We start from the raw sequence: 70486 nt of genomic DNA, 5'->3' as shown, positions 1-70486 counted from the left end.
AAGACATTCTGGAGGCTTTTGAAAACTTTTCTCATCTGTGAAGGTGCCTTCAAATTGAGGCTCCCCCTCAGTGGAACTCTTACAGTTGCACATCTAGAGGCTCCTCTCAAGGGAAGCCCTTTCTGACCAGGGACAGCCGTGTTTGCTCTCAGTTTGAGCCTGAAGATGATGAAAATGGTTATCTTTCCCTCAATTCAAACTGCACCATAAAGATATTCTCCTTCCATTTAAACATGAAAATCAAGTAAAACGGTGATTGCCTGCCTAGTGAGACACCCAAAATGATGAAAAAAGGTGTGTTTTCCTTCAACTGACGCCCTTCAAATCACAGGTGAATGGGGATCCTCCCCAGTTCAAACACAATTACAGAAAAGCTTTCCCCCCTCCATTTCAATCCCATTTTTGGGGCACTGGGGAGGGACTGCGGGCACTTCCCCCTCCTCACTGCTCACCCCTGGGGCTGCTGCCCCTCGCACAGTGCTGAGCAGTTCCCTCCCAGTTCCCTGCCAGTTTCCCTCTTCCTGGCGAGCCCCGGCAGGGATGGGGAGAGCACTGGGCAGGAGCTGGGAGCGCTGTTCCTTCCCAGGGCTCCTGATATCCCTCCCAGTGCTTCTGCTACCTAATCGAGGGGCAGGTTTTGCCAGGAAAGCCTGTAGTTTGCCAAGTACGTGGCCTGTTTACAGAGTCTGTGGTTCAAGTGGTAAGACTGAGGGCAAGTAGGAAATCCGTAAAGAGGAAAGGAGGTAACACAAAAATGTCAAACACAAACCTTGTGTGTGCCTTGGTTTTCCCCTCCCTTTTACCATTTCCTGCCTCCATGTCTCCCTCTGTGGTTGCTGATGTCATTTTTGAGCAATGTGAGAGCTGCCCCTCAGCATTCAGAGGCAGCTATTCCGTGGCTGTTCAGCTGTACAGCGCTGTTACTCCAGTGTGAGCCCACGCTGCCCTTTCCCTGCCCCTGCAGCAGCCCCAGCAGTCGGGGCACTGCGGGAAGGGCAGGCTGGGCACGGAGAGGCGCGGCTGGCACCGCCTGCCCTCCCGGCAAGGTGCACGAAAGCATCTTCACCGAGGGACAGCGAGCACGGCTGTCAGCACTGACAGACCTTGGGAGGGCCGGGGCTGCCTGTGCAGCACCGAGGGCACCAAAGGGACAGCAGCCACTTCTGTCACCGAGCTGCCAGGCTGCAAACCACGGGGATGCAGGGCTGGGCTCCCAGCGCTGCGGTTTTTCCTTATTCGGTCCTTTGTTGTAATTTTTGTCTAGGTTTAATAAACCTTTTTAAATTTTTAAAGAGACGGTCTGTAGCCGTGGAGGCGGTCGCAACACAAAGCAGAGACCACAAGCAGTCTGCCTTGGCAACACTTTATTAGTGAACATGGCTGATCTTTTATACACCTTCCAATTGTTTACCCTTCTTCTACCTTAACTATTGGCCACAATAAGTCAATACCATGCTATTGGTGAAAAGTTATAGTGACTTTACTTAACTTTCTAAACATGCTTCGTCCAGCTGCAAAGTGCTCTTATCTTTCTTCTCTGGATCTCCTTGGTTACAGCCTTGGAGAAAGCTCCTTATCAGCTTCTTCTTACTTCTCAGCTTCTTCTCGCTCCTTTAGCTAACAGGCCCGCTGTAAGCCCCTTCCACAAGGGTCGTTTCTCACACTGATTTCCAATCTGCTCTTGTAGCAGCATACTGTCAGTAGTACTAGGAGGTCATTACTGTGAGAAGACAGAGTTGGCAAAGCTTTGCGAAGCTTCTGCTCCTCTCTCCTCTCCCTGGAAAAGAAGAGTCTCACAGTGCAATGTAACCTCTGTTACTGCCTCAGGAAGTTTAGTTTGTGTCATTCATCTTGAAAATGTGACTGAGAAAATACCTGAGATACACTGTTAATTTCTTTAAGACTTTTCCTGAAATCGTTGGTTTGCAGTTGATTTTGATGCTGAAACCATTCATTGTAGCTACTCTGCACACAAAGAAACCATTACTCATGTTTACTCTTAATGCCAGTATAACAGAATTTTCAGTAATTTCTGCACTTTGTAATAGTAGCCCTAGAATTTGTGGGCATCAGTAATTGTTATGGTTTGCAATAGGAGGAAAATTTCTGTTGAACAGCAGAGAAGCTGGACACGGCTCTGTGAAACACACAAGTTAAAGAGGAAACAACCCAGGAACCTCCTCTTTCTTTCTTTCCCAGTGGGCGAGGAGGCGGCGGGCCCCGGGCCCAGCCCCCGTCTCGGCCGGGCCGGGCCGGGCAGCCCTGCCCCGGGTCGGACCCGTTCCCCCGGGCCGGGCCCTTCCCCCCCTCGGCCCCGTTCTGTTCTGGCCGGGCCCAGCAGATCAGGGCAGGAACGGGAGGAAGCCGCAGAGACCAGAAAGGAGCAGGGCTGGGGGCGGTTGTGAGATCTCAACAGCAAATCCCCTCCCCAGCGCGGCTGGAACCGAAACCACAACAGCCCACAACTCACACCGCGTGATCCTAGAGAGGAAATTCAACACAGAAAATACCATGACCAGTCATGAAACCACCCTCAAAAGTCCCAGATGCAGCGTCCCTTCACATAGACCCCTAGCAAAATGTTAACCCTTTCAATACTTCAATCCTCCCTCGAGTAAAAGAAAAACAAAACAAGCCAAGATACAGCATATAAAAAAAACAACATACAATCATCAAAATCAGTAAAGAAGAAGTTAAATCCCAAATTTAAAAAAAGGGAACAATACCTTAATTTTAAGACTGAAATCCTCTTATAAATTATGAAGAAAAAAAACCCTCATTTTTTCCTATAGCACATTAAACTAAAGAAAAATGAAAGTATTCAAATAATATCAAACCTCCTTCAAATAATAAAACCTCCATACTAAAATAAACAAATATTAAAATAACTGTAATCCCATAAAAATTTAAACAAAAAAAGAGAAAAAAATAATCCCATACTTCCAAAAAAGAAAAAAAATCACTGGTCACAGAAATGAAAATAATTTTAAAAATAAATTATAAAAGTTTCTACCTTTAAACAACTCATCTTAAAAACAATACCCTGTAAATCAACATAGTCCACCAATAAACTATTAAATAGTTTATAAAAATGAGGAAAACTTCAAAATAGCAAAGTTCCCCAAACAACTACTATCTATAAGAAAATTAAAAACCACCAAAAAACCTATTTTCTTTTATTTTATAAAGAAGTATCAGTACCCTTAAAAGAAGAGTTCTCTCCCTAAATAAACTAAAAAAAATATATTTAAAAGTAATAAACTGACTAGAAATTTTAAGTTTAGTTTCTTTACATGATCACTAAAAAAATGTAAAGGAAAGAAAAGTGTTCTGAAAAGTTTATTTTAATTCTTAGTACTTTTTTCTTTCAGTTACTTTCAATAAAATTTTATACTCTTTAAAGTATTAAAACTACTTTACCTTTCTCCTAATCCTACCTCACAACAAAAAATACTACCTTAGTAATTAAGCAACACTAAAACCCACCACACTCACAAACACATTAATTTAAAAAACTCAAAATTAAAGAAATCTGAAATTGACAAAATATAACAAAGTTTCTAGCAGAAGTTTCTGGAGTCAAGGGGAGCCATGGAATAGTTTAGCAGTATCAGAAACAGAAAATCCACTCTTGGCCAGGAGTTTGGGTTAGGGTTAGCAGCTAACCCTAAAACTCTTACTGTGGCACTGGGAGTAGCTCCTGTCAGCATGATCACTCAGCAGAAAGCACACGTGACCACAAGATGACACATTCTCTAGTTAAACTGGGCTAACCAGAGACAGCTCATTTTCTCCACATGACCCTCTGACAGCTGGGTCTCAAAGGCTTGTTTCCACTGCAGTGATTCAGATGCCCCTAGAATCTCTAGCACTGCTGTAGAAAACTAAATATATGCCTTGTAAAAGTGTACCTTAAGTCAGCACTGACAGCTGTAGATCAGAAAGCGACTCTCTGTCTGACTGAAGCAAAACTTCTTTAGAAAACAGGCGACCTTATATGGATGAGAATTCTTTATCAGAAATTAGAGTTGTTCTCCACTCAAATTTCCATGCATAACACAGACACCTTTCCCCTTTCAGTCCAAGATGAAATCTTGATGAACACCTTTGTTTCAAAGTCCCTGTCCCCCTGCAGAGAGCCCTGGAGCTTTCCTTTCCCTGTCCCCAGGGCACTGTGAGCTGCCCTCCCCAGCACCAGAGCCACACGTTCCCCTGCCCAGGTGAGGAGTGAAAGGGGCCCTGGACAGAGCACAAGCTGCTGAGGCAGTGGGCTCAGGCTGTTGTGAGTTCCTGCCCCAACAGCCCATGGGAATGCAAGGGGTGAAAAATGCCCCGAGTGCTGAGCACCAGCAGTGACCCTCAACCAACCTTCCCAATGCTCTCCCTCGAGCTCCTCAGGCTCTGGGGAACACAGGGCAGCAAAAGGGGCTCAGTTTGGCCCTTGGAGGGTGAGAGGCAAGCAGCAGAATCCAGCCTGGTCTCTCTCTGACCTTTCCTTTAGCACAGGCCTGTGTGTCCCCAGCCCAAAGGCACAGAGGGGGCTCTTTAAACGGTGCCACAATGTCCCCGTGCCCACCGTGTCACTGTCCCACGAGGAGAGAGCCCGGGGGCATCGGGGCCAGGAGAGCTGTGCCAGAGAGCTGTGCCCGAGTGTGCCCGGCCCTGTGTGCCCGAGTGTGCTGTGCCCAGGTGTGAGGGCACACGTCCTGCTCTGCCATGGGCACTGTGTGTGCTGCTGTGCCCAGCTCTGTGCCCAGGGATGTGCTGCCGTGGGCACGGGCTGTGTGCCCTGCTGTGGGCACGGGGGCTGCGTTGCACTCTCAGCTGTGAGTGGGGCTGTGCACAGCTCTGTGCTTGTGAGTGTGCACAGGTTCTGCAGGTGTGAGCAGGGCTCTGTGTGGGACAGGCGTGTGTTGCTGTGTGTGACACTGCACACGCTGCTGTGCTCAGGCTCCACGTGCCAGCAGGTCCCTGCTTGGGGCCCGTGTGCATTGGTAGGGGCTGTGCACAGGTGAGTGTCTGTGCAGCACAGGTGTGCTGCTGTGGCAGGCTGGGTGCACACAGGTGGGTGCTGCTGGCAGTGCCGTGGGGCACAGGAGCTCTGTGCAGGTGAGCAGAGCCCTGTGTGTGTGAGCACTGGCTCTGCACGTGTCCCTGTGTGCACTCATGGCTGGGCGCGCCCAGGGACACGGCTCTGGGTACACGGCTCCGTGCATCCAGCTGCTGTCCCACCGAGAGAAACAGACATATATATATATATTTATATATACATGTGTGTTTGTGTGTGTCACTACCCAGCTCTGCTGGCTGGAGTGGCCCCTGGCCTTCTCTGTACACTCTGTTCTTGTAAGGAGAAGAATTTGCCTGTACATATCAGTCTGCCAAAAGCTTGATGTAAAGTCGTGTACAGTGATTTCCATCAAATTTAATACTGTTTAAATTTCCATTAAATCCCCACAAACAGGGAATCTGCAATGGCTGTGACCCACTGCAGTTCCAACCCACGTTCCCTGAAGCTGCTGCCATCAGAACGGGGTGCTGGGCCCAGTGCTGAACCTCTCTGGGACTGTGGGGCTTCCTGGGCCACGCAGTTCTCTTGTGCCAGCAGTGCTGGGTAACTACTTTAAAACTCAACTACCCTTTCAAATACTGAAACATTTGAGGCTATGCTATGGGCATTGCCTTCAGTGTTAACCCCCGAGTGGGGAGGTCCCTTTCAGGTGCTGCTCATCCCTGAATGGGCTGTGCCAACCCCAGAGTGAGAGTGGAGACACAGCAACAGAATTAAAGGTGAGAGAACCAAAAGAATAGACTATCATATCCAGACTGGGTGAGAGAAAACCAAAGTAGCTCAAAGATGTCCCAGATGTAAAGTCAAGCTTCCAGCCACCTTGAAGATTGTTTGACTAACACTTTAGGCATGGAGTTTGAACTGTATAATTTATTAATGTAATTTTTCTGTTTCAATAGATGAAAATCACAAGCATCTGTTGAGGGGAAGTACACAGGGAACCGTAAGACGTATTGAGGCAGTTCCCTTAAGGACCAGGTAGAGTGAAACAAGAAATAGAGGGCAAGACCAGGTTGGCCCCTGTGTTCACCACCAAGAAGATTCCATAGCCCTGCTATGGGCAGCAATCCCATAGGCACGGCAAGGTGGGGGCAAGAAAGGCACCCCAGACCTCTGTCATTGCTCAGCTGTCTTTTAAAACAAGAGGAACCAGAAGACCAAATTACTCATATGGAAATTGTGGTTTGTTATAGATGAGTGATGTGGTGGTTGGCTCTCAAAATTAAGAGACAGATATTAGGTGTATATTAGAAATTTTGTAGAGAGTGCTGCTACTGCAATATGTCCCCCCCTATTCCCCTTTCCCTCCCCCTTGCAGCAGCCTCAGTTCCCAGGGCATTTGGGGAGGGCCGGCTCATTGCCAGGAGGGGCCACAGGACAACACCTGAGCTCCAGTCAAGGTGTGAGGAAGTGATCTCCACCTGTGGAGGGCAGAGAAGGAGCTGACTGACAAAACTCTGGGAGGGGCTGAGCGTATAAAAGGCAGAGCATCCATTTTGTAAACCACCACAACTGATAGTTGCAGAGACTCCTAGCACTGTTTTTTTTCCTTATTCAGTCCGTTGTTGTATTTTTTGTTAAGGTTTATTGAAACTTTAAAATTTTAAAAGTGACGGTCATTTCTCACATCTTCCAAGGACAGTCCAGAAGTGTCACCTTCAGGCCAGTTCGTGATGATTTCCAAGAGCCCAGGGTGATTTGGATTCCCCAATCAAGCTTGTTATATAATGTAATAAATAACGAATATAGGTATTGGCTTTTGCATTTCTGTACTAATTTTGCATTTATGTACTAACTTTTGTTTTGCAAGCTATTACTGATCACAAAAACCCTGATATAGTACAATTGTACTATAGTATAATTTGTAATTACTGTTTTTGTTCTAGTCAAATCTGTCACTTTATCTACGCACCCTATAGCTTTTATAAATAAAGGTGTCATAGATATTATCTTAGACCATAGTATAATAGAGACTGGGATATCGTGAAATGACTGTTTCATGTAATTAACTCAGAAAAGGGTGTAAAATAATGAAATGATTTCCCGCATTCAAGGACTTTCTTATCAGAAAAACAAGATAACAGAAACAGAGCATGGGAAATTAAAAGCTTTTATGGACCCTTGTTAGCAGGGAGTGAAAATACAAAAAGATGGAACCACAATAAAACAAAAAATATATTAGTTTAAGGTACAAGATGGCTTGAAGACAAGTCAAAAGTTAAAACAAACACAAACAACATGTAAATTGAAAGTTATTTTGAATTCTTAAAAACTCTTAAAAATGTGCACACAGCTCTCATACATAACAGTACATAAAAAACATAGTTTAAGTTAACCATGTGCAAGCAGACAAGAATCCCAGGGCAGGACTTTAACCCTTAATTAACTTGTATGAAAAGTGTAAATAGTGAGCCATGTTTCTCACGTGTATTGAGGGCAATGCCCTCACTGCAGTCAGCATCGGTGCCAGGATGGATTGCAGAGACTTTTCCTTTGCAGCCCCAGCCCAGCGCTGGCACTGGGGATGAAGAGGCACTGAGGTGACCCTGAGAGGAAGTGCAAGGCACAGGGCGCAGCTGAGGAAGGACAGCGCTGTGCTGGGCTCAGAGGTGAAGCTGGCACTGCCCAGCGTGGAGAAGGTCCTTTCTCGCCAGAACCCCCCGGCCCTCACCGCGGCCCCTCCGCCCGCAGCGAGCCCCGAGCTGGGGCAGCACCGACCGCGGGTCCCACCCGGGCTGGAGCCGCCTCCGAGCTCCGCCGCCGCCTCGCCGGGCTCCGGTGCCGCCGCCGCTCCGCTCCCGGGCAGGCACAGCGGGCACGGCCGGTGCTGGCACCGTAGTTTAGAGCCGATGTGGGTGTGGGAAGGATTTTTGCCGTTTTCAATTGTATGCATGTAGGAAAGCATCTCGAGGCGAGGAGGTGGATTAGAGAGCGGGGAGGTGACGCGAGGACGGCGATGCTCCTGTTCCGTAAAATCAGTGCTAAAGAGAAATAAAAAAGAAAAAAAAAAAAAAAAAGAAAAGCAAAAGTCCCCACGCGGGAGAAGCTGCTGAACCCCAGCCCCGGGGATGCTGCTTCTGGGAGTCTCAGTAGAGAATTATGGCTGGGACTTTTGGGTTGGACTGGGCGGGGCGAGGCGCCAGGTTCCAGAAAAAGCGCTCTGTCCCTCTTCTCCTGCCCCTGGGCAGGCAACAGAACACATTATATAATTTAAGCTTAATTATTTTAAATAAATAATTTATTTAAATAATTGAAACTTAATAAAGGGGGTGTTTCCCTCAATTAAGCATCCTAAAAGGAGCGGAAATGCAGTTTCCTTCCTCAATTTCCCTCAACAAACACCATTCTGGCGGATTTTGCACATCTTTCTCCTCTCTTAAGGTCCCTTTAAATGGAGGCTCCCCCTCGATGGAACTCTTACAGTGGCACATCAAGAGGTTCCTCTCAAGGGAAGCCCTTTCAGACCAGGGACAGCCGTGTTTGCTCTCAGTTTGAGCCTGAAGATGATGAAATTGGGGCTCTTTCCCTCAATTCCAACAGCAGCATAAATATATTCTCCTTCCATTTCAAAATGAAAATCATGGAAAACGGAGGGGCCACCAAGGGAGGCACCCAAAATGATGAAAAAGGTGTGTTTTCCTTCAATTGAGACCCTTCAAATGACAGGTGAATGGGGATCCACCCAGTTCAAACACAATTACAGAAAAGCTTTCCCCCCTCCATTTCAATCCCATTTTTGGGGCACTGGGGAGGGACTGGGGGCACTTCCCCCTCCTCACTGCTCACCCCTGGGGCTGCTGCCCCTCGCACAGTGCTGAGCAGTTCCCTCCCAGTTCCCTGCCAGTTTCCCTCTGCCTGGCGAGCCCCGGCAGGGATGGGGAGAGCACTGGGCAGGAGCTGGGAGCGCTGTTCCTTCCCAGGGCTCCTGATATCCCTGCCAGTGCTCCTTCCTGCTCACTCCCGCTGCTCCCACTCTCCCTCCCAGTTCCCTCCTGGCATTCCCTGTGCTCCCAGTTCCCTCCCAGTGTTCCCAGGATCTCTCCCAGTGCTGCCAGCGGCAAAGCCCTGGGGCACAGCGTGCTCTGCTCTTGCAGAGGCGAGACTGGAGCTGTCAGGAGAGCAAACCCGGCTGGGAAAGCGTTCCCTGCACAGGAAGGTGTCTCCCCTCTCTGACCACAGAGGGAGCTCAGCCTCCGCTCTTGACTCCAAACCCTTGAAGCTCCGAGCCCGACTGCCCGAAATTGGCTCGGCCCCACTGCCCAGCGCACTGCTCAGAGCTCACACGGCTGAGGGGGCAGTGCAGATTGAATAATGAACGCTCCTGGGCACGGCTATAACTCTGAACTACACACTGTCACACAGGAACAAAACCCTTAACGAGGATGGGTTCCTCTTGCTGGCACAAGGAGAGAAGCAGGAATCTGACAGGAATATTCTTCATCATTCTGCCCAGGCTTTGTCAAACTCTCCAGCTCCTGCACCTCGCGAAATAACAAGTGGCTTCTAAGGAGTGCCTTTGATGTCAGTGAGCAGGTTATTATGGATTAATCTCACACTGGAAAGCAGCCGTCACACCCTACTGCTCTTGGCATCACCCAGAGTTTGGAGGCTGCTGCCCAGGGAGCTCCTGAGTTGTATCTTCCTTGTCAATCTTATCAGCCCCTTGTTTAACTGTAAAAACATAAATAAAATGCAGGAATCATTGGCCCAGGGACTTAGGACTTGCATAGCTTTTCCAAAAAAAAGGGAAAAAATGTTATCATATTTGTAGAGTCCCATACCTTCTGGGTGGTTTTCTCACACACAGGTCTTCACAGCAGTGTTGTTCCTACTTCTTCATCAGGGCTCCTCCAAGGCTGTCCCTGACCAGCCAACCCAGCCCCTTTTATCCCAGTTATCTTCACTAGACACACCTGCCGCCCAGTTAAGGATATCACAGCTGCAGCCCATTTAGAACAATTAAGATCAGGGCAAGGCCACTTATTCAATACATAGATTTTACTAGGAGTGCTACTATATTTACCCCTTTTATTTTACTTACAGATATTCAAATACAATATAGATATTCAGGTACAATACATACATTTCCCCATGACTCAAAGGCCATGTACAACACACAGAGCTCCTTGCACAAAGGCCATATTCTCACAGCTCCTGGCTGTCACAGCTCCTCGACTCAAAGGCCGTGTACTTCTACAGCTCTCAACTGTCCTATCTTCTATCACATCTTGTTGTTGTTATATTTCTAGAGTCCCAGCTCTCAGGCTGCCACAGCTCTCAGCTGTCCTATCTTCTATCACGTCAGGGTCACCTGTGGTTGTTATCATATTTCTAGAGTCCCATACCTTCTGAGTGGTTTTCTCACACACAGCTCTTCACAGCAGCGTTGCTCCTGCATCTTCATCAGGGCTCCTCCAAGGGTGCCCCTGACCTACCAACCCACCCCATTATATCTCAGTTATTTTCATTGGCCACAGCTGCCACCCAATTAAGGACATCACAGCCGCAGCCCATTTAGAACAACTAGCGTTGGGGAAAGGTCACTTATACAATACATATATTTCACTAGGACTCCTATTATAAAAGAAGAGTGTTCTACCCAAACCACAGAGTTTAAAAGTTCATGTTATGTACATATATTTTGAAAAGGAAAAGAGAAAGAATAAAATATCAATTACTGTGCCAGTGGTGCTCCAGCCTATTTCTGTTCTCTTCTTTCAATTCTAGCATCTCTAAGGATACTTAATAAAACCCCAAAACTAAAAGAACATTGAATTTAAGCTGAATGAGAAACAATCTAGCTGCAGGTTTGTGGCACTGCACTGCCTGGGTTCCAGTAAGGGAGCTCATCCCCTCTGCAGTTCCAAGCCAGATCCCAAAGTCCTGAGCATCAGCTTTCAGCTTTTTGAACACTGAACTGTAAGCAAAGCTGCTGGGGAGGGCCATGCTCCAGGCACATCTGTGCCATTTCATCTCTCCAGCTCTCTCAGCTCAGCTCGGCTCTTTCCCTCTCCTTGCTGGCTTTGGCTCATGCATTTCTTGAGGGGCTGCCCTGCACTGAGCAGAGCATGAACTGACCATCAGACAAACAGCTTCTGGCACTGTGGCTCTATCCTAAATGCACCATTGCCCAAAGGAATTCCAGGGTCTTAATTTCACTAAAAATGCTTTTTAAAGGAACCTAGTTTGATGCCCTCCATTTCTAAACAAGGAGTGCACAACGCTCCTGCACTCCCTGCCAGGGTCATTCTTTGAGCCTTGCAGAAAGGCTTTAAAGCAGCACAGAGCTTGTTAAGCACAAATAACTTCACCAAAAGTCAAATTAATGGCATGCACAGAGCCTGACTTTAAAACCTATTTTAAAACTGAATTAAAGAGCAGTTGCATTGCCAATTGACAAGATGAGTAAGGTTTCCTTAGCAGTTGTTGAGATGGCAAAGTAAGGGTGAGGATGGAGCATGGAGTGGGGGAAAGAAGGGGAAAACCGTCATTTGCACAGTGGGGTTTTAACCATCATGGTCACAGCTCAAGGAATTGCAGAAACCATTCTAATCTCAAGAAAGGGAAAGCTTCCTCGGTATTTTTGATTTTAGCAAGGACCTAGGGAAGCCGTCAGCAGCAGGAGATTTGAGTCATTTCCAGGAATCAGACATTTTATTGTGTATAACAAACACTGGAGAAGTCTAAGGGCCATTTGTGGATTTGATGAGATTATTTTGTAATTGTTCATGTATTAATTTTTTGATGGTATTTAGTTTTATCTCTGCTGGAGGCTCCTGACTCCCTTAGACAGGGTTGTTAGTTTTTGGTGATAACTTTGGAGTGCTCGGTGCTGCTGTGGCTCTCATTAAAAACTCCCTTCTGTTTCTGTTCTGCACTGGGCCAGCGAGTCTCCCTTCTCTGCTGGGATGGGTTTGTGCCCCACGAGGGCCCGGGTGATCCTTGGCTCACCCTCAGCACTGGTGGCAGTCCCCATGAGCTCACTGTGCACACTCAGTGTGACTGTTTTGGCTCTTGGGAGAGCCCCCATGGGCGCTGCCAGATTGTAATGGCTGGGCTGAAGCACAGCAGGAATTGCAGTGCCCTCTGTGCCAGTGCCCAGCACAGCTGTGACATTCACTGTTCCACTGCCCTGGCTCAGGCTGCAAGGGGGCTGTGGCTGCTCACTGGGGACACCTCCCACCCAAAGGCCATCAGCTGTGGGCTACAGCTCTCGGGGCTGTTCCTTGGTGCACAGTTGGCTTAGTTAAAAGCACAGGCTCTCCATGAATGTCTTGCTCAGTTACAGTCCCTGGCAATGCAGCAGTGATAGCTCTCAGTGGTTTGGGTTGAATTACTGCTAGAGTGCTGTAAGCAAGAGCTAAAGCTGTCAGCTCTTGGTTACAGTGTACTGAAATAATAGTTGGGAACACTGAAAATCTCAGAATTATGTTTCTGTCTCTGCTGAGAATTAAAAAGTCCTGTCTCTGCTGTGAAGTACTAGTAAACCCTGTGGGCAGAAATTGATGACAAAAGTTTGTTTAGAGGTATGTTAATGTAGAACTTGTTAGTTTGCATCGTGCCCCTGGGGGTAATAAATCGGGGTTGCTGGGGAGATTTCTGGTGACTTTACAAATTGCATCTGCTCTGTTTGTTTGGGATGGAGCCGCCGTTCTTTGTTTTGTGACACGGTGGCGCTGTGAGCTCTTGTTGAAGCTCCCGACAGAGGCTTTTCTGTTATGTTAAATTCGGAGCATCAGTCATCGGTATAATGCCTCTCTTTTTTTGTACGGGGGGTAAGTATGAGGTAATTTTCTGTTTTTCTCTGCTTCAGAACTGTCTTTTTTAAAATGACTGAGTTTTTTACAGGTAAAACATGGCTCTTTAATGGGCTCTACCTGGAAAGCAGTGAGGGTCTCTTCAATAGTTTTGCTTTGAGCCTCAATAACTCTGTGGAATTTATTTCCCAGCGAATCTTGGGACTTTGTATGTTTTTCCCCCAGTGCGGGAGCTTGTATGGTCACGATGTGCTGTGGAGGGCTGAGCTCACCACAAGCTGAGAGCATTCGTGGCACTGTTGGTGGCTGGTGTGGTAAAAGAACCCTTTTACATTTATTGTTTGTATCAGTAAAGGCAGGGCTTTAATTCAACGAGGATGTGCTGTTTCCTTAGGACACTGCTTTTGAACTGCTTGTGCCAAGCGATCTAAAAAGGCAAGAGAAGGTTCAGTTGTGGCTCGTTGAATGAGAGAATCAGCATTTTCATGGGTTCTTGCAATTGTACAGTTAAAAGAGTCTTTCTGGCTGCATTTCTAATATCTCTTATTCCTGTTCTAGAAAGGGATTCGGCTTGGTCTTCAGCTTTATGGTTTGGAGGATCTCTAGCTAATTGACTGATTGTTAGTTGAGCTTTAGGATTTCTAGCAGAGCTCTCCACTGATCTGTGAAGATGCTTTTGCTGTTTCAAGTCCCACAGAATATATTGTGAGTTTGTGAAAATTACAGATGAAATGTTACAGCAGTCTGAAGATGTGAGGTGATAAGAATCATATCTACTTCTCAACACGTTATTAAAATACTGGGAGTTTAAGCTGTTGTTATTAAAAGGTTTTCTTAACTTCTCAATATCCCAATGTGCTGTAGGCTCCCACCGAGGATTAGCATTATTTTCCTTATATCGAACGGCAGCAGCAAGGAGTTTTCTGTATGGTGAATGAAAATCTTTTTCTCGCATGAGTTTAGGCCTAATCTCACCCAATCCCTCAGTTCCCGTTGTGTGTTCACGGGGCTGGGACGGAACGGGTTAAACTCTTCCTCTGATCCAGAGTCCGTGCCCTGCTTCATTTCCCTATGGAGGAGTTTGCCAATCGCGGGTTTTTCTCTCGTTCCTCTCTCTCCCGCAGTCAGAGCTCGGGTTTTTGCAGCGCTGGCAGAGCAGCCTCGCTCCTTTAGCTGGGCAGAGCTGCCCTCGCTGCCGGCCGGGCAGGGCTGGAAGATGCCGGGCGGGCCGGGGATGGCAGCGGGGGCTGAGCCGGGAGAGCGGCGGGGGCTGCGGGGCAGCGCCGGGGGCAGCGCGGCTCCGCTCGGGCTTGCGGGGCCTCTGGGCAGGGCTGGGGGGAGGGAGGGCTCGGAGACACGGCTGGGGACGCGCAGGGGCTGCACACAAGAGTGGGGAAGTGGAAAGCCTCGCAGGTTGTTCAAATAAATTCATTAAAGTGTTATCTGGAATTTATAATTTTTTGTTTGTGCGGTTTTGGTTTATGGTAAAAGTATTGTACAGTTTGAGTTTACCTGGATCTCTCAGATGGAAGGTGAATGCAGAAGTATTATTTATATTTGGAAACTGCTTTTGAATGTAAGATAGTAAATTTTTTAGGATTTTTTTTAATATTATAAGAATTTGTTTTGATTCGAGCTTTAAAGCACTTATAGACGTCTTTGGGTTTTTTGGATATTTTGTGCTGGATTATGTTTTCAAAACTTGCTTAATGTTGTAGGAGATAATATTGGTTTCTGTTTGAGTTGAGCTAGTAGGTTTAGTAGTTAGAAGTCTTAACCGATTGTTTTTTGTGGGTTTTTTTTTTTTTTGTAGAAGATCTAATTCTTTAGGGTCTTGTTTCTTTGTAGTAGCACTGAAGAAAAAGTATTTTGAGTTTTTTTAACTTCTTGAAAGATAATTGAGTTATATGTTTTTTTATAACAGATATACTGCTTTGTTGGGTTTTTTAATTTCTATAAAGATGGGGTAACTGAGAACTGCTTTAAAATATTCGATTTTATTACCAGCCTCAATAAATATGAAACGTAAGAAATATAAAACTCAACGTTTTTCTGTTAAAAGCTAACGTATTTCCTAATTGCAATACCTTATAAATGTTTTTCAAGCTATTGGCTTTTAGCACACAATACTACTATATTACTTCTAATACCAATCACCTCCATTCGTACCTCACATAGTTCCTATTACTATGCATCTATCAGAGTTCTAATTCTCTAAAATATCTACTCTTTTTATAAAGAATCTTTTACCTATATATATATATATATACACACTCTTATATACTCTTTTTATATATATACACACTCTTATATACTCTTTTTATATTCTAAAACTTATTTCTAATTCAATCTCTCAACAATATAATCTCTATTGCATAGCTTTCCTAAGTCAACACAGCCGATCTCAATATTTGCATACAGATATACAAGACCATGTGAACTTCCTATCAAATTTTAAAGATTCTGCACAAATCCGTTCCTCGCAGCTCCGGAGCAGCCAAAGCTCGGAGCAGCGCCCGAGGGGCAGCGGGGGCGCGGCAGCGGCAGCCGGGTGTGAGCAGGGCAGGGAGAGGCGAGCTCAGGATCCCGGGCACCCGAGCAGGGGGGACAGGGCCCTGCGGCACTGAGGGGTGACACTGAGGGGCCCGTGCAGGGGCTGCTCTCACCAGCACAGGCTCAGCCCACAGCCCCACAGCAGGAGAAGCAGCTCTGGGCTGGGTTGTGGTGGTGGCAGCGAACTCCCTTCCCCAGGCAGCAGCTCCGACCATCCTCCTCCAAAGGCGACACAGACCAAGAGCCAGCAGCTGAGAGACCCTTGTTCACAGTCAGGTGCCTGAGGCCGAAAGAGGGATTCCTGCTCAGCACGTGTCAGCAGTTCTTCCTCCTCTTCCACAGACAGTCTAATAGTGTCACCACATTCCAACCAGCTTGTGGATTCCAAGACCCCAGGAAGATTTGGATTTCCCACTGGAGCCCGTTGTGTCATGAGGGCAATGCCCTCACTGCAGGCAGCATCGGTGGCAGGATGGATTGCAGAGACTTTCCTTTGCAGCCCCAGCCCAGCGCTGGCACTGGGGATGAAGAGGCACTGAGGTGACCCTGAGAGGAAGTGCAAGGCACAGGGCGCAGCTGAGGAAGGACAGCGCTGTGCTGGGCTCAGAGGTGAAGCTGGCACTGCCCAGCGTGGAGAAGGTCCTTTGTGCAGCCCCTGTTACAGGGGAGCTTGGGCCTTGCTGCAGACATACGGCCGCCGATGTGAGCAGTTCTCACTCTTCAATCTCTTGTCAGCCAGGTACACACACTCGGAATTGCCAGAGACAGGAACCCTGCAGGGAGGAGCAGAGGCAGTGATGGCTGCCAGGGGAAGCCCTTGTGCCCCTGTGCCCCCAGGCCCTGCCCGGCTCCCCGGCACTCACCGGGAGCTGTAGCTGCTGCCGTCCCCGCAGTGCAGGCGCTCGCCCCGTCTGCGCAGCCCGAGCCAGTAACCGAAATCCCCGCGGAGGCGGAAGAGCAAATCCTGCCCAGGAGAGAGGAGTGGGAGCTGCCCCGGCCCCTCGGGGGGACACGTGCCCGGGGCTGCTCCCGCACGCCGGGGCTCCTTCCCTGCAAGGCCCCGGCCCAGGGCTGCAGCCCCGGCCCTGCGAGCACCGAGCCCGGCCCAGGAGCGCCCCCAGGCTGCCCTCAGCCACCCCACAGCGCCCGCAGCCCCTCACTCACCATGGCCTCCTCATCCTGGGCAATGGCCAGGGAGGCATTGAGCTCGGAGCACCGTTCCTGACCCTGATCCCACGTGCTGTAAGCCTTTGACAAGTAGTAGCAGACCCCATTGTAGCCCACCCAGCCATGGGGACAGCCCAGAACCAACAGCGGCGTGGCAGGTGTGACTGGAATCTGTGGTGCTGCAGGGGGAAGAGGAGAAGCTCTGAGGATTCCCCTGTGCAGGGAGCAGGGAGCCCGCTCTGCCCCGAGGGGCTGGGCCCAGGCTGCTGCCCCTCCCTTACCTGCCAGCACAGCCAAGGCCGCCCCCAAAGCCAGCACCAGCACCAGGAGCAGCAGAATCAGCACCGCCGTGCCCACGGGATGGCACCTGAACCGTTCACCTGGAGCAGGAAAGAGCTGCTGGCTGCCAGAAGCAGAGCCGGCCCTGCAATCTGCTCAGCCCACGGCCAGAGAGCAGAGCAGGGAGCCCTGAGGCAGTGTGGGCCTCCCTCAACTGGCAGCCAGAGAGCCAAGAGCCTGGCCACAGGCAGGGACACAGCTGTGGGCACAGGCAGGGACACAGCTGTGGGCACAGGCTGCAGCAGGAGAACTGCACAGCCTTGGGGGCAGCTGGGGCTCTTGCTTCCAGCCACGGATGGGGCCCAGCAGAGCACGAGGCCTCTTCCAGACATCGGGAAACAGCCACACACCTGACAGCGCTGGCCTTGGGAGGGGACACTCTCCCCAGCCTTTAGGCCACTGGGGGGGCCCTGCACTCACCCAGGAATCTTCTGAGGTTCCTTTTGCGTTCATTGTTGGTTGCTGGTGTTCCCTGGGGAGCCAGGGGCTCCCTCACACTCCCATCCCTGGTGCAGAATCCATTCTCCACATCTGCACTCATTGCACGCTCACAAGTGGCATCCCCCTGCTTATGCCAAGAGGCTTCTTGGGCCCCAGGCAAGTGTAGAACCCCGTCTGCTGGTCCCTCCTGGAGATGCTGGGGCTCATTCGCAGCTCCAGGAATGGAGTAGAATTCACTCTTCTCCTGCTCACAGCCAGAATCAGTTGTTTGTGGAAGGAACAGTCGTTTGCTTCCCAGACATCAGGAGTGCTGACAGATCCTTTGGGAGCTCGGCCTCGGGAACAGCTTTGCAGCCGCGCTGATGGCGCCCTGAAAGGGACACGGTGAGAGGTCGCTGCTGGTGCCGGCCGTGCGGGGGCTCAGGAGGGCGGTGGCAGCTGTGGCTGCGCTGTCGCCGCTGCCCAGAGGTGCGGCAGCAGGTGCGGAGACAAGCGCAGCCTCCGGGAGCTCTGCGGTGGCCGCAGCCGCGGCCCCTGTGGCTCTGCAGCCGCTGCAGCCCAGCTCCGTGCCGGGCCGGGCGCTGAGAGCGCCTGCGAGCTGCCGGCTGCTGCTGGCCCGGGGCAGCTGCGGCTCGGAGTCCGCCTGCCGAGGGGCGAGAAGCAGCAGCCCCGGGCTGCTCACCATTGTGCCCCGCATGATTCCCTGCCCCGGCGCCTCGGAGCCCGGGCACACCGAGCGCCGGCACGGCCGCCGCGGCTCCTGCCTGGGCACACGGAGCGGCTGCCGGCACAGAGCGCAGCGCCGAGAAGCCTCGGCCCCGGAGCAGGCTGCATGCACCGCTTTGTGCCCGCACCCGGCGCCTGCAGCGCTTTGGGCTCTGCGGCACTGGGTTCAAGTTCATGCCGTGCCAGCCCCGAGCCGGGCACGGACACCTCCCGCCCGAGCAGCGGCCCCGAGCCCGGTGCCGCACGGGCGGGAACGGTCCCCGGCACGGAGCAGCCGCCTCCGTCCTAGCGAGAGCAGCCGCGATGAGCCATCGCTGCCGCGGCACCGGCTCCATGCCGGCCATCCGGGCAAGGAGGAGAGCGCGGGCAGCCGCTCCCTCGGCTGCGATCCCAGCGCAGGGGGCACACGGGGGAAGCCGGCACCAGGAACTCGCCAGAACCCCCCGGCCCTCAGCGCTGCCCCCTCCGCCCGCAGCGAGCCCCGAGCTGGGGCAGCACCGACCGCGGTCCCACCTGGGCTGGAGCCGCCTCCGAGCTCCGCCGCCGACTCGCCGGGCTCCGAGCTCCGGCACCGCCTGTGCCCTCCGGGCACTCGATCTGGTGCCGAGAGACGTTTGAGCGGCTGTTGCCCTTTCGACTCTTCAGCGTCTCAACAAAGTAGGGATCCGCAGAGGACTGGGGGAGAGGAGCAACGAACGGATGTGGGCAGGGCAGCTCTGAGCAGAGCACTTCTCGGAAATCAGCGACTGGTTTTGTTTTCTTGCACCGAAGTCACCCCGGTGCCATTTTTGGAGCCAGAGTCAGAGACGTATTCAGAAGCAGGACCCACGCCAAGGGAGCAGCTTGGTCACTCCTGTCCTGCAAAAACCTTGCTAAGAAAAAGGGCCTAAGGCCAGTAAGCTGGAGAAGAAGCACAGACCCGGGGAAGCCGCTTCTGGGGGTCTCAACTGTGAATTACCGCAGGGATTCTTGGCCTTGGCTGGGCCAGGCGCTCGGTGTCAGTAAAAGCTCTCTGTGCATCTCCTCCTGCCACTGGTAGAAAACAGAACACAGCAGGAAAAGCCTTCATTTGCACAGCAGGTTTTTAACCATCATGTTCACATCTCAAGGACTTGTAGAAACCATTCTAATCTCAAGAAAGGAAAAGCTTCCTGGACATTTTTCTTTTCAGCCTAAGGAGCCTAAGGAAGCCCTCAGTAGCAGGAGATTGGGATAACTGCAAGGCTGCTTTCTGGCGCAGGGTGTGCTCGTCAAAGCCAGACCTTCACCCACAGCAGCCAGAAACTTTAAAAACAAGGATGCAACAAAACCTTAAGTGGGGAACGGGTTATCAAGGGTTTTATAAAGAAAGAACAAGGTCTGGGAAACAGGACCTGGAAGGAAAACGGGAGGCAGCTGCAGCCTCTTCAGATTCAAACAGAAAAGAGAAAAGAAGGGAGGAGGAAAGGCAAGGCTGGCACTACATTCTAACGCAACCGGCCCAGCCGGTTTGGTCCCTGCCCGTGAACACGCAGCGGCTCCAGGCACAGAGCGCAGCGCTGCCGCAGCCATCGCGCCGCTCCTCCCCGGGGGCGGAGCGCTTTGGGCCCCGGCGCGATGGAGGCGCTGCTGCGGCCGGCGCTGCCCGAGGACGCGGTGCGCTCCCGCCTGTTCGCGGCGGCGGCGGCGGGCCCGGGCGGCGAGGCGCTGCTGCGGCGCTGCGCTGAGCTGGCCCTGGTGCGCTTGGCCCCGCTCCTGGCCGCCTGCGTGTGGCAGCGGCAGCCGTTCCGCCTGCGCTACGTGCCGGGCCGCGGTGAGCCGGGAGCGGGCCGGGAGGCGCGGCGGGAGGAGCGCCCGGAGTGGGGGGACTGGGAGGGGGACCCGGCGGCCGGGAACTGAGGACATTTGAGAGGGAACTGAGGACATGTGAGAGGGAACTGAGGACATGTGAGAGGGATCTGGCCCGTGTGAGGAGGACCCGGTGGCCGGGAATCAAGGGCGTGTGAAGGGAAACCGGGGGGTGTGAGGGGAACCTGGCGGCCTGGAACCAGAAGCGTGTGAGGGGGAACGGGGATCGTTTGAGGGGACCCGGCGGCCGGGAACCGGGAGCCTGAGAGGGGGACCCGGCGAGTTCGAACCAGGAACGAGTGAGGGAGAGCCGAGGCCATGTGAGGGGCACACAGCGGCCGAGAATCGGGATCTTTGTAGGAGAGACCGGCGGCCGGGAACTGACGGCGTGTGAGGGGTACCCGTGGCGGGAGTGTGAGGGGAACCCGGCGGCCAGAAACCAGGAGTGTGTGAGGGGGAACCGGGATCGTTTGAGGGGAATCCGGCGGCCGGGAACCGACAGTGTGTGATGGGGAATTGGGATGTGAGGAGAACCCGGCGGCCTGAAACCAGGAGCGTCTGAGGGGGAATTGTGGCGTGTGAGGAAGATCCGGCGGCCGGGAACCGAGGGCGTGTGAGGGGACCCGGCGGGCTGGAACCGGGAGCGTGTGAGGGGGACCCGGCGGCTTCTCCGACTCTCGGTGTCACAGCACGGGTTAACCCAGTGAGGCATCTGGTGCCACCTCCCTGCTGCAGCCGGGCCGTCCCCGAGCACAGGACACAAGATTCTGTCAGCAGGGTCTGGGATATCCGCAGTGAGGGAGACTCCGCAGCCCGTGTGGACAATCTGTTCCCGGGCACGGCGTTGCTGAGCCGCCTCTCCTCTCTGTGCCCCGTGCAGGCGAGATCCCGGCGCACTTGGGCGGCACCGCGGTGTTCGGGGATAACGTGGAGGATGAGTGGTTCATTGTGTAGCTGCTGCGGGAGATGAGCAGGGAGTTGCCGGGGCTGGCAGCCAGGTAAGGCGGGTGCTGCTGAGCTGCTTTAGTGGGAGGGCTGCCAAGGGGCAGTGCCTGTGCTCTGAAGGTCCTGTCTTACCACTGCCCATCCTTGGAGGTGTTTCCCCATCCCAGACACGTTGGAAGTGTCCAAGGGCAGGTTGGATGGGGCTTGGAGCAGCCTGGGCTAGTGGAAGGTGTGCCTGCCTGTGGCAAGGGTGTTGGAACCAGAGGTTGATCTTTAAGATCCCTTCTAACCTAAGCCTTTTTATGGGTTTGTGAATATTAAAAAAAAAAAAAAAACCAGCAGACATGGATTCAGAAGTGTGCTGTTGTGCTCTGCAAGGCTTTTCCTGCTGAATTTCCAATTTCTCCTTGGCCAGTATTGATGACAACGATGGAGAGTTTCTCTTGATAGAAGCAGCTGATTTTCTCCCAAAGTGGCTGAATCCTGAGAACATAAAAACAGGATGAGTAAAACTTGTGTGCAGTTGGCAAGGGGGAGCCAGTGGCCTTTTCTGTAGCAGCTGGAGTTTTCTCTTGCACCTCTAGCCAAGTGGTCTGACTGCCTCTGAAAATCCAGAGTGCTGTCTGTGCCTGACTGTTGTTCCCTTCAGGAGCACTTGTGTATCCTCCTGAACTTTCAAGCTCTGCTAGAGCCATTTGGATGATTTCTTTGTTTTTTACAATACTGTGGAGTGTTTAGGCCAGAGGATTTGTTGCCCTCAGAGTAGGGAATGCTCAGGGCTGGAGTGTTGCTGTCTCTGTAAGGACACAGGCTTTGTCTGGTCCAGGTGAAATAATGAGCAGACACCTTCACCTGGATATGGATGGCTGCTAATGGCAGTGGATTAGAATGGAGGTCATTAATTTGGTCATTAGCAAAAAGTTGTTCAATTCTTTTTCCCCTACTCCAAGATTCTAACAAGGGCTGGAACACAACACCAAATTTGATTGCAAGTGTGTACCTGGAGTGTCAGGCTCATACTTTCCTTTGTTTGAGGGAACAGACAGAGTGAGGGGGTTGAGAACGTTGCATTCAGGGCTTTTTTTAGAATCAGGAACCAGCAGAGGTCGCATGTGACACCTGAAATGCTGCTTTTTAATGCTGGGATGTTCTGAAGCAGTTAGGCTGTGCTGGTTCTCCTGAAGCACTTCTCCAGTTGAAGAGACATGTGTAACAATTATTCTTGTTAGGGAACCAAGATATATTTGATGAAATTTGTTGTAGTTAAAACAGGGATTTTTCCTGGTTGGATCGTGGTCTCTGGCATCTCAAATAACCTTTTTAGAAAAGCTCTGCTGCTTCCTGCCTTGGTTCTCTGTTTGTCCTTTCTATTGTCAGTGTCCAAGCAGATGCATTTGTGTGTGCAGTGAACTGTTCCATGGCTGTGTGTGAGTGCTCCTGCCCTGTGTGACGGGAGCATTCCTGCCTGCCAGGTGTTCTTTTACAAAGGAGAGCTGCACATCATTGCGCCGGGGGAGCCCTGGGAGCAGGGCTGGGCCCTCTCTGCTCCCCGTGCCACGGTGCCGCAGGCGCTGGCTCTGTTATCCACCCGCGCCGAGGAGTTCCTGGCTGCAGAGCCCATCAGAGCTGCGCTCAATAAACGCCTCCATGGGTACGTGGGGCTGCCCTTGGCTCCTGCAGCTGTGGGGTTTGGGTCTGTGCTCCCTGGGCTCTAAACGTTTCCCCAGCAGATGGGATCAAGTTGGTTCCTTTTCAGAAACCAGCAGCTGGAGGTTTTTCTGTGGCACTCTTGGAAAGAGGGGGATCAGTGTCCTGTAGTCTGTGGTGTGGGGATGTGAAACTGGTTCACTGCTGTAATTCCAGCCCTGACAATGACAAGAGTTACTCTTCCTTCACATCTTCCTTAGACTGAAACCTCTGAAAGTTCCATGATCTTTTAGGAGCCCTGTGCCTGAGGAACAAAAGGATTTGATCTAAGATGTAGCACAAGCAAAATTGTCAGGTCTTCAGCTTGTCACAGCTGTGCTCCACCCTGTGCTTTATTTTTTGCAAGGATTTGACAGCAAATATGGCAAAGAATACTGGATAGCTGGGTATGTTGGTTAAGTCCACAGGGACTCATCTTACCCATGTGGGGGATTCAATTTTATGAGCCATGTACACTTCTATAAATATGTATGATAGAAACAGCCATTCTAGGCATTAGACTGGCCAGGTTTTAACTCCAGACTAATCTGAGCCATGATCCCAGTAAATACTAAAGGGAAGGGGCCTCCTGCTGAAGAAGGAGTGGTTAACGGGCAGTGCCCTCCCCACGCTCTGTTGCCGCTCAGGTATCCCGGGAAGATCCAGGCCTCGCTGCACCGAGCCCGCTGCTTCCTCCCGGCCGGGATCGCGGCCGTGCTGAGGCTGCGCCCGTCCCTGGTGGCTGCGGCCGTCCAGGCCTTCTACCTGCGGGAGCCGGGCGATCTGGGGGCCTGCCGGCGCCCGTTCAGAGCCTTCCCTGCCGAGCAGCGAGTGATGGCCCTGGTAAGTGCTCTCAGAGCCGCTGACGGCCCTGCCGTGTGCTCCTGTAGGCGTGAATTTCCAGGTCCTTGCATTGAGAGCTGCTCTGGATCGGTGTGGCTGGACTTTCAGGGGGCTGATCCTGAGAGAATTGTTTCTGAATCCAGAGGCTGTGATAGCAGTTCCTCTGCTGAAGTGCCTGCTCAGTAAATTGATCTCCTTGTGTGATCAGAGCAGTTTGCCGGCCAACGGGAGCAGTTGCTCCCATCCAGTGGTTCACTGCCAGGCTTTTCACCTTCTCAGCTGTGCTCTCAGAGCTCTGGGAAAGCTTTTCTGAAGTGTTGTGTGAGCACTGTCCAAGCAATGTTGTATCTGATGCATTTTGTTACAGAGTTGTACCACTAGACTCCTGAAAAGAAGCTTTAGAGTCAAATTTTGGACTTCAAAACTGTTGCTGAAATCTTTTAATCGAATGTCATTTTAATTGAAAATACACCTTGTTAATGCGAATGCAAAACACTGAGGGTTTTTCCAAATGTATTTATACTGACAAAAGTTCGTATTTACGTGGGTATTTCAATTTGGGACAAACTTTATACGGCCTGAAAAGCAATTTATCAGAAAAATCTTTCTAAGATGTATTTTGAATGCAGTCTCAGGCACTGCCTGTAATATGGGTGCCTTCAAAGGCACTCTGGTGACCTGGAGGGAGTTTGCTGGCTGTCCCCAGCCCAGTCCCGCTGCAGGGAGTGTTTGTTTCTGCTCTGGCTGTTGCAGGTGACTTTCACTCGGTGTTTGTATGCACAGCTGGTGCAGCAGCAGTTTGTTCCAGACAGACGCAGTGGATACACCCTGCCCGCCCCAGCTCATCCTCAGTACAGAGCCTGCGAGCTGGGCATGAAGCTGGGAATGATTCCTGGGGCATTTTGGCCTTGGCTCATGCATGTCCAGGGAACGGGTCCTTGTCTGGAGGTTGCCTGCTTGTCCAGAGAAATGTGAGCAAAGTCTGTCACACCTTGAGAACCTCTTGTTGTTGCATCTTTTGTCTGCAGGCTCATGGCTTTGAAATTTTGTGCTCCAAGAGCAGTAAAGTGGCTCCTGATGCCAAGAGAAACGTGTTAAGGGGTCCCCTGTGGGAGAGATTCCTCAGGAGCTTGAAGGAGAAGGATTATTTCAAGGTATGTGAGTATTTCAGTGTCTGTGGCTTTTAAACATTGCAGGAAAAATACATTTTAACCCTTGAACTGGTGTAAGGAGCTTGAATCCTTATCTCTGTGGGAAATGAATTAATGTGTTTAAAGGGGACATGTGCAGTTTGTTCCCCTTTGAAAGGAATTTATTTTGGAAATTAAAAAGGAAAAAGCAAGATGTGGGGATTGATTCATTCATCTAAAGCAAGGGGAGAAATACACTTGAGTGAAGAAAACCCCTATATGTGATTGTGTGAGGTGTAACTGATTTCACTGGTTTACATTTCATTTCTACCCCTCTAGAATTCAATATTCTTCAAGATCCATACATAACACCATAGACCTATCTGGGCCCATGCAAGTGTAATTTTCATGTGTGTGTGGTTTTTGTGGGTTCTGGGGGTTCTGGTGAGGTTCTGTGGGTTTTTATTTTAAAAGATGCCTTTGACTACTTCTTTGAAGTTAATAAATTGGACATAAATTGACTACCTACTTGAGGGTTATAATATTGGACAACTTTATTGAGATTCTTAGGTTAATATCCTTTAATATACTTCAAATACAGGAGTGCCCCTTGGCTGTATTGGGTTCCAAATGTACATGGCCAAGAGTTTTTAGTTGTTCTGGTTCTCTCAGCATTTCTGTGTGACCAACAGTCACCCTTAGGAAGCCTGGAATTGTTTGGGTTCATGGCTGTGACTTGCATTCAATAGGGAGAAATGGAAGGATCAGCCAAGTACCTGGAGCTGTTGCACATGGCAGAAGATCACTTCCAGCAATCTGTTGCAGTGCCAGAAAGGTGAGAGCTGCTTGAAATTCATGAGTGTCATATACCCTACAAATCCTGTAAGTGACCTTTGAAATCCTTGTCACAAACACCTGAACCCTTTTCTCCGCTGCACATTGAACATGGGAGCTGTGGCCAGGACATACAAGTACTAATTCCTCTGGAATGCTCCACTGGGAGAAGTTCTGGCTTGAGTAACTCTTTTATCTTGGTTTTGTGAAATGCTGAGCTCTTCCAAGTGGATTCCAAGTGGTGACTGCAATGCAATTTTTGCTTGGTTGACTGTAGAAAGTGTAGAAAAGTTTCATTGAAAAGCAGTGCCAGTGAATAATGAATACAGGGTAATCTGTCTCCTTTGCTCAAGGAGCTGGCTGTGGATTTCTCTGGAAGATCAAATCCAAAAGCTAAATCACTACAGAAATATCTGAGGCTTTGCCAGCCCATAATATCTTGATGTTATTTTTTGAGTTTCCAGTCTGTGGTGTTTGGGATCTGGTAATCTTAATATTTACCAAGGCAAATGAAATGTAAAGAAAAAGAGCCTTGGCCAATGCTCTTGGTAGTGCTCTGGTACTTCCCCCAGATTCATTTCCCTTTTTGATGTGTTTGCACAGAAGGAAAAATGAAGAATTCAAGTGAAAACCTGAATGCAGAGCATGTGATCCCATTGAATCCATTTCAGTAAATTGAGTTTGGTTTTTCTTCCAGCTGTGATGAAGTGAGCCCAGGTGATGAAATCCTGGCACTACTACAGACAACCCCCATTGATCTGAAGGAATTGGAGAGAGAAGCAGCTTGTCTTCCTGCAGAGGATGGTGAGCTGGATGGGGAATTATTCCTATTACAGATGGTTATTTGTGGGGGGAGAGGGGCAATGCTGACAGCTGTGAAGGGAGAGCAAATCCAGCCTTCCTCAAGACTAAACACTGGATTGGCTCTCCCAGTTTAGAGTGAGCCTTTCTTCCTCCACTGAGTGGCCAAAGGCTTCCCAGTGACTGAATGGTCTCTCTGAGTTTGAGCTCTGCAAAGCAGAGTTTGTACGTAGTGACAAGAAATCTGCACTCAGTTCTTCTCAGCCTCTCTGTGCCTTTGCTGTGTGTGAGCCAGGACCAGCACAAGAGCTGAACTGCAGAACTGAGCTGCAGGATGGTTGCAGCCCTGTCAGTCAGCTGGTTTGGGCCTGTGGGCCAGCAGGCTTGTACAGAGTAACAGATCTGTGCTGTGTCCTTTCAGATGACAGCTGGCTGGATATGACACCAGGTGCTCTGGATCAGATGCTGAAGGAGACAAGAAATGAGTCCCTTCCTTCCCCAAATGAGGAGGAGCAAAACTGTGACTTGGAAACAGTTGCTGAGAGCATGAAGGCTTTTGTGTCCAAAGTGTCCACGCAGGAAGGAGCAGAAATGCCATGGTAGTAGCACCTGGAGTTTGGCTCTGGTGTGGAATGTTGCACTGTGCTGCAGCCCTGTGCTTGGTTCTGTGATGCAGAGAATCAGAGTTTGAAGGTGCTGTGCTGAGCAGGGCCTGAAGCAAAGGCAGAGCAGTGACCCTGTACTTGCTTTAAATCAGCTTGGTGCCACTCTGGCACTGGTGCAGGTTCAAGTGCTGCAAGCTGAGCTGCTCTCTGTCCCTCAGTTGGGTTTTGTGGTCTTCACAATTTTTCTCTTTTTATGCCAAGAATTCTTCCACTCACTGTTTGATGTCTCATCCATACAGGCTTCAAACTTCTGCGGATTTTTAAATTCAAATGTCCCAACTTCAATCCTGTCTTGAGAGACATCATTATGGCTTGTGCCTGTGTCAGGCTTAGGCAAGCATAGAAGCTTTATTTCTTTAAAAATATTTTTATATTTCAGGTCATCTGATGAATCCCAAGTTACCTTTGATGTGGATTCTTTTACCAAAGCCCTGGACAGAATTTTGGGTGAGATTGCTTCTTTCTTTGAAACAAATGCCAGCACTGATTTCTTTGCTGTTGTACTGACACCAAATCATGTGCAGGGGCAGACTCGGAGGAGCTGGATTCTGATGATGTGGATGAGGAGGAGGAGTTTGGTTTCTCAGCTGAGGATGATGAAGAGCTGGATGCTGGGAATGGAAGGCAGGAGCAGAAGGTGTCTCCTGAGGAGCTGGTGGGCAGTCTCAAGGCGTACATGGAGGAGATGGACCGTGAGCTGGCACAGAGCAACGTTGGGAAAAGTTTCAGCAGCCACAAGAGAGGGGTGAGTGTGCCTTGAGCTCTGATTTGCAGCAGTAATTTCCAAGCAGGAAATGTGCTGCAAGGGGCCATTCTGAGTAATGGGATTGGAACCTTCCCACGTGCAGGCAAAGTGTGCTGGACCTGCACCATCATACATTTCTTATAAACTGAAACTTACCTAAACTTGGAATTTGCCCATCTTTTCCAAGGCTTAGTTTTAGTTTGCCCATCTTTTCTCTGTTTTTGGTAGTAGGGCAAGCAGCTGCAGCTTCATTTGTGAGTTCCTGTAGTAGCTTTCTCCCATAGGAAGCTGAGCCAGGACTCAGCAACACTTTGTGTCCTTCTCTTGCAACTTAATGTGGGTAATGGACAGTGGTAATTTCCAGCTGGCATGAGCATTTGGTGTCTGAATTCCTGTCTGTCAGGACTCAGGAGTGTACTGGACTTTGTTGGCTGCACAATTGTTGTTTCTTTTCTCCTGTGATTTACCCTTTTTTTTTTTCCCTTAAATCTGCTCATGCAATTTGATAAAGCTTTCTCTTTGTACTCCCTGCAGGCAGGTTCTGTTGGAGCAGCCCCATGTGAGAGTGCTGGCCCTGACTGTGGAGCTGAGGCTGCTGAGCTGGCAGCCCTGGATGTGGACATGAACCTGGTGGCAAACCTGCTCGAGTCCTACAGTGCCCAGGCTGGCCTGGCAGGACCCACCTCGAGCATTTTACAGAGCCTGGGGGTGAATTTACCTGAGAGCACAGAGCTCACTGGCAGCTGAGCAAGGCAGGGAGAGCCTTGGCACCAGACATGGCTGCTGGGGAGATGGAGCACAGACACACGAGCAGGATGGGGGAGAAGAGGCCAAAGGTTTGAATTTGGAGCATTCTGTTCATTATGTGTCACTTCAGCAGAGTGAATTCACCTGCAAAAGCTTCTGTTTGCACACTGTCTTGGGTGGAAATGAGATTTTCCCAGTGCTAGCACAATTCCAGAAAACTGAAAAATGATGTTGAATGCATGACTCAAATGATGTTTTCTTTTATTACAAAACCTCTCTCCCATTTTACCATTCAGTGATCCAATTTGCCACGTTTCTAAAATGTCCTTTTTCCCGTTGCTGAGTGGGTTCAATATGTGGGGAGCAGTTCTTGTTCTGAAAATGCTGCTGCCTTCAGGGGCAGGTGGGAAAATACCACACTGCAGGAAGAGTAATTGGATGAAATTTGTAAATATTGGCCAGAAGTATTTTTAAATTTTATTTCAATAAAAACAAAAATACAACTTGATTACTGAATTTTTTTTAAGATATGCATAACTTCCTCGGTTCTTGGAGTGAAAGTATTTTTGTAATTGTTCATTTTCTGAATGAATTCCATTACTGCTGAATGTTGATATACAGCTACTGCTGGCATGATGTGAGCCCAGGCTGAGCAGTTTGGGGTTTTTTCAGTGCAAATGTGGCTGGAAGGCATGCAGCATGATGCTTTCATGTGGGATGAAAAATCTGTTTTATATATGACTACTTTAGTTTCAACAAGACAAATTTGAAATAAAATAGATAGAAAGTCTTGATACCCAGACACCAACAGTGCAGTCCTGCTGGGTCCAAATCAGCTTCTTAATTTCTCTTTATTTCATTTTCATTCAGCTATTAATGAGCTGTCCTGCACTGATGTTGTGTAATTTCCTTTGTCAGCAGTTCAGGGAGAGCACTGGCAGGTTGGACAGGGATTAGAGATGGACAGCAAGAGCTGGGAAGTGTGAAGAAGGTTCTGCTAAATTTCAAGGAATTTGGACTGCTGAGAGGTGAGAGACTCAGACAAATCTGTGGTGGAAAAATGGGGTTAAGAGAGGTTTTTTAATTGAGACAAGGCTAATGAGCAGTTAGTGGTGGAAAACAGAGGTACTTGAACCTTGGGAAGGGTTGGTGTTTGACCAGGAAAGGTGATTTACTCTGAAAATACATAAAATTCTCTACTGATGAGTAGCTAGATCAAGTTTAGATACTTTAAAACATAATTGAGTTGAAGAACATGATCACATTGAGCTGCTGTGTGGCCTGTGCTATAGAAAAGGTCCAAATAGATGGAGGGACTCCCTTAGTGCATGAGGAGAACTCCTAAGCTGGGTTCAGAACAAAGCTGCTCTTTTGCAAACACTCCAGCTGCTGTTGCTGCTTGGATAATCTGACTTTTCCATCAGTGGGGCTGGGATTTCTCTGGGGCTCTGCTCATCCCAACTCTTTCCATTTGTTCAGCAGCTTCCCAGGGGAGCCCTGCAAGGCTCTGGGAGTGCTCTCAGGAGAGTTTGCCATGGCAGAAGAAGCATTTCCATGCTGCCTCTTCCTCTGCTTTGAGGTAACACACCAGGCATCTCCACTTTTAATTCTGAGAGTGTTTTTAGTGAAGGAAGCCCGATGGAATTAATTAGGGCAGACAAGTGGTGTGTGGTTCCCTTTCAATGGATTTCTGTCCAAGTGTATTCTGGAGTTGTTTAACTGGTTAATTTTCCCTTATTGTCTGTGTTTCACCTGGGGGAATCCCCATTCACCTGCAATGTTGAGGGCATCAATGGAAAGAAACCCTGCCTTGGCCATTATTTCAGGGCTATCAATGGATGGGGAATCCCCATTTTCTTGCTGAAATAGATCAGGGAACACACTTTGTGATGGGATTTTATAGGTTTGAAATGAGAGCAAACCTTCAGTTTTCATCATCTTTAAGTTTAAATTGACAAGGAATCTCTGTTGTGCTTTATTTTTAGGGTTGAAATTGGTAGAAACCCCCACTGATTCCTTTGAGGCATTTATAACGTGGGGCCAAAAAAAGGCTGAAAAAAAAGAGGCAAAAATGGCCAGCAAAAAAAAAAAAATAAAGGTGCAAAAAATGTGGTAGAAAATGCGTGGAAAAGAAGGTCTCAAAAACAGGTGACAAAAACAGGGCAGAAGAAAAAAATGGAGGGGGAAAAAACGGGCAAAAATTGGGGAAAAAAAGCAGCAAAAAACGGGGGGAATGCAGAAAACAGGAAAAAAGGCAGCAAAAATGGGGGGGGGGAATGGGCAGCAGGAAAAGAGGGAAAGAGTGCAAAATTAGAGACATCATAATTGTGAAAACGTGGTGTTTAAGAAGCAGGAAAGCTCTAGAAAGGTGAGGAGAAAAGGGTGCAAAACATGCGAGGAAAAAGGATGGGAAATATTAGGGGAAAAGAGCAGGACCCCCAGAGACACCCCCAGAGCTCAGGCCCCCTCCCCAATGCCACAGACACCCCCAGGTACCCCCAAGAGAGCCCCTGCAAACCCCACAGACCCCTGGGCCTGGGTTCCTGCAGGAACACTGGGGAACAACTGGGCTCCTTGCAGCGGGATGGAAACAACGGCCAGGGCTGGGAATGTGTGCCCACTGTGCTGCCAGGCTGGCAATCAGCTGGGTGGGGCCGTGCCATGGCAAAGGCTCCTGAACAGCTGCCAGGTTTGTGGGCTGCAGCTGGAGCTGAGAAGCAAAGGGATTAGTCCAGGCAGGAGAACATCCCATCGTGGGGCACTGCTGCAAAGTGGGCATGTTTGGAACAGAGCCTCTCCTTCAGCAGGCCAACGCTGCCAGATGGAAATTGCCAAGGGCACGAGGCTGGCAAGTGAAGAGCAGAGCTGCTGTGAAGGGAAAGCTCAGTTCATTCAGAGAGATCACACAGGTCACTTGAGTGCAGGTAGGAAACAGAAAATGAGAGATTTCCAGGAAAGCCTTTGTAGTTTGGTGGGGCCAGGGAGTCATGATACCCAATGGCTGCAGAGAGGGTGATCCAAATTAGTTCTGAGCAGATTTTATTTTTATTTTAATTGGTGAGGGTCATTAACCTTAGCTGCAGTTTTAAGGCCAAACAGTTTTGGAATCTATTCTAGTTTAATCTAGCTGTCCTCCAGGCTGCATACTCACAGCAGCCATATTGAACTGTCATATGATGTGTGAATTTTCTTTAGTCCCTATTCAAATGTCATCCTTCCTGGGTTTTCAGCTTCTTTTTAACATGCTAGTAAATCTTCTGTGACCCTCTGCAGTATTTCCATGGGTAAACCCACTGAAGAGCACAAGCTAAAGGAGGCTACCTCCAGCTGAGCACAGGGAGCAGTGGGAAAGGATGTTCTATCAGCATTTTCTGTCCCTGTGCTGATACTGTTCTCCCTGGGAGGGAGCTGGGAAATCCCTATTTCTGCTCCTGTGCTCTTCCTGATGTGTGTCACAGCTGATGCCAATCCCATTTTCCCCCTGTAACGATGATTCTGGACATCTCTGAGTGTACCTGCTGGCCTTGGAAATGCCACTGATGGTTATTGAGGAGAAGGCAAGTCCCAGCATTTCTGTGTGGGAACGGAAACGTGTGGCCGTCCCTCAGTGCAGCTCTTTTGGTGACAGCAGTCGGTGGCCATTCCTGGTGCAGTTCTGTTATCATTTTTTCTTATACCATTCTATTTTATTCCCTTCACACTTCCCACCCTTTTATGTGCTTTACTTTTTAACCAGCACTGCCCCAATGGTCCCTGGGTGCAGCTCCTTTAGAGAACAGGGCCCGTCCCAACAGGCGGCTGCTGCAGCCAGGGCAGGGGCAGGGCAAGGCACATCACAGTGCTGGTGGTGCTCAGAGAGTGTTGGCTTTTGCAGTTCAGGCAGATCAAATGAATCCCAATTGTCAGAGATGTCCACCACCTGCTACTTGGCCCCTCTTTTCCTGCATGGATTTGACAGCTCTTTTGTTTCCTCCCAGAGAGCTGGAAAGCAAAATGCCCACCTGCCCCATGGCCATCCCCACCACCTTGTCTCTCTTTCTTTTCCCGTTACTTTGCAGCACTTTCTCCCTCCTCCTCCTGTCCCTGCCAGCTCCAGCAAAGCCATTTCCCCCACTGGCACCAGCTGCCTCCTGTCCCTCGCTCCCATTTTGCCCACTCTGAACTCCTGGAGCCGCCTGCCCGCGGAGCCGCAGCCGCCGTGGGGCCGGGCAATGGTGCAGGGAATGCTGGCAGGGATTCTGGGGCTGGGCTGGGCCAGGCCAGGTGCCCGGGGCCAGCAAAAGCGCTCTGAGCCTCTGCTCCTGCCCCTGGGCAGGCAACAGAACACAGCAGGAGGCTCGGGGCTCTCAAGAAAGGCAGCCAGAGATCTCTCACCCAACATGGGCATAAGAAGCTTGCAGTGGGGCCATTAATTTCCATTGAATGTATTATGAAAAAAATCCCAGCAAGGGAGTGAGTAGGCTGCCAAATCCTAAAAATGCACCTTGTCCACACTGTTCTCTCCTTCCTGGGAGAACTTTATCCACAATTCCCTCCCTCCCTCCTTCCCACACAGTGACACAGGAGGGCAGGGGCTACAGACACATCATGTCACTGCTTCCCCCTCAGGGAGACAAATCTGCCATACTTTGTTATCATCTTATGACAGGGGTTCCATACTGTTGTCTCCTTATCGCAGATGTTTCACACTTTCTTGGTGTTTTCTCCTGGGCAGCTCCTCAGAGCACTGACTCTTCATTGTTGACAAAGCAGCCAACTGACTCCAGTTCCCTTCCCAACCTGCCAGCCCACTCTTTTATAGCACTCTTCTTTTCATTGGTTACAGCTGTGGCCTGTTAAAATCAGGCCTGTTCCTAATCTTTGCTAATTGGCCCAGCTGCAACTCCTTAGGGGCAAGATTACTTTCTACACCACCTTTATTTTCTTATGTTCTATCCCCCTACACTGCTCCAGCCTGGGATTCCTCCCACAGGAGGACAGTCAGATCCTTTGTGACAGTGTCCTGGTTCAGGGCAAATTTGGGCTGCACTAGGAAAGCAGATTATTTGGCCCCTCCCTGCAAGCATTCTGGGAGAAAATACCTCCTTGGAGAAAAGTGGAAAAAAACTATTTATTAAAAAATAAAACCCCTTGCTGCTCCAAAAGAGATGACAAACTGAGAAAGTCCTCCTCCAGGCTGCAATTCAGCTCACTGAGTCTCCCATCAGTCCCTCTGGTGCAGGAAATGTTGTGCCCCAGGCCCAGCCCGGCAGGCCGCAGGTGTGAGCTGCTGCTGCTCTTCTGGGTGTTCAGTCCAGAGCAGGTTCAAACAGGTCCGAAAAAAGGGAAAAAGGAAAAAAACCAGAGTCCAGGGAACTTCCTTGCCTCAGCTAGCTAAACTAACTAAAAGCCAAGGAGAGCTCAATCCCGTTGTCTGTCCATCTGCAGAAAACAGTTCAGGAGCAGTAATGTGGAGGAGTGAGAGCAGTATCTGAAAACAAAATGCGCGCTTCTTCTCTCCCCTTCTCACTCTCTGGAAGACGTCTTAAACACGCAAAACTTATTATTCAGCATAAACAGAACAAGACGATTGGGGCTAAAAGCATCATATAGTCAGATTGAACAGACAGACAGACAGACCATTCCCCACAGTCAGGTGCCAGATGCCAAAAGTGGGTTTCCTGTTCAGCATGCATCAGCAATTCTTCTTCCTCTTCAGAAGACAGTCCAAAAGTGTCCCATTCTGGCCACTAGTTTACGATGAATTCCAAGACCACAGGGGGATTTGAATTTCCCATTGGAGCTGGTTGTGTCATGAGGGCAATGCCCTCACTGCAGGCAGCATCGGTGGCAGGATGGATTGCAGAGACTTTTCCTTTGCAGCCTCAGCCCAGCGCTGGCACTGGGGATGAAGAGGCACTGAGGTGACCCTGAGAGGAAGTGCAAGGCACAGGGTGCAGCTGAGGAAGGACAGCGCTGTGCTGGGCTCAGAGGTGAAGCTGGCACTGCCCAGCGTGGAGAAGGTCCTTTGTGCAGCCCCTGTTACAGGGGAGCTTGGGCCTTGCTGCAGACATACGGCCGCTCATTGGAGCAGTTCTCACTCCGCAATCTCTTGTCAGCCAGGTACACACACTGGGAACTGCCGAGGACAGGAACCCTGCAGGGAGGAGCAGAGGCAGCGCTGGCTGCCAGGGGAAGCCCTTGTGCCCCTGTGCCCCCAGGCCCTGCCCGGCTCCCCGGCACTCACCGGGAGCTGTAGCTGCTGCCGTCCCCCCACTGCAGGCGCTCGCCCCGTCTGCGCAGCCCGAGCCAGTAACCGAAATTCCCACAGAGGCGGGAGAGCAAATCCTGCCCAGGAGAGAGGAGTGGGAGCTGCCCCGGCCCCTCGGGGGGACACGTGCCCGGGGCTGCCCCCGCACGCCGGGGCTCCTTCCCTGCAAGGCCCCGGCCCAGGGCTGCAGCCCCGGCCCTGCGAGCACCGAGCCCGGCCCAGGAGCGCCCCCAGGCTGCCCTCAGCCACCCCACAGCGCCCGCAGCCCCTCACTCACCATGGCCTCCTCATCCTGGGCAATGGCCAGGGAGGCATTGAGCTCGGAGCACCGTTCCTGACTCTGCTCCCACGTGCTGTAATCCCGTGAGAAGTAGTAGCAGACCCCATTGTACCCAACCCAGCCATGGGGACAGCCCAGAAGAGACGGCGGAGTGGCAGGTGTGACTGGAACCTGTGGTGCTGCTGCAGGGGGAAGAGGAGAAGGTTTTGAGGATTCCCCTGTGCAGGGAGCAGGGAGCCCGCTCTGCCCCGAGGGGCTGGGCCCAGGCTGCTGCCCCTCCCTTACCTGCCAGCACAGCCAAGGCCGCCCCCAAAGCCAGCACCAGCACCAGGAGCAGGAGAATCAGCACCGCCGTGCCCACGGGATGGCACCTGAACCGTTCACCTGGAGCAGGAAAGAGCTGCTGGCTGCCAGAAGCAGAGCCGGCCCCGCAATCTGCTCAGTCCATGGCCAGGGAGCAGAGCAGGGAGCCCTGAGGCAGTGTGGGCCTCCCTCAGCTGGCAGCCAGAGAGCCAAGAGCCTGGCCACAGGCAGGGACACAGTTGTGGGCACAGGCAGGGACACAGCTGTGGGCACAGGCAGGGACACAGCTGTGGGCACAGGCTGCAGCAGGAGAACTGCACAGCCTTGGGCGCAGCTGGGGCTCTTGCTTCCAGCCACGGATGGGGCCCAGCAGAGCACGAGGCCTCTTCCAGACATCGGGAAACAGCCACACACCTGCCAGCCCTGGCCTTGGGAGGGGACGCTGTCCCCAGCCTTTAGACCACAGGGGGACCCTGCACTCACCCAGGAATCTTCTGAGGTTCCTTTTGCGTTCATTGTTGGTTGCTGGTGTTCCCTGGGGAGCCAGGGGCTCCCTCACACTCCCATTTTTGGTGCAGAATCCATTCTCCACATCTGCACTCACTGCACGCTCACAAGTGGCATCCCCCTGCTTATGCCAAGAGGCTTCTTGGGCCCCAGGCAAGTGTGGAAGTGCGGCTGCTAGTTCCTCCTGGAGATGCTGGGGCCCATTCGGAACTCCACAAATGGAGCAGAATTCACTCTTCTCCAGCTCACAGGCGCCATCTCTCTGCCCAGAACAAACAGCACCATGCTTGGGAGACATCAGGAGTGCTGCGGGCAGATCCTTTGGGAGCTCGGCCTCGGGAACAGCTTTGCAGCCGCGCTGATGGCACCCTGAAAGGGACACGATGAGAGGTCACTGCTGATGCCGGCCATGCGGGGGCTCAGGAGGGCGGTGGCAGCTGTGGCTGCGCTGTCGCCGCTGCCCAGAGGTGCGGCAGCAGGTGCGGAGACAAGCGCAGCCTCCGGGGGCTGGGGCAGCACCGACCGCGGTTCGCAGCTGGGCTGGAGCCGCCCCCGAGCTCCGCCGCCGCCTCGCCGGGCTCCGGGTGCCGCCACCGCTGCTGAAGGAAACGAGCGCTCCGCCCGCCGCCCCTCCCATCCCAGTCAGACCCGGGGGCACTCGGGCTGGTGCCGCCCTGCGCTCACACTCCGCGGGCACTCGGGCTGGTGCAAAAACCTTGCTAAGGAAAAGGGCCCCACTCTGTTGAAGCCGGTCGAGAACCGTAGCCCCTTGGAAGCCCCTTCTGGGGTTCTTAACAGTGAATTACAGCAGGCATTTTCGGAGTGAGCCTGGCCAGGTGCCCGGTACCAGCAATTCCCACGAGTTCCTTGTGCCGGCTTCCCCCATGTCCCCCCCGCCCCTCTCCGCGGCCCCCCCCGCAGCGAGCCCCGAGCTGGGGCAGCACCGACCGCGGGTCCCACCTGGTCTGGAGCCGCCTCCGAGCTCCGCCGCCGCCTCGCCGGGCTCCGGGTGCCGCCACCGCTGCGGAATGAAACCGGCGCTCCGCCCGCCGCTCTTCCCCTTCTGGCCAGACTCCGCGGGCACTCGGGCTGGTGCCGCTGTGCGCTCACACTCCGCGGGCACTCGGGCTGGTGCCGCCCTGCGCTCACACCCCGCGGGCACTCGGGCTGGTGCCGCCGCAGCTCGGGGCTCTCGCTGTGGGAGGGTTTTGGCTCCTCAGAGTGCGGCAGCGATGCCGAGCAGTAGGGGAGCAGCGAGCGGGGCGGCCAAGCGAGTAGCGCGCCGCGGGGACACCGACGTTCCTGTCCCGAAAAAGGAGTGCTAAGAAAAAGGGCCCCGCTCTGTTGGAGCTGGGGAAGAAGCGCAGCCCCGGGGAAGCCGCTTCTGGGGCTCTCAACAGTGAATTCTCGCAGGGATTCTTGGGCTGGGCTGGGCCAGGCCAGGTGCCCGGGGCCAGTTCTGAACCTCTGCTCCTGCCCCTGAGCAGGCAACAGAACACAGCAGGAAAGGCTCGAGGATCGGCAAAGGCCAGGCAGAGATCTCTCACCTGTCACTGGTATAAAGGGACACGACTGGGGGGAATTCTTTGAATTTATTGTGACACAAATCCTGGCAAGAGAAGGAGCGGTGAAGCAGCAGGGTTCAGCCTCGGCAGCAGGACTGTGCCCTCGGCCCCCGGCAGCCGCAGCAGGGGATAAAGGATCCCCGGGCCGAGCAGCGGCTCTGCCCCAGCACGGGGATGTGTCCGGAGCCCCCGCTCCGGGCCGGGCTCGCAGGGCCGAGCGCGGAGCAGGCGCTGAGCTGCTCCTGGAGCTTCCAGCGCTGCTGGATCCGGCGGGCGCGGCACAGGCACTGCCGGGGGCATCGCTCGGTGCCTGGCGGCGTTTGCCGTCCCCAGGGAGAAACTGAGCCCGGCCCGCAGCGCCAGCTCCTCCTCACCCTTCTATTGCAATTGCTCCATGGTTAAACCAAGGGGAAACTCCCTCTTGTCGCCAATTCAAAGCCTTGAGTCAAGGGGAGAACGGAGGTTCCCTCTCCATTTAGATCCCTAAATCATAAGGAGGGTTTCCCCTCAATTTAATCCTGAATAAAAAGTGAACGAAGGGGGATTTTTCCTCAATTTAGGCTCCTAAAATGAGGGGAAATTCAGTTTCCCTCTTCAATTTACCTCAAGAAAGACCATTCTGGGGGCTTTTGGACAAATATTTTGTCAGTGAAGGTCCCTTCAAATGGAGGGACCCCTTTGATGGAACTCTTATAGTGGCACATCAAGAGGTTCCTCTCAAGGGAAGCCCTTTCAGACCAGGGACAGCCGTGTTTGCTCTCAGTTTGAACCAGGAGATGATGAAAATGGGGCTCTTTTCCTCAATTCCAACAGCACCATAAAGATATTCTCCTTACATTTCAACATGAAAATCAAGGAAAACGGTAATTGCCTGCCTAGTGAGACACCCAAAATGATGAAAAAGGTGTGTATGAAAAAGGACCCTTCAAATGACAGGTGAATGAGGATCCTCCCCAGTTCAAACACAATTACAGAAAAGCTTTCCCCCCTCCATTTCAATCCCATTTTTGGGGCACTGGGGAGGGACTGGGGGCACTTGCCCCTCCTCACTGCTCACCCCTGGGGCTGCTGCCCCTCGCACAGTGCTGAGCAGTTCCCTCCCAGTTCCCTGCCAGTTTCCCTCTTGCTGGCGAGCCCCGGCAGGGATGGGGAGAGCACTGGGCAGGAGTTGGGAGCGCTGTTCCTTCCCAGGGCTCCTGATATCCCTGCCAGTGCTCCTTCCTGCTCACTCCCGCTGCTCCCACTCTCCCTGCCAGCTCCCTCCTGGCATTCCCTGTGCTCCCAGTTCCCTCCCAGTGTTCCCAGGATCTCTCCCAGTGCTGCCAGCGGCAAAGCCCTGGGGGCACAGCGTGCTCTGCTCTTGCAGAGGCGAGACTGGAGCTGTCAGGAGAGCAAACCCGGCTGGGAAAGCGTTCCCTGCACAGGAAGGTGTCTCCCCTCTCTGACCACAGAGGGAGCTCAGCCTCCGCTCTTGACTCCAAACCCTTGAAGCTCCGAGCCCGACTGCCCAAAATTGGCTCGGCCCCACTGCCCAGCGCACTGCTCAGAGCTCACACGGCTGAGGGGGCAGCGCAGATTGAATAATGAACGCTGCTGGGCACGGCTTTAGCTCTGAACTACACACTGTCACACAGGAACAAAACCCTGAATGAGGATGGGTTCCTCTTGCTGGCACAAGGAGAGAAGCAGAAATCTGACAGGAATGTTCTTCATCATTCTGCCCAGGCTTTGTCAAACCCTCCAGCTCCTGCACATCGGGAAATAACAAGTGGCTTCTAAGCAGTGACTTTGATGTCATTGAGCAGGTTATTCTGGATTAATCTCGCATTGGAAATCAACCTTCACACCCTACTGCTCTTGGCATCACCCAAAGAGTTTGGAGGCTGCTGCCCAGGGAGCTCCTGAGTTGTATCTTCCTTGTCAATCTTATCTGCGCCTTTTTTACTTGTAAAAACATTTTTAAAATGCTGGCATCACTGGGCCAGTTTCTTAGGACTTGCATATCTTTTCCAATGAAAGGGAAAAAAGAATGTTTGTCCCAAACAACAGTGTTTAAAAGTTCATGTTATCTACATATATTTTGAAAAGGAAACGAGGAAGAGTAAAATATCAATTACTGTGCAAGTGGTGCTCCAGCCTATTTCTGTTCTCTTCTTTCACTTGTAGCATCTCTAAGAATACTTTAATAAACCAAAGGACACAAACAAACAAAACCAGCAACAAAAAAAAATTTAATTCAAGCTGAATGACAAGCAATCTAGTTGCAGGTTTATGGCACTCCACTGCCTGGGTTCCAGTAAGGGAGCTCATCCCCTCTGCAGTTCCAAGCCAGATCCCAAAGTCCTGAGCATCAGCTTTCAGCTTTTTGAACACTGAACTGTAAGCAAAGCTGCTGGGGAGGGCCATGCTCCAGGCACATCTGTGCCATTTCATCTCTCCAGCTCTCTCTGCTCAGCTCGGCTCTTTCCCTCTCCTTGCTGGCTTTGGCTCATGCATTTCTTGAGGGGCTGCCCTGCACTGAGCAGAGCATGAACTGACCATCAGACAAACAGCTTCTGGCACTGTGGCTCTATCCTAAATGGACCATTGCCCAAAGGAACATTGCCTTAATTTCACTTAAAATGGCTTTTAAAGGAATCTGGTTTGATGCCCTCCATTTCTAAACAAGGAGTGCACAATGCTCCTGCACTCCCTGCCAGGGTCATTCTTTGAGCCTTGCAGAAAGGCTTTAAAGCAGCACAGAGCTTGTTAAGCAACAACAACTGCCTCCAAAATTCCAATCAATAACATGGGCAGTGCCTGACTTTAAAATCGATTTTAAAAATGAATTAAAGAGCAGCTGCATTGCCAATTGACAAGATGAGAAATGTTTCCTTAGCAGTTGTTGAGATGACAAAGTAAGGGAGAGGATGGAGCTTGGAGTGGGGGAGAGAAAGGGAAAACCTTCAGCAAGTGCCTAAGGAAGCCCTCAGCAGCAGGGAATTTGAGTAATTTCCTGCAATCAGACAGTTTATTGTGTATGAGGAACTCTGGGGAAGCCTAAGGGCCTATTGTGGGTTTGATGTGATTCTTTAGTCATTGTTCATTTATTAATTTTCTGAGGGTATTTAGATTTTTACCTGCTGGATCCTCCTGACTCCCTTAGACAGGGTTGTTTGTTTTTGATAATACCTCTGGAGTGGTCGGTGCTGCTGTGGCTCTCATTAAAAACTCCCTTCTGTTTCTGTTCTGTCCTGGGCCAGCGAGTCTCCCTTCTCTGCTGGGATGGGTTTGTGCCCCACGAGGGCCGGGTGATCCTTGGCTCACCCTCAGCACTGGTGGCAGTCCCCATGAGCTCACTGTGCACACTCAGTGTGACTGTTTTGGCTCTTGGGAGAGCCCCCATGGGCGCTGCCAGATTGTAATGGCTGGGCTGAAGCACAGCAGGAATTGCAGTGCCCTCTGTGCCAGTGCCCAGCACAGCTGTGACATTCACTGTTCCACTGCCCTGGCTCAGGCTGCAAGGGGGCTGTGGCTGCTCACTGGGGACACCTCCCACCCAAAGGCCATCAGCTGTGGGCTGCAGCTCTCGGTGCTGTTCCTTGGTGCACAGTTGGCTTAGTTAAAAGCACAGGCTCTCCATGGATGTCTTGCTAAGTTACAGTCCCTGGCAATGCAGCAGTGATAGCTCTGAGTGGTTTGGGTTGAATTACTGCTGGAGTGCTGTAAGCAAGAGCTAAAGCTGTCAGCTCTTGGTTACAGTGTACTGAAATAATAGTTGGGAACACTGAAAATCTAAGAATTATGTTTCTGTCTCTGCTGAGAATGAAAACGTCCTGTCTCTGCTGTGAAGTACTAGTAAACCCTGTGGGCAGAAATTGATGACAGAAGTTTGCTTAGAGGTATGTTAGTGTAGAAGTTGTTAGTTTGCATCGTGCCCCTGGGGGTAATAAGTCGGGGTTGCTCGGGAGATTTCTGGTGATTTTACAAATTGCATCTGCTCTAAGTTTGTTTGCGACGGAGCCGCCGTTCTTTGTTTTGTGACACGGTGGCGCTGTGAGCTCTTGTTGAAGCTCCCGACAGAGGCTTTGCTGTTATGTTAAATTTGGAGCATCAGTCATCGGTATAATGCCTCTCTTTTTTTGTACTGAGGGTAAGTATGAGGTAATTTTGCGTTTTTCTCTGCTTCAGAACTGTCTCTTTTTAAAGACTTAAGTTTTCTTCCAGGTTATACATGGCTTTTTAATGGACTCTAAAGCAATGAGGGTTCTGCAGTAGTTTTGCCTTGATCCTCAACAGCTCCTTGGAATTTATTTCCCAGCAGATCTTGAGACTTTGTAAATTGTTCCCCCAGTGTGGCAGCTTCTATGGTCACGATGTGCTGTGGAGTGCTGAGCTCACCACAAGCTGAGAGCATTCGTGGCACTGTTGGTGGCTGGTGTGGTAAAAGAACCCTTTTACATTTATTGTTTGTATCAGTAAAGGCAAGGCTTTAATTCCATGAGGATGTGCGGTTTCCTTGGGACATTGCTGTTGAACTGCTTGTGCCAAGCGATCTAAAAAGGCAAGAGAAGGTTCAGTTGTGGCTTTTGAATCAGAGAATTGGCATTTTCAGGGGTTGCTGCAGTTGTACAGTTAAAAGAGTCTTTCTGGCTACATTTCTAATATCTCTTATTCCTGCTCTAGAAAGGGATTTGGCTTGGTCTTCAGCTTTATGGTTTGGAGGATCTCTGGCTAATTGACTGATTGTTAGTTGGGCTTTAGGACTTCTAGCAGAGCTCTCCACTGATCTGTGAAGATGCTTTCACTGTTCCAAGTCCCACAGAATATATTGTGAGTTTGTTAAAATTACAGATGAAATGTTACAGCAGTCTGAAGGTGTGAGGTGATAAGAATCATATCTACTTCTCAACACGTTATTAAAACACGGGGAGTCTAAGCTGTTGTTATTAAAAGGTTTTCGTAACTTCTCAATATCCTAATGTGCTATAGGCTCCCACCGAGGATTAGCATTATTTTCCTTTTATCGAACTGGCACAGCAAGGAGTTTTCTGAATGGTGAATGAAAATCCTTATCTTGCATGAGCTTAGGTCTAATCTCAGCCCAGTCAGTCAGTTCCCGCTGTGTGTTCACGGGGCTGGGATGGAACGGGTTAAACTCTTCCTCTGATCCAGAGTCCGTGCCCTGCTTCATTTCCCTGTGGAGGAGTTTGCCAATCGCGGGTTTTTCTCTCGTTCCTCTCTTTGCCGCAGTCAGAGCTCGGGTTTTTGCAGCGCTGGCAGAGCAGCCTCGCTCCTGTAGCTGGGCAGAGCTGCCCTCGCTGCCGGCCGGGCAGGGCTGGAAGATGCCGGGCGGGCCGGGGATGGCAGCGGGGGCTGAGCCGGGAGAGCGGCGGGGGCTGCGGGGCAGCGCCGGGGGCAGCGCGGCTCCGCTCGGGCTTGCGGGGCCTCTGGGCAGGGCTGGAGGGAGGGAGGGCTCGGAGACACGGCTGGGGACGCGCAGGGGCTGCACACAAGAGTGGGGAAGTGGAAAGCTTTGCAATTTGTTTAAATAAGTTAATTATTACATCAGTTGTATGGAGGGAATACATTTTTGGTTCTATGGTTTTGCTTTATGGTAAAAGTATTGTACAGGTTGAGTTTAACTGGGTCTCAGAGGGAGGGTGAACACAGAAGTATTATTTATAGTTGGAAATTGCTTTTGAACTTAAGATACTAAACTTTGTAGGTTTTGTTTTGAAATATCATAAGAATTAGATTAGAATGTTAAGGCATTTATCAATGTCTTTGGGAGGCTTGGATATTTTGTGCTGGATTATGTTTTTTAAAGCTTGCTTAATGTTATGTAATAGGAGATAATATTGGTTTCTGTTTGAGTTGAGCTAGTGAGGTCAGTGGAAGTTTTGAGTGGTTTTTTGTAAACTAATTCTTTCAGATCTTGTTTCTTTGTAGTAGCAATGAACAAACAATATTTTGAGGTTTTTAACTGCTTGAAAGATAGCTGAGTTATTGTTTTCTTTAGAATGGATGTACAGTTTTGTTGGGTGTTTTAGTTTCTATAGTGACGGGGTAATTCAGAAGTCTATTAAAAGATTTTATTATATTATCAATCTCAAAAAAGAATGAAATATAAGAACCATAAGCCTCAAAGTTATCCTGATAAAAGCTATTTCCTAACTGCAATACCTTATAAATGTTTTTCAAGCTATTTTCTTTTACCACAAAATACTGCTATTACTTCTAACACCAATCACTTAAATTTTTACCCCACATAGTCCTAATCACAATGCATCTATCAGAGCTCTAAATCTCTAAAATATATACTCTTTTTCTAAAGCATCTTTTATATATATATATATACACTCTGATATACATTTATATTTTAAAATTATTTCTAATTCAATCTCTCAACAATAAAATCCCTATTCCATAGCTTTCCTAAGTCAACACACCTGATCTCAGTATTTGCATACAGATATACAAGACCGTGTGAACTTTCTATCAATGTTTAATGATTCTGCACAAATCCGTTCCTCGCAGCTCTGGAGCAGCCAAAGCTCGGAGCAGCGCCCGAGGGGCAGCGGGGGCGCGGCAGCGGCAGCCGGGTGTGAGCAGGGCAGGGAGAGGCGAGCTCAGGATCCCGGGCACCCGAGCAGGGGGGACAGGGCCCTGCGGCACTGAGGGGTGACACTGAGGGGCCCGTGCAGGGGCTGCTCTCACCAGCACAGGCTCAGCCCACAGCCCCACAGCAGGAGAAGCAGCTCTGGGCTGGGTTGTGGCGGTGGCAGCGAATTCCCTTTCCGAAGCGGCAGCTTCGACCGTCCTCCTCCGAAGGTGACATACATAAAGAGCCAGCATCTGAGAGACCCTTTTGCACAGTCAGGGGCCTGATGCCGAAAGAGGGATTCCTGCTCAGCACGTGTCAGCGATTCTTCCTCCTCTTCCACAGACAGTCCAATAGTGTCACCACATTCCGACCAATTTGTGAATTCCAAGAGCCCAGGGCAGTTTGGATTTCCCATTGGAGCTTATTGTGTCATGAGGGCAATGCCCTCACTGCAGGCAGCATCGGTGCCAGGATGGATTGCAGAGACTTTTCCTTTGCAGCCCCAGGCCAGCGCTGGCACTGGGGATGAAGAGGCACTGAGGTGACCCTGAGAGGAAGTGCAAGGCACAGGGCGCAGCTGAGGAAGGACAGCGCTGTGCTGGGCTCAGAGGTGAAGCTGGCACTGCCCAGCGTGGAGAAGGTCCTTTGTGCAGCCCCTGTTACAGGGGAGCTTGGGCCTTGCTGCAGAGATACTGCCGCCGATTTGAGCAGTTGTCACTCCGCAATCTCTTGTCAGCCAGGTACACACACTGGGAACTGCCGAGGACAGGAACCCTGCAGGGAGGAGCAGAGGCAGCGCTGGCTGCCAGGGGAAGCCCTTGTGCCCCTGTGCCCCCAGGCCCTGCCCGGCTCCCCGGCACTCACCGGGAGCTGTAGCTGCTGCCGTCCCCCCAGTGCAGGCGCTCGCCCCGTCTGCGCAGCCCGAGCCAGAAATCGCCGTTCCCGCGGAGGCGGAAGAGCAAATCCTGCCCAGGAGAGAGGAGTGGGAGCTGCCCCGGCCCCTCGGGGGGACACGTGCCCGGGGCTGCCCCCGCACGCCGGGGCTCCTTCCCTGCAAGGCCCCGGCCCAGGGCTGCAGCCCCGGCCCTGCGAGCACCGAGCCCGGCCCAGGAGCGCCCCCAGGCTGCCCTCAGCCACCCCACAGCGCCCGCAGCCCCTCACTCACCATGGCCTCCTCATCCTGGGCAATGGCCAGGGAGGCATTGAGCTCGGAGCACCGTTCCTGACCCTGCTCCCACGTGCTGTAATCCCGTGAGAAGTAGTAGCAGACCCCACTGTAGCCAACCCAGCCACGGGGACAGCCCAGAACCAACAGCGGCGTCGCAGGTGTGACTGGAACCTGTGGTGCTGCAGGGGGAAGAGGAGAAGCTCTGAGGATTCCCCTGTGCAGGGAGCAGGGAGCCCGCTCTGCCCCGAGGGGCTGGGCCCAGGCTGCTGCCCCTCCCTTACCTGCCGGCACAGCCAAGGCCGCCCCCAAAGCCAGCACCAGCACCAGGAGCAGCAGAATCAGCACCACCGTGCCCACGGGATGGCACCTGAACCGTTCACCTGGAGCAGGAAAGAGCTGCTGGCTGCCAGAAGCAGAGCCGGCCCTGCAATCTGCTCAGCCCACGGCCAGGGAGCAGAGCAGGGAGCCCTGAGGCAGTGTGGGCCTCCCTCAGCTGGCAGCCAGAGAGCCAAGAGCCTGGCCACAGGCAGGGACACAGCTGTGGGCACAGGCAGGGACACAGCTGTGGGCACAGGCTGCAGCAGGAGAACTGCACAGCCTGGGGGCAGCTGGGGCTCTTGCTTCCAGCCACGGATGGGGCCCAGCAGAGCACGAGGCCTCTTCCAGACATCGGGAAACAGCCACACACCTGCCAGCCCTGGCCTTGGAAGGGGACAAGGGCCCCTGCCTAGAGGCCACAGGAGTGGCCCTGTACTCACCCAGGAATCTTCTGAGGTTCCTTTTGCATTCATGGCCCATTGCTGCTGTGCCCTGGGGAGCCAGGGGCTCCCTCACACTCCCATCCCTGGTGCAGAATCCATTCTCCACATCTGCACTCACTGCACGCTCATAAGTGGCATCCCCCTGCTTATGCCAAGAGGCTTCTTGGGCCCCAGGCAAGTGTAGAACCCCGGCTGCTGGTCCCTCCTGGGGATGCTGGGGCTCATTCGCAGCTCCAGGAATGGAGTAGAATTCACTCTTCTCCTGCTCACAGCCGGAATCGTTGTTTGTGGAAGGAACAGTCTTTTGCTTCCCAGACATCAGGAGTGCTTACAGATCCTTTTTGGGAGCTCGGCCTCGGGAACAGCTTTGCAGCCGCGCTGATGGCACCCTGAAAGGGACACGGTGAGAGGTCGCTGCTGGTGCCGGCCGTGCGGGGGCTCAGGAGGGCGGTGGCAGCTGTGGCTGCGCTGTCGCCGCTGCCCAGAGGTGCGGCAGCAGGTGCGGAGACAAGCGCAGCCTCCGGGAGCTCTGCGGTGGCCGCAGCCGCGGCCCCTGTGGCTCTGCAGCCGCTGCAGCCCAGCTCCGTGCCGGGCCGGGCGCTGAGAGCGCCTGCGAGCTGCCGGCTGCTGCTGGCCCGGGGCAGCTGCGGCTCGGAGTCCGCCTGCCGAGGGGCGAGAAGCAGCAGCCCCGGGCTGCTCACCATTGTGCCCCGCATGATTCCCTGCCCCGGCGCCTCGGAGCCCGGGCACACCGAGCGCCGGCACGGCCGCTGCGGCTCCCTGCCTGTGGGAAAAATTGCCCGGTAATTTTGGCTTTCGCATTTATGTATGAACCTATGCATGTTCTCAGTGATTAGAATAATTTAGATGTAGTATCAATTCTAACTCTTTTTAGCTGTCTGTTAATAACATATAATCTGTCAGCTTAAGTATGCACCATATTGCCCATAGAAATTGTAATGTAATAAATATAGTTTCTATGTACCACTTATGGAAATGATAGTGTGGTGAATGTACTGTGTTATAGACCTTAGCAAAACACTGTGAAAAAGACATTTGTGTGACTAAAAACAGTGCAAGGCCATCCACTGACCAACCTGTCCAAGATAAAATAACGGTGACGGAAACCAAAGCACCAGAGAACAATTAGAGACCACCATGTTAAAATTAAAGAGAACATACTAAAATCTTGTCAGAGAATGCGAAACAGCAGGATGGAGGGACCAGAAGAAATAAAATACATTGACCGCAAATGCAGGAAGTCATGCAGATAGGAGTGTGAAGAAGTCAGACAAAAAAGATACCAAAACATCAGAAAGTTGGAAAAAAGTTCTGAATAATACATCAAATCCCAGAATATGCATGTACCTCACCGAGGTAACTGTATAAATATAACATTGTCAGTTTACCCCGGTGTGTTCTTTCACTGTTGACCAGGAGCACCCAGTGCTCTAAGTACTATTCCCTTTTACATCCCATTATTATTATAACCATTGTTATTATTGACCTTTCAAAAACACTAAGCATTCCATTTTCCTCACCTGTCTAGGGGGGGACCTGGCACGAGGAATTCACCAGAACCCCCCAACCCCCCCCCCCCCACCGCAGCGCCCTCCACCCGCGGCGAGGCACAACCGAGCGCGGGTCTCACCTGGGCTGGAGCCGCCTCCGAGCCCCGGGCGGGTCCCAGCTCGGCTCTCCCCGCTCGGCTTTGCCCTCGCTGCCGCCGGCGCTTTCCCCGCTCCCGGGGCTCGGCTCTGCCCGGCGGCTCCGCTTGGCCCCGGGCGAACTCACTCCCCCCGTGGCTCCCCAGCCCTGCGGCGGGGCGAACCCCCGGCATTTGCCGAAGGGCTCTGACTGTCCCTGGGCACTGAAGCCTCACGGAACGTGTCCTAGAATGCGGTAAATATGTGCTGAAATGCTTATTTAAAGTTAATCTTGTGTTTTTCGGGAGCTCTGATTTCTCTGAGAATTGTTACTGGAGAGATCCAGAGCGGTAAATCCAGTGCCTCATGATTTTTATCGTGTGCGGCATAACACAATCGAATTTCTTTAACAGAAATGCTGATATGCTATTACACAAAATACAGTCTCGAGAAGCTCCCTGTTTGTTCGACAGTTTGCCAAATTCTACATTGTTCCTTTGGTACAATTGCACTTTAAAAGGTCTTAGTAAATTTACGATTCCATAAAATTTCTGGCGACCATGAGTTTTCTCCATGTAAAATTACATAGGGTCAAATTGTTTGTCACACTTTTCTAATCCCTCCAGTAAATCCATCAGGTCGTTATTGCAACCATGCTTAGTTCATTTTCAGTGCCTTTCGGTATTAATAGCATTAGAATAAGTTTCATTTTGTAATACTCAGCACTTTTAAGGATATTGATTGTAAATTCGGCTATGTTTTATTTTAATACGATTTTGGTGTTGGCAAGATTAAGCACAGTTATATTTGAGTAATGTTAAGTGTTCCCAGGATCTCTCCCAGTGCTGCCAGCGGCAAAGCCCTGGGGGCACAGCGTGCTCTGCTCTTGCAGAGGCGAGACTGGAGCTGTCAGGAGAGCAAACCCGGCTGGGAAAGCGTTCCCTGCACAGGAAGGTGTCTCCCCTCTCTGACCACAGACCGAGCTCAGCCTCCGCTCTTGACTCCAAACCCTTGAAGCTCCGAGCCCGACTGCCCGAAATTGGCTCGGCCCCACTGCCCAGCGCACTGCTCAGAGCTCACACGGCTGAGGGGGCAGCGCAGATTGAATAATGAACGCTCCTGGGCACGGCTTTAGCTCTGAACTACACACTGTCACACAGGAACAAAACCCTTAACGAGGATGGGTTCCTCTTGCTGGCACAAGGAGAGAAGCAGAAATCTGACAGGAATATTATTCATCATTCTGCCCAGGCTTTGTAAAACCCTCCAGCTCCTGCACCTCATAGAAGTAACAAGTGGTTTCTAAGCAGTGACTTTGATGTCAGTGAGCAGGTTATTGTGGATTAATCTCACACTGGTAAGCAGCCTTCACCCCCTACTGCTCTTGGCATCACCCAAAGAGTTTGGAGACTGCTGGCCAGTGAGCTCCTTAGTTGTATCTTCCTTGTCAATCTCATCTGCCCCTTGTTTAACTGTAAAAACATAAATAAAATGGAGGGACCATTGGCCCAGGGTCTCAGGACTTGCATATCTCCTCCAAAGAAAGGGGGAAAAGAGTGTTTGTCCCAAACCATACAGTTAAAAAGTTTTTCTTACCTACATGTATTTTTATAAAGAAAAGAGGAAGAGCAAAATATCTATTACTGTGCCAGTGGTGCTCTAGCCTATTTCTCTTCTCTTCTTTCCCATGTAGCTTCTCCAAGAATGCTAAAAAACAATACCAACCACCAAACCAAAAACATCCATTGAGTTTAAGCTGAATGAGAAGCAATGTGGCTGCAGGCTTGTGGCACTTCACTGCCTGAGTTCCAGAAGGCAGAAAAACAAGGATCCAACAAAGCTTTAAGTGGCGATAGGGTTATCAAGAGTATAAGGAAAGAGCAAGGTCTGGGAAACAGGACTTGGAAGGCCAGAGAGGAAGGAAATAAGGAGGAAGCTGAGGACGATTTAAATTCGAAAAGAGAAAATAAGGGAGGAGGAGGAGGAAAGAAAAGGCTGGCACTAAATTCCAGCACAGCCGGCACGGCCGCTGCGGCTCCTGCCTGGGCACACGGAGCGGCTCCCGGCACAGAGCGCAGCGCCGAGAAGCCTCGGCCCCGGAGCAGCCAGGATGCGCCGCTTTGTGCCCGCACCCGGCGCCTGCAGCGCTTCAGGCTCTGAGGCACTGGGCTCAAGTTCATGCCGTGCCAGCCCCGAGCCGGGCACGGACACCTCCCGCCCGAGCAGCGGCCCCGAGCCCGGTGCCGCACGGGCGGGAACGGTGCCGGGCACGGAGCAGCCGCCTCCGTCCTAGCGAGAGCAGCCGCGATGAGCCATCGCTGCCGCGGCACCGGCTCCATCCCGGCCATCCGGGCACGGAGGAGAGCGCGGGCAGCCGCTCCCTCGGCTGCGATCCCAGCGCAGGGGGCACACGGGGGAAGCCGGCACCAGGAACTCGCCAGAACCCCCCGGCCCTCAGCGCGGCCCCCTCCGCCCGCAGCGAGCCCCGAGCTGGGGCAGCACCGACCGCGGTCCCACCTGGGCTGGAGCCGCCGCCTCGCTGGGACCCGGTGCCGCCGCCGTTTCGGTCCCGGCCTGGTCACACCCACCGGCCCGGCACGGCCGGAGTCAGGTTCCGCTGTGGATGTGGGACCGGGTTTTGCCCGTTTTGCCCAACCAGCGTTGAAAGCAGCGAGGGTCCTGCCTTCACCCGCGGTGCGCTGATGGGCGTGCCGAGCCGAGCCCCGGCCGGTGGCGATGGCCGGGCCGTGCAGCGCAGGGGGAGAGCGGAGGGGCGCGGCCCGCGGCGGGGGAGACCGGCAGGAGTCGCTTCCCCGGGGGCTGAGGTTCTTCTGCAGGTCCTCCGACGTGGGTCCCTTTTCCTTAGCGCGGGGTTTTCGCACAGGATTCGCAGCGGCCGTCCCCTCCCACCGTGCCTTTGCAGCCCAGGCAGACAAAAGTGTATTCCAGTTCTCGACGATATCCACCTGTTTTCGATTTGCACGGGAGGTATTTAGAAAAGCGATGCCAAAGTTTTAGCTACTAAAAGCTGTACAGCTTCTGAGACGGTAACGAAGACATCGAATCCCAAACAAGAGAGATAAAGAAATGCCTTAATCTTAAAGCTAAAACCCTCGGATAAAACTATGGAAAAAAGACTTTTTTCTCTAAGACTTAAAAGTATGGAGAGATATAGTTCTAATTGATATCAAACAAAAGACTCCACAGTAAAGCAAACAAATATTAAAGTCACTGTAATCGTATGAAAAGTTGAAGGAGAGAGAAGAGTAATAAAATTATCTGCCTCAAAGAAAAAAAAATCTCTGCCCTGAGACGGCACAAAGGGAGGCCCGCCGCCGGCCCCGCCCCTCGGGCACCAACGCCTGCGGTTGGGAGGTCGGAGCTGCCGCCAGGGCGATACTCAGGCCGCCTTTCGGCGTGGCCCCGCTCCTCGCAATGCCGTTGCCCACACCCTCCTCCCCGCCACCCCTGCTCCCGGACGGCCGCACTCCAAGCCTCTCCGGCCGCTGCCCGCGCTCCTGACAGCAACACTGCCGGCCCGGCTCGTGGCGGCCTCGCCCCAGGACAGGGAGCTGCCGGCTGCTGCTGGCCCGGGGCAGCTGCGGCTCGGAGTCCGCCTGCCGAGGGGCGAGAAGCAGCAGCCCCGGGCTGCTCACCATTGTGCCCCGCATGATTCCCTGCATCGGCGCCTCGGAGCCCGGGCACACCGAGCGCCGGCACGGCCGCTGCGGCTCCTGCCTGGGCACATGGAGAAATCCGGCACACGGAACTCGCCAGAACCCCGAGCTGAGGCAAAACCGAGCGCGAGTCGCACCTGTGCTGAAGCCGCTTTCAAGCTCTATTATCGCCTTGCCCGGGCTCTGGGCGCTATCGCCGCTGCGCCTCCGGTGACAATGGGGAGATCATGCCGCCTCCGGTTTATTCAGATAGCGTCACTGTGGGAGGGATTTGGGTCGATCTGACCAATCAGCGGCGGGAGCGCAGCCAATCGCGGCTCGGAGGCGGGGCCGTTTTGCTCCCTCGTCCCGCCCCGACCCCGCCCCGGCCCCTCTCCCCGGCGCTCCCCGGCGCTCCCCGCCACCTTCTCGGGATCGGTTCCTTCACCGTTCCGCCGCCTCCCGTCGCTGCCGGCCCGGATTGCGGGATGTGAACCCGAGTCCCTTGGGCCCGGCTGAGCGCAGTGCAAACCCCCTGCGGTGGCGGCAGGCGCGGGGCTGCCCCGCCTCACCCCGAGCCCCGGGCGGGTCCCAGCTCGGCTCTCCCCGCTCGGCTTTGCCCTCGCTGCCGCCGGCGCTTTCCCCGCTCCCGGGGCTCGGCTTTGCCCGGCGGCTCCGCTTGGCCCCGGGCGAACTCACTCCCCCCGTGGCTCCCCAGCCCTGCGGCGGGGCGAACCCCCGGCATTTGCCGAAGGGCTCTGACTGCCCCTGGGCACTGAAGCCTCACGGAACGTGTCCTAGAATGCCGTAAACGAGTGCTGAAATCCTTATTTGAAGTTAATCTTGTGTTTTTCGTGGACTCTGATTTCTCTGAGGATTGTTACTGGAGAGATTCAAAGCGGAACATGCAGTGCTTCGTTATTATCATGTGCAGCATAACACAATCTAATTTCTTTAACAGAAATGCTGATAACATTTACCACATGGTATTACACTAAATACAATCTCGAGAGGCTCCCGATCTCTTGGACACTTTGCCAAATTCTACTTTGTTGTTTCTTTTGGCAAAATTGTGCTTTAAAGGTTTTACTAAATTTCTGATTCCTTAAAATTTTCTCAATGTTAAATTACATAGGGTCAAGTTATTTGTTACATTTTCTAATCCCTCCAGTAAATCCATCAGGCCATGATTTCAGCCACGCTTGGTTCACATTTTCAGTGTCTTTTGGTATTAATACCATAAGAACAGGTTACATTTCGTAGTAACCAGAACTTTTAAGGACATTGATTCTTGGTTCAGTTCTATTTGAATATGATTTTAGTGTTGGTAAGATTAAACCAAGTTAGATCTGAGTAATGTTATATTTTATTACTCTATTGAATTAATTTTATCAAGACTCATTTATGTCGAGGTGGATTTCTGTCAGGTTTGAGTGTTGCTGAGTTTGGAGGAGGTCGTGTTTCATTCTTCTTCACTTTAAGCCATTTCATGTTCTATTCAAGTTTTGTTAAGATCAATTTTTATTCCGTATTAAAGATGTTAACTTTAAGTTCTCTTCAGTGTACCTCTAATTCTATTGATGTGACATTGAATTACTCTGCAATTGATTTTAAGTCCCAAGTTAATTTTGCTTAAATATGTTTGTTCGCATTGCAAGATGTGGTTCTTTCCTTCTAGAGATAAGACAGATCCCACTCAAACAGCTGTGATGAAACACTGATAAACACCTGCTTTTGGATAGAAGAAGATACAGTTTGTTGGGCCCTTGATCCTCTCACAGATTGCACAGGTGTCAGTGCTGCACTGCCTGACAGGATCATTGATTGTGATCTCTTCTGGTTTATCTCCCACAGATAACACAGGAGAGTGGGTGGTTGTTCCACATTATGGCTGTTATCCATTGTAAGCTGTTCAGTGTTTCATTGCTGTGGATACAGGAATGCTGGAAGAATATTGTCTCCAGTTCTTGAGACAGTCACTGCTGATAGATTGGTTCCATCATGTGAATTCACTCATTTTTATAACAGGCATTATTCATAAGACACCATTACCTTATTTATAGCTGGCTTTTCATGAACTTTGACATATCTCTGTGTGACAACCCACAAGACATGGTGTCACTTTGGGCTCTCTCTGTTTTGCTCTCCAGCTGCAGGTGCATCTCTTTGAACAGGCTGTCTGCAGCCGTTCCCTGCACTGCCTGCTCAGCCTTTAGTCCCTTCTCTTGTTCCAGCAGGGTTGCTGTGCCTTCACCCAGGGCTGTCTCATGGTTTTCCTGTGTTTTCAGAGTTCCAGGATGAGATCTCTGGGCTCTGTCAAAAGCCTCATCTGAGCTGAGGTCCTGTGGTCTTTCCCGACCCTTTTGTGCCACATCCTCATGGCACAGGGCTGTGACCTGCTGAGGGCAAGGCTGCTCCTGCTCTGTGGCAATCAGACACAGCCCCAGGTATGCTCACAGGAGCCCTCCAGCTGTTTGCTGTGTTTGGGGCATCTCATAGCTGCTATTATTGAGAGATTTGTTTTTGAGGTATGTGAGGGAGACCCTCCCAATGAGGGTCTGGGCTCTGACCAGGCCCTGGCTCTACCTGGTTGGAAAATTGCCAACAAACCCAGATGCTTTCTGCCTCAAAACTCTATTCAAGTATCTTGGCCTTGGCAATTTGACCCTATACCAACAGAACAGCTGGATCAAAATCAGCTAAACTTAAACCTAAGATGCTGCGAATTGAGGTACACCTCCCTAAAAGCAGAGATTACGCCATTATCGCTGTAGATTAATTACATTGAATGAAATTAAATAGAACAAGAGTAAACGAGCCGAGTTAAGTCAGAACTGACCCAACTCTTGGGTCAGGGGATAAGAGCCAGTTACAGGGATTTAATCGCGTTCGGTCCCGCCGCTGTCCGTCCGGGACCGGTGCTCAGGAATCCGGGATATCCCGGGAATGTCGGGAATCATCTCCCGTCGGGGACAGGGGTGACCGGGCCGTCCCGGGGCCCTGCTCGGTGCTGGAGGCAGCGCGGGCGGCAGGCCCGGGAGCGGGGCCGGGGGATCGCGACCGGGACCGCGCTGGGGCTCGGGGCCGCGCCGGGCACCGGGGCAGCGGCGGCCACTCACGGCTGCACCGGTTTCCGCGCGTATCGCGATATCACCCTCAGCGCCGCCGCCCCGCCGCCGCCATCGCGCCGCTCCTCCCCGTAGGCGGAGCGCTTTGGGCCCCGGCGCGATGGAGGCGCTGCGGCGGCCGGCGCTGCCCGAGGTCGCGGTGCGCTCCCGGCTGTTGGCGGCGGCGGCGGCGGGCCCGGGCGGCGAGGCGCTGCTGCGGCGCTGCGCTGAGCTGGCCCTGGTGCGCTTGGCCCCGTTCCTGGCCGCCTGCGTGTGCCAGCGGCAGCCGTTCCGCCTGCGCTACGTGCCGGGCCGCGGTGAGCCGGGAGCGGGCCGGGAGGCGCGGCGGGAGGAGCTCCCGGAGCCGGGGAGACTGGGAGGGGGACCTGGCGGCCGGGAACCGCGAGAGAGTGAGGGGAAACCTGGAGATTGTGATAGGGGACCCGGCGCCGGGAACTGAGGGCTCCTGAGGGGGACCCGGCGGTCGGGAACCGGGAGCGTGTGAGGGGAAAGTTGGGGGTTGTGGGGGGAACCCGGCGGGCGGAATCGAGGAGCGTCTGAGGGGGAACCGGGAGAGTGTGAGGGGGACTCGGCGGTGTGTGAGCGGAAACCGAGGGGGTGTGAGGGGAACCCGCCGGCCGGAATCGAGGGGCCTCTGAGGGAAAAGCGGGGGGATCGTTTGAAGGGGATCGGGCGGCCGGGAACCGGGAGCTTGTGAGGGGGAACAGGGAGTGTGTGAAGGATACCTGGCGGCCGGGAACCGAAATCTTTTGAGGGTAATACGGCGGCAGGGAACCGGCGGCGTGTGAAAGGGAATTGGGCCGTGTGAGGAGGACCCGGTGACCGGGAACCGAGGGCGTGTGAGGGGGAACCGGGGAGGTGTGAGGAGATCCGGCGGCCGTGTCTGAGGAGTATCTGAGGGGGAACCGGGATCGTGTGAGGGGGATCCGACAGCAGGGAATCGGGAGAGTGTGTGTGGGGACCGGGAGAGTGTGAGGGGCAACCGGCGGCTGAGAACTGGGATCTTTTGAGGAGAGTCCGGCGGCCGGGAACCGGCAGTGTGTGGGGGGAACCCGGCGGCCAGAAACCAGGAGCGCCTGAGGAGGAACAGGGATCGTTTGAGGGGAATCCGGGGGCCGGGAAGCGGGATTGTGGATGGGGGTCCCGGGGACCTGGAGCGTGTGAGGGGTATCAAGCGGGCTCGAACCGGGAGCGTGTGAGGGGGGACCGGGCGGCTTCCCCGACTCTCGGTGTCACAGCACGGGTTAACCCAGTGAGGCATCTGGTGCCGCCTCCCTGCTGCAGCCGGGCCGTCCCCGAGCACAGGACACAAGATTCTGCCAGCAGGGTCTGGGATATCCGCAGTGAGGGAGACTCCGCAGCCCGTGTGGACAATCTGTTCCCGGGCACGGCGTTGCTGAGCCGCCTCTCCTCTCTGTGCCCCGTGCAGGCGAGATCCCGGCGCACTTGGGCGGCCCCGCGGTGTTCGGGGATAACGTGGAGGATGAGTGGTTCATTGTGTAGCTGCTGCGGGAGATGAGCAGGGAGTTGCCGGGGCTGGCAGCCAGGTAAGGCGGGTGCTGCTGAGCTGCTTTAGTGGGAGGGCTGCCAAGGGTCAATGCCTGTGCTCTGAAGGTCCTGTCTTACCATGGCCCATCCTTGGAGGTGTTTCCCCATCCCAGACATGTTGGAAGTGTCCAAGGGCAGGTTGGATGGGGCTTGGAGCAGCCTGGGCTGGTGGAAGGTGTGCCTGCCTGTGGCAAGGCTGTTGGAACCAGGTGTTGATCTTAAAGGTCCCTTCTAACCTTAGACTTTTTATGAGTTTATGAATTTTAAAAAAACCCCAGCAGACATGGATTCAGAAGTGTCCCTGGGGGAAGGGAATGCTCAGGGCTGGAGTGTTGCCGGCTCTGTAAGGACCCCGGTTTTGTCTAGTACAGGTGAAATAATGAGCAGATGCGTTCACCTGGATATGGATGGCTGCTAATGGAATGAATTAAAATGGAAATAATTTATTTGGTCATTAGCAGAAATTTGTTTAATTATTTTGCCCTACTCCAAGATTCTAAAAAGGGCTGGAACACAACACCAAAATGGATTGCAAGTGTGTACCTGGAGTGTCAGGCTCATACTTTCTTATTGTTTGAGGGAGCAGACAGAGTGAGGGGGTTGAGAACGTTTTCTTAGGATCAGGAACCAGCAGAGGTAGCATGTGACACCTGAAATGCTGCTTTTTAATGCCTGTGATGTTCTGAAGCAGTTAGGATATCTTGGTTATCCTGAAGCACTTCTCTAGTTGAAGAGAAACGTGGTGTTATTGTTGTTAAGGAAACAAGATATATTTAATGAAACGTGTTGCAGTTCAAATGGGGATTTTCCAGACTATCAAGGATTTTTCGTAATGTATTTAGAATACTAAAGTTTATATTTGCTTGGGGATTTCAATTTGGAACAAACGTTGTAAAGCCTGAAAAGCAATTTATCAGAAAAATCTTTCTAAGATATATTTTGAATGCAGTCGCAAGCAATGCCTGTAATATGGGTGCCTTCAAAGGCACTCTGGTGACCTGGAGGGAGTTTGCTGGCTGTCCCCAGCCCAGTCCCGCTGCAGGGAGTGTTTGTTTCTGCTCTGGCTGTTGCAGGTGACTTTCACTCGGTGTTTGTATGCACAGCTGGTGCAGCAGCAGTTTGTTCCAGACAGACGCAGTGGATACACCCTGCCCGCCCCAGCTCATCCTCAGTACAGAGCCTGCGAGCTGGGCATGAAGCTGGGAATGATTCCTGGGGCATTTTGGCCTTGGCTCATGCATGTCCAGGGAATGGGTCCTTGTCTGGAGGTTGCCTGCTTGTCCAGAGAAATGTGAGCAAAGTCTGTCCCACCTTGAGAACCTCTTGTTGTTGCATCTTTTGTCTGCAGGCTCATGGCTTTGAAATGTTGTGCTCCAAGAGCAGTAAAGTGGCTCCTGACGCCAAGAGAAATGTGTTAAGGGGTCCCCTGTGGGAGAGATTCCTCAGGAGCTTGAAGGAGAAGGATTATTTCAAGGTCTGTGATTATTTCAGTGTGTGTGGCTTTTCAACATTGCAGGGAAAATACATTTTAACCCTTGAACTGGTGTAAGGAGCTTGAATCCTTATCTCTGTGGGAAATGAATTAATGTGTTTAAAGGGGACATGTGCAGGTTGTTCTCCTTTGAAAGGAATTTATTTTGGAAATTAAAAAGGAAAAAGCAAGATGTGGGGATTGATTCATTCATCTAAAGCAAGGGGAGAAATACACTTGAGTGAAGAAAACCCCTATATGTGATTGTGTGAGGTGTAACTGATTTCACTGGTTTCCATTTCATTTCCACCCCTCTAGAATTCAATATTCTTCAAGATCCATACATAACACCATAGACCTATCTGGGCCCATGCAAGTGTAATTTTTATGTGTGTGTGGGTTTTGTGACTTCTGGGGGTTTTGGTGAGGTTCTGTGGGTTTTTTTTTTTTTAAAGATGCCTTTGACTACTTCTTTGAAGTTAATAAATTGGACATAAATTGACTACCTACTTGAAGGTTATACTATTGGACAACTTTATTGAGATTCTTAGGTTAATATCCTTTAATATGCTTCAAACACAGGAGTGCCCCTTGGCTGTATTGAGTTACAAGTGCCCATGGCCAAGAGTTTTTAGTTGTTCTGGTTCTCTCAGCATTTCTGTGTGACCAACAGTCACCCTTAGGAAGCCTGGAATTGTTTGGGTTCATGGCTGTGACTTGCATTCAATAGGGAGAAATGGAAGGATCAGCCAAGTACATGGAGCTGTTGCACATGGCAGAAGATCACTTCCAGCAATCTGTTGCAGTGCTGGAAAGGTGAGAGCTGCTTGAAATTCATGAGTGTCATATACCCTACAAATCCTGTAAGTGACCTTTGAAATCCTTGTCACAAACACCTGAACCCTTTTCTCCACTGCACATTGAACATGGGAGCTGTGGCCAGGACATACAAGTACTAATTCCTCTGGAATGCTCCACTGGGAGAAGTTCTGGCTTGAGTAACTCTTTTATCTTGGTTTTGTGAAATGCTGAGCTCTTCCAAGTGGATTCCAAGTGGTGACTGCAATGCAATTTTTGCTTGGTTGACTGTAGAAAGTGTAGAAAAGTTTCATTGAAAAGCAGTCCCAGTGAATAATGAATACAGGGTAATCTGTCTCCTTTGCTCAAGGAGCTGGCTGTGGATTTCTCTGGAAGATCAAATCCAAAAGCTAAATCACTACAGAAATATCTGAGGCTTTGCCAGCCCATAATATCTTGATGTTATTTTTTGAGTTTCCAGTCTGTGGTGTTTGGGATCTGGTAATCTTAATATTTACCAAGGCAAATGAAATGTAAAGAAAAAGAGCCATGACCAATGGGTTTGGAGCCATCAGCTGGGAGTTGCAGGGACTGACTGTGTCCTGTTCTGGCCAATGCTCTGGGTAGTGCTCTGGTACTTCCCCCAGATTCATTTCCCTTTTTGATGTGTTTGCACAGAAGGAAAAATGAAGAGTTCAAGTGAAAACCTGAATGCAGAGCATGTGATCCCATTGAATCCATTTCAGTAAATTGAGTTTGGTTTTTCTTCCAGCTGTGATGAAGTGAGCCCAGGTGATGAAATCCTGGCACTACTACAGACAACCCCCATTGATCTGAAGGAATTGGAGAGAGAAGCAGCTTGTCTTCCTGCAGAGGATGGTGAGCTGGATGGGGAATTATTCCTGTTACAGATGGTTATTTGTGGGGGGAGAGGGGCAATGCTGACAGCTGTGAAGGGAGAGCAAATCCAGCCTTCCTCAAGACTAAACACTGGATTGGCTCTCCCAGTTTAGAGTGAGCCTTTCTTCCTCCACTGAGTGGCCAAAGGCTTCCCAGTGACTGAATGGTCTCTCTGAGTTTGAGCTCTGCAAAGCAGAGTTTGTAAGTAGTGACAAGAAATCTGCACTCAGTTCTTCTCAGCCTCTCTGTGCCTTTGCTGTGTGTGAGCCAGGAGCAGCACAAGAGCTGAACTGCAGAACTGAGCTGCAGGATGGTTGCAGCCCTGTCAGTCAGCTGGTTTGGGCCTGTGGGCCAGCAGGCTTGTGCAGAGTAACAGATCTGTGCTGTGTCCTTGCAGATGACAGCTGGCTGGATATGACACCAGGTGCTCTGGATCAGATGCTGAAGGAGACAAGAAATGAGTCCCTTCCTTCCCCAAATGAGGAGGAGCAAAACTATGACTTGGAAACAGTTGCTGAGAGCATGAAGGCTTTTGTGTCCAAAGTGTCCACGCAGGAAGGAGCAGAAATGCCATGGTAGTAGCACCTGGAGTTTGGCTCTGGTGTGGAATGTTGCACTGTGCTGCAGCCCTGTGCTTGGTTCTGTGATGCAGAGAATCAGAGTTTGAAGGTGCTGTGCTGAGCAGGGCCTGAAGCAAAGGCAGAGCAGTGACCCTGTACTTGCTTTAAATCAGCTTGGTGCCACTCTGGCACTGGTGCAGGTTCAAGTGCTGCAAGCTGAGCTGCTCTCTGTCCCTCAGTTGGGTTTTGTGGTCTTCACAATTTTTCTCTTTTTCTGCCAAGAATTCTTCCACTCACTGTTTGATGTCTAATGCACACAGGCTTCAAACTTCTGCGGACTTTTAAATTCAAATGTCCCAACTTCAATCCTGTCTTGAGAGACATCATTATGGCTTGTGCCTGTGTCAGGCTTAGGCAAGCATAGAAGCTTTATTTCTTTAAAAATATTTTTATATTTCAGGTCATCTGATGAATCCCAAGTTACCTTTGATGTGGATTCTTTTACCAAAGCCCTGGACAGAATTTTAGGTGAGATTGCTTCTTTCTTTGAAACAAAAGCCAGCACTGATTTCTTTGCTGTTGTACTGACACCAAATCATGTGCAGGGGCAGACTCGGAGGAGCTGGATTCTGATGATGTGGATGAAGAGGAGGAGTTTGGTTTCTCAGCTGAGGATGATGAAGAGCTGGATGCTGGGAATGGAAGGCAGGAGCAGAAGGTGTCTCCTGAGGAGCTCGTGGGCAGTCTCAAGGCGTACATGGAGGAGATGGACCGTGAGCTGGCACAGAGCAACGTTGGGAAAAGTTTCAGCAGCCACAAGAGAGGGGTGAGTGTGCCTTGGGCTCTGATTTGCAGCAGTAATTTCCAAGCAGGAAATGTGCTGCAAGTGGCCATTCTGAGTAATGGGATTGGAACCTTCCCACGTGCAGGCAAAGTGTGCTGGACCTGCACCATCATACATTTTTTATAAACTGAAACTTACCTAAGCTTGGAATTTGCCCATCTTTTCCAAGGCTTAGTTTTAGTTTGCCCATCTTTTCTCTGTTTTTAGTAGTAGGGCAAGCAGCTGCAGCTTCATTTGTGAGTTCCTGTAGTGTGAGGTTTCTCGGCTGTTTAGGCTTGTAAGGTTTTCTGTGAGCTGATCCCCCCCCGAAAGGGTTGGTGGGGGGTGCCCACGCAGCGAACGCCACTTCTCAGGTTTTCTGTGTTGTTCAGGCTGTTTAGGTGTTCTGGAATTCTCAGGGATGCCCTTTGCTCGGTTTCAGCTGGCATGAACATTTGGTGTCTGAATTCCTGTCTGTCAGGACTCAGGAGTGTACTGGACTTTGTTGGCTGCACAATTGCTGTTTCTTTTCTCCTGTGGTTTGCCCTTTTTTTTTTTCCCCTTAAATCTGCTCATGCAATTTGATAAAGCTTTCTCTTTGTACTCCATGCAGGCAGGTTCTGTTGGAGCAGCCCCATGTGAGAGTGCTGGCCCTGACTGTGGAGCTGAGGCTGCTGAGCTGGCAGCCCTGGATGTGGACATGAACCTGGTGGCAAAGCTGCTCGAGTCCTACAGTGCCCAGGCTGGCCTGGCAGGACCCACCTCGAGCATTTTACAGAGCCTGGGGGTGAATTTACCTGAGAGCACAGAGCTCACTGGCAGCTGAGCAAGGCAGGGAGAGCCTTGGCACCAGACATGGCTGCTGGGGAGATGGAGCACAGACACACGAGCAGGATGGGGGAGAAGAGGCCAAAGGTTTGAATTTGGAGCATTCTGTTCATTCTGTGTCACTTCAGCAGAGTGAATTCACCTGCAAAAGCTTCTGTTTGCACACTGTCTTGGGTGGAAATGAGATTTTCCCAGTGCTAGTACAATTCCAGAAAACTGAAAAATGATGTTGAATGCATGACTCAAATGATGTTTTCTTTTATTACGAAACCTCTCTCCCATTTTACCAATCACTGCTCCAATTTTCCACATTTCTAAAATGTCCTTTTAGCCATTGCTGAGTGGGTTCAATATGTGGGGAGCAGTTCTTGTTCTGAAAATGCTGCTGCCTTCAGGGGCAGGTGGAGAAATAGCACACTGCAGGAAGAGTAATTGGATCAAATGAACAAATATTGACCAGAAGTATTTTTGAATTTTATTTCAATAAAATCAAAAGTACAATGTGATTACTGAATTTTTTGAGGATATGCATAACTTCCTCAGTTCTTGGAGTGAAAGTATTTTTGTAATTGTTCATTTTCTGAATGAATTCCATTATTGCTGAATCTTGAAATACAGCTACTGCTGGCATGATGTGAGCCCAGGCTGAGCAGTTTGGGGTTTTTTCAGTGCAAGTGTGGCTGGAAGGCATGCAGCACGTTGCTTGCATCTGGAATGAAAAATCTATTTTAAATATGACTACTTTAGTTTCAACAAGTTAAATTTGCAATAAAATAGATAGAAATTCTTGCTACACAAACACCAGCAATGCAGTCCTGCTGGGTCCAAATCAGCTTCTTAATTTCTCTTTATTTCATTTTCATTCAGCAATTAATGAGTTGTCCTGCACTGATGTTGTGTAATTCACTTTGTCAGCAGTTCAGGGAGAGCACTGGCAGGTTGGACAGGGATTAGAGATGGACAGCAAGAGCTGGGAAGTGTGAAGAAGGTTCTGCTAAATTTAAACCAATTTGGACTGCTGAGAGGTGAGAGACTCAGACAAATCTGTGGTGGGAAAATGGGGTTAACAGACGTTTTTTAATTGAGACAAGGCTAATGAGCAGTTAGTGGTGGAAAACAGAGGTACTTGAACCTTGGGAAGGGTTGGTGTTTGACCAGGGAAGGTGATTTACTCTGAAAATACATAAAATTCTCTACTGATGAGTAGCTAGATCAAGTTTAGATACTTTAAAGCATAATTAAGTTGAAGAACATGATCACATTGAACTGCTGTGTGGCCTGTGCTATAGAAAAGGTCCAAATAGATGGAGGGGCTCCCTTAGTGCATGAGGAGAACTCCTAAGCTGGGTTCAGAACAAAGCTGCTCTTTTGCAAACACTCCAGCTGCTGTTGCTGCTTGGATAATCTGACTTTTCCATCAGTGGGGCTGGGATTTCTCTGGGGCTCTGCTCATCCCAACTCTTCCCATTTGTTCAGCAGCTTCCCAGGGGAGCCCTGCAAGGCTCTGGGAGTGCTCCCAGGAGAGTTTGCCATGGCAGAAGAAGCATTTCCATGCTGACTCTTCCTCTGCTTTGAGGTAACACACCAGGCATCTCCACTTTTAATTCTGAGAGTGTTTTTAGTGAAGGAAGCCCGATGGAATTAATTAGGGCAGACAAGTGGTGTGTGGTTCCCTTTCAATGGATTTCTGTCCAAGTGTATTCTGGAGTTGTTTAACTGGTTAATTTTCCCTTATTGTCTGTGTTTCACCTGGGGGAATCCCCATTCACCTGCAATGCTGAGGGCATCAATGGAAAGGAACCCTGCCTTGGCCATTATTTCAGGGCTATCAATGGATGGGGAATCCCCATTCTCTTGCTGAAATAGATCAGGGAACACTCGTTGTGATGGGATTTTATAGATTTGAAATGAGAGCAAACCTTCAATTTTCATCATCTTTAAGTTTACATTGGCAAGGAATCTCTATGTGCCTTTTTTTTAGGGTTGAAATTGGTAGAAACCCCCACTGATTCCATTGAGGGATTTATATCGAGGGGCCACAAAGGCTGGATAAAAAGAGGCACAAAAGGGCAGCAAAAAAAAAAAAGGTGGAAAAAAGTTTGGTAGAAAAGGGGTGAAAAAGAAGGTCTCAAAAACAGGTGACAAAAAAGGGCAGAAGAAAAAAATGGAGGGGGAAAAAATGGCAAAAAATTGGGAAAAAAGGCAGCAAAAAACAGGGGGGAAGGGCAGAAAAAAACAGGAAAACAGGCAGCAAAAATGAGGGGTAAGGGGGGAAGAGTTAAAAAATGGAGACTGCAAAATGGTGTAAAGGTGGTATTTAGGAAGCAAGAAAGCTCTAGAAAGGTGAGGAGAAAAGGGTGTGAAGCGTGAGAGGAAAAAGGATGGGAAATATGAGGGGAAAAGAGCAGGAGCCCCAGAGACACCCCCAGAGCTCAGGCCCCCCTCCCCAATGCCACAGACACCCCCAGGTACCCCCAAGAGAGCCCCTGCAAACCCCACAGACCCCTGGGCCTGGGTTCCTGCAGGAACACTGGGGAACAACTGGGCTCCTTGCAGCGGGATGGAAACAACGGCCAGGGCTGGCAATGTGTGCCCACTGTGCTGCCAGGCTGGCAATCAGCTGGGTGGGGCCGTGCCATGGCAGAGGCTCCTGAACAGCTGCCAGGTTTGTGGGCTGCAGCTGGAGCTGAGAAGCAAAGGGATTAGTCCAGGCAGGAGAACATCCCATCGTGGGGCACTGCTGCAAAGTGGGCATGTTTGGAACAGAGCCTCTCCTTCAGCAGGCCAACGCTGCCAGATGGAAATTGCCAAGGGCACGAGGCTGGCAAGTGAAGAGCAGAGCTGCTGTGAAGGGAAAGCTCAGTTCATTCAGAGAGATCACACAGGTCACTTGAGTGCAGGTAGGAAGCAGAAAATGAGAGATTTCCAGTAAAACTTTTGTAGTTTGGTGGAGACGAGGAGTCGTGCTACCCAATGGCTGCAGGGAGGGTGATCCAAATTAGTTCTGAGCAGATTTCCCTTTATTTTTCAATTGGTGAGGGTTGTTAACCTTACCTGCAGTTATAAGGCCAAACAGTTTTGGAATCTATTCTAGTTTAATCTAGCTGTCCTCCATGCTGCATACTCACAGCAGCCATATTGAACTGTCATATGATGTGTGAATTTGCTTGTGTCCCTATCCCAAATGTCATCCTTCCTGGGTTTTCAGCTTCTTTTTAACATGCTAGTAAATCTTCTGTGACCCTCTGCAGTATTTCCATGGGGAAACCCACAGAAGAGCACAAGCTAAAGGATGCCACCTCCAGCTGAGCACAGGGAGCAGTGGGAAAGGATGTTCTATCAGCATTTTCTGTCCCTGTGCTGATACTGTTCTCCCTGGGAGGGAGCTGGGAAATCCCTATTTCTGCTCCTGTGCTCTTCCTGATGTTTGTCACAGCTGATGCCAACCCCAGTTTTCCCCCTGTAACGATGATTTTGGACATGTCTGAGTGTACCTGCTGGCCTTGGAAATGCCACTGATGGTTATTGAGGAGAAGGCAAGTCCCAGCATTTCTGTGTGGGAACAGAAACGTGTGGCCGTCCCTCAGTGCAGCTCTGTCAGTGACAGCAGTCAGTGGCCATTCCTGGTGCAGTTCTGTTATCATTTTTTCTTATACCATTCTATTTTATTCCCTTCACAGTTCCCACCCTTTTATGTGCTTTACTTTTTAACCAGCACTGCCCCAATGGTCCCTGGGTGCAGCTCCTTTAGAGAACAGGGCCCGTCCCAACAGGCGGCTGCTGCAGCCAGGGCAGGGGCAGGGCAAGGCACATCACAGCGCTGGTGGTGCTCAGAGAGTGTTGGCTTTTGCAGTGCAGGCAGATCAAATGAATCCCAATTGTCAGAGATGTCCACCACCTGCTACTTGGCCCCTCTTTTCCTGCATGGATTTGACAGCTCTTTTGTTTCCTCACAGAGAGCTGGAAAGCAAAATGCCCACCTGCCCCATGGCCATCCCCACCACCTTGTCTCTCTTTCTTTTCCCGTTACTTTGCAGCACTTTCTCCCTCCTCCTCCTGTCCCTGCCAGCTCCAGCAAAGCCATTTCCCCCACTGGCACCAGCTGCCTCCTGTCCCTCGCTCCCATTTTGCCCACTCTGAACTCCTGGAGCCGCCTGCCCGCGGAGCCGCAGCCGCCATGGGGCCGGGCAATGGTGCAGGGAATGCTGGCAGGGATTCTGGGGCTGGGCTGGGCCAGGCCAGGTGCCCAGGGCCTGCAAAAGCGCTCTGAGCCTCTGCTCCTGCCCCTGGGCAGGCAACAGAACACAGCAGGAAAGGCTCGGGGCTCTCAAGAAAGGCAGCCAGAGATCTCTCACCCAACATGGGCATAAGAAGTCTGGAGCGGGGACATTAATTTCCATTGAATGTATTATGAAAGAAATCCCAGCAAGGGAGTGAGTAGGCTGCCAAATCCGAAAAATACAACTTCTCCACACTGTTCTCTCCTTCCTGGGCTTCACTTTATCCACAATTCCCTCCCTCCCTCCTCCCCACACAGTGACACAGGGGGGCAGGGGCTACAGACACATCATGTCACTGCTTCCCCCTCAGGGAGACAAATCTGCCGTACTTTGTTATCATCTTATGACAGGGGGTCCATACTGTTGTCTCCTTATCGCAGATGTTTCACACTTTCTTGGTGTTTTCTCCTGGGCAGCTCCTCAGAGCACTGACTCTTCATTGTTGACAAAGCAGCCAACTGACTCCAGTTCCCAACCTGCCAGCCCACTCTTTTATAGCACTCTTCTTTTCATTGGTAACAGCTGTGGCCTGTTAAAATCAGGCCTGTTCCTAATCTTTGCTAATTGGCCCAGCTGCAACTCCTTAGGGGCAAGATTACTTTCTACACCATCTTTATTTTCTTATGTTCTATCCCCCTACACTGCTCCAGCCTGGGATTCCTCCCACAGGAGGACAGTCAGATCCTTTGTGACAGTGTCCTGGTTCAGGGCAAATTTGGGCTGCACTAGGAAAGCAGATTATTTGGCCCCTCCCTGCAACCAGTCTGGGAGAAAATACCTCCTTGGAGAAAAGTGGAAAAAAACTATTTATTAAACAATAAAACCCCTTGCTGCTCCAAAAGAGATGCCAAACTGAGAAAGTCCTCCTCCAGGCTGCAGTTCAGCTCACTGAGTCTCCCATCAGTCCCTCTGGTGCTGGAAATGTTGTGCCCCAGGCCCAGCCCGGCAGGCTGCAGGTGTGAGCTGCTGCTGCTCTTCTGGGTGTTCAGTCCAGAGCAGGTTCAAACAGGTCCGAAAAAAGGGAAAAAGGAAAAAAACCAGAGTCCAGGGAACTTCCTTGCCTCAGCTAGCTAAACTAACTAAAAGCCAAGGAGAGCTCAATCCCATTGTCTGTCCATCTGCAGAAAACACAGTTCAGGAGCAGGAATGTGGAGGAGTGAGAGCAGTATCTGAAAACAAAATGCGCGCTTCTTCTCTCCCCTCTTCACTCTCTGGAAGACGTCTTAAACACACAAAACTTATTATTCAGCATAAACAGAACAAGACGATTGGGGCTAAAAGCATCATATAGTCGACTTGAACAGACAGACAGACCATTCCCCACACTCAGGTGCCAGATGCCAAAAGTGGGATTCCTGTTCAGCATGCGTCAGCAATTCTTCCTCCTCTTCCGAAGACAGTCCAAAAGTGTCCCATTCTGGCCACTAGTTTACGATGAATTCCAAGACCACAGGGGGATTTGAATTTCCCATTGGAGCTGATTGTGTCATGAGGGCAATGCCCTCACTGCAGGCAGCATCGGTGCCAGGATGGATTGCAGAGACTTTTCCGTTGCAGCCCCAGCCCAGCGCTGGCACTGGGGATGAAGAGGCACTGAGGTGACCCTGAGAGGAAGTGCAAGGCACAGGGCGCAGCTGAGGAAGGACAGCGCTGTGCTGGGCTCAGAGGTGAAGCTGGCACTGCCCAGCGTGGAGAAGGTCCTTTGTGCAGCCCCTGTTACAGGGGAGCTTGGGCCTTGCTGCAGACATACGGCCGCTCGTTGGAGCAGTTCCCACTCCTGAATCTTCTGTCAGCCAGGTACACACACTGGGAACTGCCGAGGACAGGAATCCTGCAGGGAGGAGCAGAGGCAGTGATGGCTGCCAGGGGAAGCCCTTGTGCCCCTGTGCCCCCAGGCCCTGCCCGGCTCCCCGGCACTCACCGGGAGCTGTAGCTGCTGCCGTCCCCCCAGTGCAGGCGCTCGCCCCGTCTGCGCAGCCCGAGCCAGAAATCGCCGTTCCCACAGAGGCGGGAGAGCAAATCCTGCCCAGGAGAGAGGAGTGGGAGCTGCCCCGGCCCCTCGGGGGGACACGTGCCCGGGGCTGCCCCCGCACGCCGGGGCTCCTTCCCTGCAAGGCCCCGGCCCAGGGCTGCAGCCCCGGCCCTGCGAGCACCGAGCCCGGCCCAGGAGCGCCCCCAGGCTGCCCTCAGCCACCCCACAGCGCCCGCAGCCCCTCACTCACCATGGCCTCCTCATCCTTGGCAATGGCCAGGGAGGCATTGAGCTCGGAGCACCGTTCCTGACCCTGCTCCCACGTGCTGTAATCCCGTGAGAAGTAGTAGCAGACCCCATTGTAGCCAATCCAGTCATGGGGACAGCCCAGAAGAGACGGCGGAGTGGCAGGTGTGACTGGAACCTGTGGTGCTGCTGCAGGGGGAAGAGGAGAAGGTTTTGAGGATTCCCCTGTGCAGGGGGCAGGGAGCCCACTCTGCCCCGAGGGGCTGGGCCCAGGCTGCTGCCCCTCCCTTACCTGCCAGCACAGCCAAGGCCGCCCCCAAAGCCAGCACCAGCACCAGGAGCAGCAGAATCAGCACCGCCATGCCCACGGGATGGCACCTGAACCATTCACCTGGAGCAGGAAAGAGCTGCTGGCTGCCAGAAGCAGAGCCGGCCCTGCAATCTGCTCAGCCCATGGCCAGGGAGCAGAGCAGGGAGCCCTGAGGCAGTGTGGGCCTCCCTCAGCTGGCAGCCAGAGAGCCAAGAGCCTGGCCACAGGCAGGGACACAGCTGTGGGCACAGGCTGCAGCAGGAGAACTGCACAGCCTTGGGGGCAGCTGGGGCTCTTGCTTCCAGCCACGGATGGGGCCCAGCAGAGCACGAGGCCTCTTCCAGGCACTGGGAAGAGGATCCCTGGCACCCGAGCAAGGGGGACAGACCTGCCAGCCCTGGCCTTGGAAAGGGACACGGGCCCCTGCCTCGAGGGCACCAGGGTGGCCCTGTACTCACCCAGGAATCTTCTGAGGTTCCTTTTGTCTTCTTTGTTGGTTGCTGCTGTGTCCTGGGGAGCCAGGGGCTCCCTCACGCTCCCATCCCTGGTGCAGAATCCATTCTCCACATCTGCACTCACTGCATGCTCACAAGTGGCATCCCCCTGCTTATTCCAAGAGGCTTCTTGGGCTCCAGGCAAGTGTGGAACCGCAGCTGCTCGTCCCTCCTGGAGATGCTGGGGCTCCTTATCAACTCCAGGAAAGAAGCATGATTCACTCTCTTCAAGTTCACAGCCAGAATCGCTGTTTGTGGAAGAAACACTATCCTGCTTCAGATACAGCAGGACTGCTGCTGGCAGATCCTTTGGGAGCTGGGCCTCGGGAACAGCTTTGCAGCCGCGCTGATGGCACCCTGAAAGGGACACGGTGAGAGGTCGCTGCTGGTGCCGGCCGTGCGGGGGCTCAGGAGGGCGGTGGCAGCTGTGGCTGCGCTGTCGCCGCTGCCCAGAGGTGCGGCAGCAGGTGCGGAGACAAGCGCAGCCTCCGGGAGCTCTGCGCTGGCCGCAGCCGCGGCCCCTGTGGCTCTGCAGCCGCTGCAGCCCAGCTCCGTGCCGGGCCGGGCGCTGAGAGCGCCTGCGAGCTGCCGGCTGCTGCTGGCCCGGGGCAGCTGCGGCTCGGAGTCCGCCTGCCGAGGGGCGAGAAGCAGCAGCCCCGGGCTGCTCACCATTGTGCCCCGCATGATTCCCTGCCCCGGCGCCTCGCAGCCCGGGCACACCGAGCGCCGGCACGGCCGCCGCGGCTCCTGCCTGGGCACACGGAGCGGCTCCCGGCACAGAGCGCAGCGCCGAGAAGCCTCGGCCCCGGAGCAGGCTGCATGCGCCGCTTTGTGCCCGCACTCGGCGCCTGCAGCGCTTTGGGCTCTGAGGCACTGGGTTCAAGTTCATGCCGTGCCAGCCCCGAGCCGGGCACGGACACCTCCCGCCCGAGCAGCGGCCCCGAGCCTGGTGCCGCACGGGCAGGAACGGTGCCGGGCACGGAGCAGCCGCCTCCGTCCGAGCGAGAGCAGCCGCGATGAGCCATGTGAAAAATGCATATTTTATGATTGGCTTTTTGCTAATATTAAAATTAATATTATATGTGTTATGTTAGAACAGTATTTTATTAAGTTTCTTAAGTAATGTGTTAAATACAGTTCTAGGTTATAACATAATGTTAAAATAGAAACTATGCTGTGTAAGATACATTTTAAAGAGAGGCCTTGCACTGAGCTGGCAGCTACAGGACACCTAAATCCTTCAGTAAAAAAGAATTTATGCCCCCCTTATCAGAAGAAACAAACTTCTTCCTGCCTCGCTCAATCCTTAAGACGCTGTCAGTATGCAGAGGAAGAAGCTGACACTGACCGGACAGAATCTTGTATTTGAATGGAATTTATGAATCGTGTATGAGGTGCATAAATATTCAACAGCCTGTTGCTTTTAAGGGTTAATCCTCTGTTAACGTGTGCTTTTCCCGGACTTATTTTGCCCAGAAAAAGGTACCTAGACCTTCTGTAACTCTTTGTTCTTATTGTCTCGTATTGTTCTAAATCCTAATTGTCCAAATTATTATTACCTTAATTATATTACTATTTTTATAACCATTTTATTACTATTAAACTTTTAAAATTTTCAAAACAAGTGATTGGTATTTTTCACAATTTGGTGGCAGAGCAGTGTTGCTAACACCTCGCTGCCGGTGCTTTAGGAGAGTCAGGGTGGGGAAGGCGCGCCCTGCACTGTTTGGCAACATCGCTCTGTTTCCCTTATGGTGACCGACAGACGCAGGTTATGATGTGTGGACAAAAGGAGGCAATAAAACAAAGAGAAGAGAAAAAGGCTCCCTACAACCGCCGTAATTGGCCCCTAAGAGTAGTAGTGTGCACGAAGAACCCGGGAAGGAAAAGGGATTGGTAAGTATTTCTCGGGGGGGCAGGTACGGGGGGATGAATGTGTGTGAATGAGAGGCGGGCGGGTTGTCCCAGACCTGCCGAGTGAGTGCTGGAGTCTCCCATGCTGCGTTTCCTTCCTTTCGTGAGAAAATCAGCCAGTAAAGAGACGAAGTGAGAGATAAAAGGAGTGAGAGAATCCCCCGGGGTAACTGGGACTGGGTCTCAGGGAGGGGTTGGACCCCTCGGAGGTAGGG

General features: G+C 51.7%; 2 pseudogenes; both read left to right on the top strand.

The window, feature by feature from the left end:
* The first annotated feature begins 19650 nt into the window (after nucleotides 1–19650).
* LOC131561401 (protein ecdysoneless homolog) lies at nucleotides 19651–28725 on the top strand (annotated as a pseudogene).
* Nucleotides 28726–54227: 25502 nt separating this feature from the next.
* Nucleotides 54228–61435, top strand: LOC131561386 (protein ecdysoneless homolog; annotated as a pseudogene).
* The last annotated feature ends 9051 nt before the right edge of the window (nucleotides 61436–70486 follow it).

The sequence above is a fragment of the Ammospiza caudacuta genome, chromosome 9 (assembly GCF_027887145.1).
Source record: "Ammospiza caudacuta isolate bAmmCau1 chromosome 9, bAmmCau1.pri, whole genome shotgun sequence".
NCBI classification, from domain to species: domain Eukaryota; kingdom Metazoa; phylum Chordata; class Aves; order Passeriformes; family Passerellidae; genus Ammospiza; species Ammospiza caudacuta.
The sequence above is the reverse complement of the archived record's forward strand: the minus strand, read 5'-3'. Positions and strand labels throughout refer to the sequence as shown.